Source organism: Triticum aestivum, chromosome 7A (genome assembly GCF_018294505.1).
Source record: "Triticum aestivum cultivar Chinese Spring chromosome 7A, IWGSC CS RefSeq v2.1, whole genome shotgun sequence".
NCBI lineage: Eukaryota > Viridiplantae > Streptophyta > Magnoliopsida > Poales > Poaceae > Triticum > Triticum aestivum.
In genome coordinates this window covers 216,622,843-216,694,931 of record NC_057812.1, presented here as the reverse complement: position 1 = coordinate 216,694,931, position 72,089 = coordinate 216,622,843, and positions in this window count along the sequence as shown.

The window sequence follows — 72,089 nt, the reverse complement described above, 5'->3', positions numbered from 1 at the left end:
CAATTCAATATTCAAAACGAACATGAAACTGAAACATGAATATTAAGTCTAGTACTACGGTACATGCAAATGTTGTGTTTAATTAGGCGGGGCTATGATTGTCGGGGGTCACCCCCTCGACCGTAGATAAAATTGTGAAGCTTTGTTTAGGGTTGTTTAGATTATATTTGTCCCCACCCTCCCAACCATCGATTGGTTGTGCACCCCCCACCCCTCCTTCTCGAGAGAATATCATGTGCCCCCATACCTTAGATGCTATATGCCGATACGAGTTGCTTGGAGCTTGTAGATCTGAGATATAGCAGCTCACATGATGTCTTAATATTTTTACAAGAAACCTTGATGAGTTTGAGAATTGCACACAATTTGTACAAAAACTACTCAGATGCCCTTGGATCCCAAATCCAACGACCTCAAAGCTTGTATCACCGTAGCATCTAAGATGAAGGAGGACATCATATTCTCCTGTATGTATGAATATCATGTGCTACCACACCTTAGATGCTTTGGTGATACAAGCTCTTCGGAGCCGTTGGATTTGTGACCCAACGCCTCCTCAGTGGTTCGAATGGTTTTTTGTAGAAAAGCCCCCAAAGAGTTCGGCCACTGCTTACAAGCACAAAACTGCTCAGATGCCATTAGATCTCAGATCAAACAACCTCGAAGCTCGTATCACCATAGCATCGAAGCTGCGAGAGCACCTTATGTTTTCTCGCACGGGAGAATATGAGGTGCTCCCACACCGTAGATTCTGTGGTGATATGAGTTCATGGAGATCTAACGGCCCATAGTAGGAGGTTTGAATGTTTTTGCAATATACGGCTGAGAGAGTTTGGGAATTGCGTAGAAAGTACAAGTACTACGCATGTGCCATCTGATCACTGATCATACGACCTAGATGCTCATATCACCATAGCGGGTAATTAAACTACGGGGAGCACCTAATATGAGCAACGGGGAGCCGTTGGATCCAAGATGCAGCGGCACAGACGAGGCCTGAATGTTTTATTTGCAAAAAAACCTTTGGAGAGTTTGGAAGTTGCACATAATTACAAAGACTACTCCCAAGCCATTGGATCTCACTTCCAACGGTGTAAAAACTCATATCACCATAGCATCTAAGATGCGGGGTGGATGTGTTATTCTATGCCACTATCATTTTTGTTCATAAACTTGCAAAATATGTGTAACTTGTGTCGTTACTTGTCTAACCGCGCAAGTGTTTGTTCAAAAAAACCATCCTACACTAAAATATCGGAACAACACACGGGGGTCCCACTTGTCATTAATCAAACTTGGAACTAAAACTAACAAATCTGAAAGATGAGATTCAAACTGGCAACCTGGACTACAAAGTGTGACACCCCAAAATTTTGGCCTTGTTTTAATGAATTAAAAATTTTGCCAGGAATTAAAACTTTGAATTTCTGAGCTCCATTCTGAGTTTTTTTAAATCATTTCCTTCCCTGTTATGATGAGTTTTTCCCAAAGAGAAAACTTTCCAAATATGTCATTGGACTTATTTAATCTCTCAAGAGAAACTTTCCCTTATTTAATATAACTAATTAAATAATTAAGTTGCTTGATCTTTACTTTCTTGAAAATGGTTCAAGGTTATATGGCCATATTTGAACTACAACCATTGGATAAATTCACCTAAAATTCTAACCAAAAAATTGGAGATGTCATGTGATGTTTTTAAATCACTTTTATACAAAAATATATTTTATTTATGTAATAATTTGAGCTCTGCATCAATTTTTCCTTCTCTGGTCCAGAGTGCAATTTGCACTACAACCCTTCTAAATAATTCTTTCTAGTCTCCACCAAAATTATGGGATATTGGTAGTAGCATATGATTCAACATTATGCAAAAACCTAGTGCTGTTCTTTGAAAATTTTGAGTGAATCAACCTCTTTTTCATTCTAGTCCAGCCTTGTGATTTCTACTGCAACCCTATTTAATTTTGATCCAAAGATCATGTACTTTCTCCTACTTGTATACAGCCCTACCAAACCCCTAAATCCAGGAGCATGCACCCATTGGATTAATTTTGGTTCATGAAATAATACCATTCACATCCTGTCCAGATTTGAAGTTCAGCAAAACTTGCACTAGCAAGTTTCTCCTTTTGTCCAAATGACCTCACCACTCTCTCTTGCATCTAAGGAGACACTGATCTGGAGTTTTTTACCACTCCAAGACTTGCCTAAGTGCCCTTGGCATTTTGTCAAACACCTTATGGGCATGATCTGTTTTGGCATGAATTTTTGGTTTGCACTGTGAACCTGATCTCCTGACCAAACCAGCTTGTCAACTGATCCCCTTGCAAGCCCAAACCTAGACCTGCTAACTCCCAGCCCCAACCAAGCGCTCTGGAGTGCCATGGAATTTCGCCGAGCATCTGGTGTGCGTGCGCTGGGCGCGCCCAGAGCGCGCAAATTGAAGCCGCGCTCACGAGCCGCCGCGTCGCGCCCCTGTCTTGGCCCACACTGCAGAACCTTGCCACGCACTCCCTGCCTCACCACTACACGCCAGCTCGCCCTGGCGCCCTACAGCGCCACCGCCAGAGCACTTTTGGTGGCACGCCGGCGTCGGCAATGCGCCTCTGCCACGGGCAGCGCCGCCCAAGCCTCGCCCGCTCGCCACCTGGCCCCTGGAGCAGTGCGAGCTCATCCGCAAGCGTGTCTCCTAGCCCTCGTCGCCGCCACGTCGCCCTAGCTACAGAGAGGCGGTTCGCCGGAGAGCTTATCCACGGCCGCCGCGGAACCGCCTTGCCACGCTATAAAAAGGGACCCCGAGCCCCTCTGAGCACGCACGCAACCTCAGGCTACCCCCATGGAACCCCCATAGCCCGCAATCGTCAGGGAAACGCCGCCTTCTTCATCTCCGGCAACTCCTGCCGCCGCCACTGTCTCGTTCACTCCGGCACCACCAGGGCTTCCCCCTCTCCGTTCTCTTCACCAAGAACCCCTCCTTCCTTCCAGGAACCCAACCCCCTACTTGATTTTGATCGGGAGCCATCGCCGCCACAAAACCACTTCGCCACCGAAGCCTGCTCCGCCGTGAAGCTGGCCGCCGGCAGCTCCCTCCGCCCCCACCTACCTGACAACCACTGGGAGGACCTCCCTGGAGTGGCGGATCCATCCCCGCCCTCGGGGCCCCGCTAGGAGCTGCCAGTCGCCGGCGACGACCGCCGGATCTCTGCCTCCGCTCAGGACAGAGGAAGGAGAGGAAGAAAGACTAGTCAAACCTAACTAGTGGGCCCCGTGGACCCACTGTCAGTGACCCAGCCCTGCCTCCACGTGTTTTAAGTGAAGGCGTAAACTTCATAAGTACGCCTCCTATGACCGAAAGCGTTTTTCTATCTGAAACGTTTTTCTTTTTCTGTTTTATTTAAAATCAGATTTGACCAAATCTTTGACTGGCTCTATCTTTTTAAATATAAGTCCAAAGGAACTGATTCTTTTTCCTACCTCTCTCAAATTTCACCTAGTTTATTTTAAGATTTATTTTAAAAAAATTCAGAACAACTTTTGGTGCTGTTTTTATTTTCTGTGTTAATTCTCTTATATTGCTAAAATAGGATTTTTGAAGAGAGGAGAAATGTTTCAAGTTTTGGAGTGCACCCTGCCTTCCCACACATTGAAGGCAAGCATTCTGAACCCCGGCATAATATTTTTGTGTGTTCGATGACACGTTCATAACATCACCTCACTTTGGAGAAACTTGTTATTTCATGTGATATGATCATATGCATGGGTGCATGTTATTGATTTCCATGCTGTTGGAAATGGACACACTTGTGATGATAATCACCCTCATGTGCCTTGCATGCATACCGGCAGGAACCCGGGAAAACCTCTGCCTTGGGTAGGCATGAGTTTGTCGCCGGTCTCCGTCGGGACGGTTATGTCTGGTATGGCATGGCAAGGTGATATGGGCGGTGACTCTGTTGGTTGAAATATATTCGTCATGCTAATCATGCAGGGAATACTTAAACCTCCTGAGTCGACCGTAGATCGAGTCTTGTGCCAGTAACCCCCATACTTGTTTCGTACTACCACTCGTCTCTACAGCAAGTAGAGTACGGTTCAGTAAGTTGTCAACCTCTTTCTAGCACACACCGTACAGAGAGGCCATGGTGGAAGATACCGGTTGTAGCTAGTAGGCAGGCCACCTGGTCCGGGGGCATGGGTGTTTCCGGTTGGGACCGAGAGGGGAGGCCACCCCTTAGAGCGCGCGATATAAATTTGATCCCATGCTACGCGAGGTTGTAGCCTCCCCACTTAGAGTTTGCTTAACAGGTGTCGTGGGTGATTCCAGGCACGTGTGAGATAAGCTGGTGTGTGCAAGTTAGGTGTGTTTTCAACAAAAAGACCGTAGACGGAATTAGTCCCGATGGACTAAAGAAATCCATTACTCGTGGGTAAAGAGTACACCCTCTGCAGAGATCAAACCTATTCGAATAGCCGTGTCCATGGTTAAGGATTACAGTCTGGGATGGGTCAAGTGTCGGTCTTAGTGTCGGTCTTTGGAGGTGAAACTGTTAAACCAGAAATGGAATTACTACTTGCGACTTGTGAAAATTATGATTATTATTATTGTTGACTAACCCGTGATATTATTGTTATTATCGAGTATCTCTGGGATGGTTCTACCTCCGGGATATTCACTATGATTGTTTATTTTAAAGCCCTTTATGTGGTGTCGCTCAGACGCCCGACTGTGGCATTTCTTTTAAAGCCCTTTATGTGGTGTCGCTCAGACGCCCGATTGTGGCATTTCTTTTAAAGCCCTTTATGTGGTGTCGCTCAGACGCCCGACTGTGGCATTTCTTTTAAAAGCCCTTTATGTGGTGTCGCTCAGACGCCCGATTGTGGCATTTCTTTTAAAGCCCTTTATGTGGTGTCACTCAGACGCCCGACTGTGGCATTTCTTTTAAAGCCCTTTATGTGGTGTCGCTCAGACGCCCGACTGTGGCATTTCTTTTAAAAGCCCTTTATGTGGTGTCGCTCAGACGCCCGACTGTGGCATTTCTTTTAAAGCCCTTTATGTGGTGTCACTCAGACACCCGACTGTGGCATTTCTTTTAAAGCCCTTTATGTGGTGTCGCTCAGACGCCCGACTGTGGCATTTCTTTTAAAGCCCTTTATGTGGTGTCGCTCAGACGCCCGACTGTGGCATTTCTTTTAAAGCCCTTTTTGTGGTGTCGCTCAGACGCCCGACTGTGGCATTTCTGTTAAAGCCCTTTATGTGGTGTCGCTAAGACGCCCGACTGTGGCATTGCTTGTTATTTAATTTCATAAATCTTAATACTACTATGTTATTTCATTTTTATAAATAACCTGCTTGCACGCATCAGAGTTTTATTTATCTTTTGTGACTGACGTCATGAGCATAAAATATTTTCAGCGCATCATTGTTATTTTATACCTGTGTTCCTAATGTTTGCGAGTACATTCAAAGTACTCACTGGCTTGTCCCTGGCTATTGTCTTGGCCAGATTTTCTTGCACGGAGAGGAGCGACGCGATGACAGCCCCGGAACCTAAGCAAAGGAGATAGCAGCCTCGCGAAGATAGGAGTTAACCTGGTCAGCTGTTCCTGTGGGAAATGGAGTCCCATAGACACTGATGATCCACAAAACGCTTCCGCCATCAACCACTAGAAACCATTTGTTGTACTCACATGCCAGAATGGTCTTGTACTACATATTTTGTATTTTGCTTGGAATTTCTGTATCAAGTTGGAGCCTCATCAGCTAACAGTAATCCTGGGGCTGATGAGCACGACGGTCTTTTCTGGAAATTTATATCCGGAAAATCCGGTCGTGACACAAAGCTAAGTCGATAGCCTGAAACAACAACGGTTGTTGGCTTTTTGTCCCAAAACTTAATTTTATACAGTACTACGTTTAGTAGAGTAGAGGGAGTGCCTCGTCTACACATGCATGACTGTTGACTCACTTACTGGTGGGTCCCAGGTCTGCGATCTCTCTCTTCTTTCCATCATCTAACCTTTGCACGGGCACACACGAAGAGCGGTGCTAGCTTGCCGTGGTCTAATTACAACTAAAAAAAGCTTGGAAAATAGAAGAATCCCCTAGAACAAGAGACGTTGTGGCTGGTCGAGACGGAGCTAACTAGACCTATCCTCCGTGCCATGTTAGACGAAGTTGTGTGGCTAGTAGGTTGTTTTCGAACGACTGGCTGGGTCCCGAGGTTGAACCATAGGTACTACGTCTGATACATTAATTTTTTACACGCACATTTTTCCTCCGTGCCGAGACATGGCACACCCTACCGCGCGGTTTCGGGGTCCTCTCGGGTGGTGCACGCATATATTCTTCTTGACGTGGGACGCCCTACCGCGCGTTTTCGCCGAAGCAAGTAAATAAATGAGTCATCAAATCACGAAAGACCACTTTTCCTGCCATGTACATCAGTGAAGCACGGTGGCTAGCTAGTTGGGCTAGTTCGACCGTTTAGCTAGGCCGCCGCCACATTTGTTTTTTCACCCCTTTTTTATCTACTTGTCGGCATGTAAACATCCATTGCGGCGTTGCTCTGGTGTTTGAGTGTGGCAGGATTTTTATTTTTTTGATCGACGGGAGCAGGCACGGCAGGATTTTTAATTTTTTGATTGACGAGAGCAGGCGCGGCAGCAATTAGTCACGATGACTCCACCTATAAAACCCACTGCTCCCCGATGTTTTACCATGGTGAAAACCAAAAGATTCCCCGCTCCTCGGCTAGCTCCCTCCGCCTAGCCGTTTTGCCCCCTGCATCACCAACGTCGTGCGCCTCGAGAAGCAGAGGGACTTCGGTGGTGTTTAGGCGCTCTCTGCATGGGCATGTCCATGTCTCGATGCAACATGACGGTTGGATCAAACTCAGACAGTGCAGATCAGTCACTATAGCACAAAGCGTGTGGGTGTGTTTGGTTGCATTCTCATCTCAATATAGTGTGTAAGTCACCTTACGAAAACCAAATAATCCCAAAACACTTATGCACGGTACATTAACTCCCTCCCCATTTCATGTTTTGTGACATATCAACCAATAAGAGACGTGGGCCGTGCATGCTTTCAATGAATTAAGACTAATAAACATGACATGCAGTGGTTAGTTCATTGCATGCAATGCTATTAATTAGCAAAAAGACATTAAGTTTTCTCGTTTTCCTCTCCGCCTTGGTCGCAGTGCACAACATAAGATGACTTACACACCTAGACGGAGTAGTTGTTTCCTCTTCATGTATTTGTGTTAACCTACTAGTGTGGACTCATGCACCCTTCATGCACTCTGCCAAACACCCAAAAGTGGGCCGAGAAGGGAACTTTTGCTCCCATCCTGTGCACCCTTCATACACCATGCCTAACACTATTCATGTTTCATATGGTTCACGTTTCGTGGAGTACTGTAGCACCATACTCTCCGTGCGCTGTAGACCTAGTTCTGTTAACATTAATCTCACCGTTCATTCTCGATCGGACAGTCGAGAAAGCGGTACTATGTTACTACATTGCTGTTCATATAGTTGACATGCGCACAACATCATTTGTTGTCGTCATATCTCACTACACTAGCAACAAGATTATGTAGTACTGACGTATGAACCACTGCACATGCCTAATAGCAGGAGCACTGTGTATGTTCAAGTGGCTGCCGTGTTTCGCACTCCTCCGTCGTAAGAGTGGAAACGCTTGTCGTACTCATTTTTTCTTCAGAAAAACAGTGGACACGCTCTACCGTGCGGATCCTCCTCCAGCCATGCACTAAAATACTCACTTTCGCTGATGTGTGGGACAACCAGCATCGGGATCTACTAGCCATGCACTAAATTACTCCATAGTAGAGTGACGGTAGACTACCCCGATCGAAGCGCCGTAGTAATGCCCAATGATCCGTCAAATCACAAAACCCCCTCCTTTCCCGCAGTAAGTTGGACGGACGAAGCAATCATCATTTCACTCTTCTCTCTCAGCTTCCTCTCTACCCAACCCTCGTTTCTCATCATCTTGTTCCTCATTTCTTCAAGAAAACCCCGACCTGCTTCTGCCATTGTTCTTCTCTCCCGAAGAAGGAAAGGTGAGCACATCAATGGTGTTGATTCTGGCCAAGGCCCGGTCTTGCAACCCTGAGACTGATCCTATAACTCCCTCTCTATTCTTATTTTGGGTTTGTGATTACGGTTTCTTTTCTTTTATTTCTATTTGATAGTTTCTTGATGGACGCTGGAGCACCGGCCAAAGTGATGTCTATGGCTCTGGCCAAAACCTCGAGGCTCATGGTACGAAGAAGGCAAGCACCCCGATGAGACTACCACAAACAAGCTCAAAGCCATCGCCCTGTCCAAGCCCCCCTCTCCGGGATCCCTCATTAAGCAAGTCCAGGTAATATCTCTTCTTGATGATCTTTTTCTCAATCTTGATCGTGTTTTTTCATCTAACACGTAGTACTAGTACTAGTAGTACAACTTTATGGGTGATATTGCATGTGATATTTGTGTGCCAAATGACGGTTCTAAATTCCTATTTTGACCAAAACATGCGAGAGGTTGACACTGGTTTCTTATAGATTACTTTCAACTACTTTATGATCAATGCTACCTTTGAAGAGGGTATATTTTCCTCAGTAACTTGTGTTATGGATATTGCAAGTTATCCCTCTGCTCTCATGCCTTTGAAGACATGTTCTAGTGTCTTTGATCACTCATTTATGCGCATATATGTAGTCATATATGGAGTATAATATCGAAAATCATCTTATATTTTTGAACGGAGGTAGTAATAAAACATGGTTTCTGTTTGAATTAGAACCATGTCCACGGTGGAGATGAAGTTCTCAAAGTCATGCCGTGTGAACTGGAAGACCTGAGGATGAGTTCTACTGCTAAACTATCCAGCTGTTGTGTCCTTGTCACCACGTGTCCTGAACTAGTGTTTTCCTGTAGCATTGTTGTCACGCGTGTTCTCGAGGCTGTACTTGACCACAACAATTTCCTGGTTGTGCCCTCGATTACGAAGGGCGTGGTTCTTGTAAATCTTCCCAACAAATCTGATGTGGCTTGTCTTCATGGTCATGTTTATGAGTGGAAAGACCACTCTGTTAGGTTCTCCAAGGTTGACAAGATGGTGATGGTGCATGTAGACATCTCCCACGAATCCCATGGCCTAGTCAGTTATGCGGGGTTCATCCCGTGGGTCGGTCGCAAGAAATAGTCTGCAGAGTTTAATTAGTGCAACTTTGCTTGTCTGTAGTGAGTACTATTGTTCAGTATTTGATTTGTGTTTGTGAACCCTGTATTGTTTATTAGTACTGCCGCTTTTGGTGTGTGGTCAGTCCTGAGAACGGTCTATGTTAATGTTTGTCCACTCAATTCAGTTTGTATATTTTGAAGTATCCAGATCATCTTTTTGTGAGGACAGTTTATTAGTTATGGTTACACTCCAATATCTGTATGCATTGTAGGGTTTATCGCACCCACCAGGATTTCCAGTCCCATGGATGTTTGGTCCATACGATTTGTCACGACCTTTGGACTGTCCTGCTTATGGGAGTAGGCAGGGCCCCTGCATGCCACCCGTAGTTGGACGATCAATCTTCTGTTTAGTACTTCAACATAGTGATTTCATGGTAAGGATTCACTCGTGTCACATCAAGTAAACCTTATTGATTTACTGTCTAAATCTTATTGATTTAATGTCATGTTTTCTTTCTTTTCCTGCAATTTTGTGATGCAGGTTTTGCCATGACATTCATCACAGAATAAACTGTTTGGTTTGCTCTACGATGGATATTTTGCAGGTTTCACTTCTTATGTCATGTGAATGACGAAGGCACTGTCCATCACTTATATTACTGGAAAAAATTGGATCAGTCTGTTGTCTGACTACAAGTTAAATCCCTATGATGAACTGTAGTTTGGTTTAACAAAAACGCCACAATTCGTCCTTCTCGCGTTTAAAAAAATGAAGAAAAAAACTGGATCACGGTCACGAAGCCTAGTCAAGTTAGAAAGCTGATCATAGCAGACTAGACACGATCACCCCTGTCTCGCACATCGGTACCACCTTCAGCAACGGATCGAGCACCGGCAGTTGCTCTAACACTGACAGCGGCGGCAACTCAGTCTGATCCAGCTGAGGATTGGGCATCGACCTCGTTAGCGGATCAGGATGATCTACCGGAGGATCGGGCATCAACACCGGCACCTGCTCTGACACAGGCACCAGCTCTACAAGGAGCACCATCTCCGGTAGAAGCGGCAGCTTCGGCACCTGCACCAACACTTGCACTTGCATCTGCTCTGGCCCGTGCAGCGGCAACCGAACGAGCAGTTGCACCTGCAGCAGACTAGGCTGCAGTTCGCACTTCATATACCAAAGTCCTTACAAAAACCGACATGTCCACCATCTTGGTAAGCATTGGCCGTCCAAGTGTTTCATTCTTTTTTATTTCCATGTTGTTTCACACGATTCACTGTGTTGATCTAACTGTTTGGGTATGTCTTCTTGTTTGCAAACAGAGAATTCCTAGAGCAACGAGGGAGTCATTCAGCGATCCGCGCGACAGCGGCCAAGTTTCTCTTACCATGCTCAGCCTTGGTGTGAATGAACCTACTCAATATACCGTAAGTACAAAGGATGGTCGCATGATGATTGATGCTAAAGGATGGTCAAGGTTCAAATATAAATCATATCTTGCAGTAGGGGATGATGTCAAAATCGAACTTTCTCGGCAAGGAGAGGTGGTCCAAATCAACTTTGAAATTCTTCAGTACCGCTGAACTAATCTATCCGCCGAGAGATTTTGATGTAATACTCTGGCATGGTGAAACAAGTGTCCGACCGTATCATTGATAGAATTGCAACTTTGATTGCTGGTTAGGAACCGTCGTTTGATTTCATTCCAACAGCTGCTGTGCTTTCAATTTCATGTATTCGCCTTGCGACAACATCTAAAACCAGTGCCATACCGACCGCTTGCAATATGAAAAGCGCTGAGGTAGAACACATGGGCCCCCAAACATGCAGGCCCACCGGCCTGTGGCCCAAAGTCCAGAACCGTGAGCCTGTCTGAGTATTGCTCGGCTAAACACCCATAATGCCCGTGCTTTGCACGTAACATCAAGATGCATTTGTATGAGTATTTTATCTTGCGAGAGAAAAGGATGAACGAGGGAAGGCCTTATTTGCAAATGTGGAGAGGTGTGTGGGTACCTTTTTGCAAAATTTCCATAGTTTCCTTCCTATCTGTCAGATATAAATGGGACAACCTATATTGCAGGATGACAGGCACACCATCATTGCCAACTCGTCTATACCGTGTTAAAAAACTCTATTTTTTATAATTATATATTCCCCTTGATTTTTCTTATGTATAAAGATGTGATATAAAAGATCTTTATATTTCTTTACAGAGGGAATATCTCTCTGTCAAAAATATATTTATGTGTAACAACTAGTTACTCCTGTCTTTCTACTTCCTTGCGCTGATATGTGGGGCATCCGACAATGGGGTCCACATGCCATATGCACCAAATTAGAGTGCACAACTGCACGATAGACACACCCCAGTCGTTGCACCGCATTAATGCCCAATGAGCCATCAAATCACAAAACCCCCCACCTTTCCAGCTTTAGCAGTAAGCTGGACGGACGAAGCGGCAATATTTCACTCGTCCTGAATCCCTTTTCCCTTGTCTGCTTGTTGAGAGAAAACCCCCGCTCGGCGATTGCATAGGGTTTTCTCATGGAGAACCTGGTACAAATTCTACATCCATCCCCGATAAATCCAAGTCCCTTGGTCGCGGGTACTCCTAGGATGGCAACCGCTGCCATTGATGCATTTTTCTTCCTACTGAATCTAGTGTGTTTCATTTGCAGTGCCCAAAGTGCGAGGACCCTACAGGTTTCTGCGCCCTCGGTGAGACGCCACACTTGTTCCTTCTCATCCTAACACATGATTTTAAAACAAGCATAGTATGTTCCTAGAATCCTCTTTTCTATCCGGGAGGGTGGGGTTTTTTGAACATGATGTCGACTAATTTGGAAATTTGGATTGCTATATTTGGATAGAAGGTACTAGTACCATGGTCAACACTGACGTGAAGGAGGAAAGTATTTCTAGATTTGGATATAGGGAATACATTGTGTTCTCATATTATTTTTCTGCAGTGCATTCCTTGCTCTGCCAGAACACATGTACTCAAGATGCTCGGCCTTGCCATAACCGAATACACCAGTTTAATGGTAACAATGAAGACAAGCCATGGATATAAGTTTCGAGTTGGGTTCATGAACCAAGAAGATCGCTGCTTTTTTTATGGCCAAACTTGGATAAACTTTCTCAAGTGTTACAGACTGAAAGTTGGCACGCGAATGTTGATGGAAATAGCAGAACCTGGTCTCATCTTCACTGCGATCTTCTACCTCGACGTCGTTCCAATTGTTCATCCATATTAGTTTTGTATCTGGTTCTTTCTTGTTGCCTCAATTACATCTTAATACACCTATTCTGTCTAACTGATCACAATTTAACTTTACAAATAGCAACGAATCTCTCACGAAGATGCTACTTCTAACTAATATTTTCTTATAATTGGTGGCACGTGTAGGTTTTTTCAGAGTTAAGCAGGCTGCTTGTTTGTTATTACGTAACAACTCGGCTGTTACTGATGGCACTAAGTTGACTGGGACGACATCCACAAGTTCCTACACTTTATTGATCGTCTTGAGGTCCTTGTGGGGCATTTCAATGGTGGAAGGCCACGTGGGATATGTGTGCCACTGCTGCACTCGTTGAACAGGTCCAACTATGTCGAGAAACTTATGGTACGAGCTATTTTTTGTTATATATGTTGTTCATAAACTATTGCTTATACACAGTTTTACAGTTGTGATCTTCTTGAAACAGAAACTGCCCAGTTCTATTGTTCCTATATAGATACCTGACCATGGTCGGGGTCAGACTTGCGCTTGGTCACAACATGATGTTTATGTCGACCTACTCCATTCCCCTTGGAGGTGAAAAGATACTTATTCATGGGTGGTCTCAAATAATGAAGGCCCGTCCATCTTGGAGAATAGGATAGAAGATTATGTTCCCGCTTTTCCATGGATCTAAAGCGGATATCCTGTTTATTAACCACATTGCGAGATGAATCCGCTTTCAGAAGGTTGTGGATGTGCGGGGTGGCGCCTGGGCCTTGTCCTAGGGCTTGGCGGCCTCACCCTTGGTTAACTGTAGGCAAAGTAGCACTGTACGAGGCGTGCTTTGTACGGTTGAACCTTTATAAGTACTCATACTGCGTTCAGCTATGGTTGTTAAGTGCCCCTGCTGGTTTCAGTTAAGGTTGTTAAGTACTCCTGCTGCTTTTATAGTATGTCGTGTTTCTTCAGTCCTATCTTCCTCCAGCCGCCAAAACCAAACCAGTGCCGGCAGGGCCACCCGCTTCCGCCTCCCACGGCTGGTTGCGCCTCAGTGCACGCATCGCCGCCCCACCGTCTCCTAAATTGTTAACGCCAACGTCTGAGGCCTCGCCGTCGTCCTCCACATGCTTTGGTCCGCTCGCCACGGCTCCGCCCTCTCGCGTTGTCAACATGGTTGTAGGATCGGAAGTATGTCTAGAGGGGGGATTAGACTACTTGACCAAATAAAAATCTAGCCTTTTCCCAATTTTAGTTATTGGCAGATTTTAGCTATCTTGGCACAAGTCAAGCAATATCCACACAATTCAAGCAAGCATGCAAAAAGAGTATATGAGCAGCGGAAAGTAAATCATGCAACTTGCAAGAATGTAAAGGAAAGGGTTTGGAGGATTCAAACGCAATTGGAGACACGGATGTTTTTGTCGTGGTTCCGATAGGTGGTGCTATCGTACATCCACGTTGATGGAGACTTCAACCCACGGAGGGTAAGTTGCGCGAGTCCACGGAGGGCTCCACCCACGAAGGGTCCACGAAGAAGCAACCTTGTCTATTCCATCATGGCCGTCGCCCACGAAGGACTTGCCTCACTAGCGGTAGATCTTCACGAAGTAGGCGATCTCCTTGCCCTTACAAACTCCTTGGTTCAACTCCACAATCTTGTCGGAGGCTCCCAAGTGACACCTAGCCAATCTAGGAGACACCACTCTCCAAGAAGTAACAAATGGTGTGTTGATGATGAACTCCTTGCTCTTGTGCTTCAAATGATAGTCTCCCCAACACTCAACTCTCTCTCACAGGATTTGGATTTGGTGGAAAGAAGATTTGAGTGGAAAGCAACTTGGGGAAGGCTAGAGATCAAGATTCATATGGTTGGAATGGAATATCTTGACCTCAACACAAGTGTAGGTGGTTCTCTCTCAGAAAATGTGTATTGGAAGTGTAGGTATGTTCTGATGGCTCTCTCCATCGAATGAAGAGTGGGTGGAGGGGTATATATAGCCTCCACGAGAATCTAACCGTTACACACAATTTGCCAAACTCGGTGGGACCGAATGGTTAAACTCGGTCGGACCGATTCAGCAAACCTAGTGACCGTTAGGATTTTCGGTGGGACTGAGATGCAACTCGGTAGGACCGATATGGTTAGGGTTAGGGCATAACGTAATCTCGGTGTGACCGATTACACAAACTCGGTGGGACCGATTTTGGTAATAAGCTAACCAGAGAGTTGGTCAGGTAAACTCGGTGGGACCGATTCGCTCATCTCGGTGAGACCGAAATGTTACAAAAGGGAAACAGAGAGTTTACATTGCAATCTCGGTGGGACCGATCGCTCATCTCGGTAAGACCGAAACGTTATGAAGGGAAACAGAGAGATTACAATCCCATCTCGGTGAGACCGAGATCCCTATCGGTGAAACCGAATTGCCTAGGGTTTGTGGCAGTGGCTATGACATTTGAAACTCGGTGGCGCCGGATAGAAAGAATCGGTGGGGCCGAGTTTGACTTTTGGTTTAGGTCATATGTGGATGTGGGAAGGTAGTTGAGGGTTTTGGAGCATATCACTAAGCACTTTGAGCAAGCAAGCCATTAAGCAACACCTCATCCCTCCTTGATAGTATTGGCTTTTCCTATAGACTCAATGTGATCTTGGATCACTAAAATATAAAATGTAGAGTCTTGATCTTGAAGCTTGAGCCAAACTTTTTGTCCTTAGAATTTTGAGGGATCCACTTTCCTCATCCATGCCATGCCATTCATTGAGCTTTTCCTGAAATATTAATCTTGGAATAATGTTAGCTCAATGAGCTATATGTTGTTAGGAATTACCAAAACCACCCAGGGATAGTTGCACTTTCAATCTCCCCCTTTTTGGTAATTGATGACAACATATAGATCAAAGCTTCGACAAATGATAATAAGAGTGAAAGATATTGTCGCTTTGAGAAGTATGTGAAAAGCAAGAGCTCCCCCTAAATTTGTGCATATCTTAAGATTTGCTTTGGACTGCAAATGCACAATGAGTTAGGATCATGGGTTACTCTTCCATGTCACATACATCTTGGTGGAGCGCTCAAAATGATAAGAATTAAATACATGCACTCATCACCAAGCAAAGTGAATGATCATATAAGGATAAGTAAGATAATATCATCTAACAAGCATAAGTGTAGCTTATGATCAACCACATGATCATCAATGTCTCACAGATAATAGCATAGTATCTCAAGCAATCAAAAGACAAACAAAGTTCAACCACAAAGACAAGAGAGAACAAAAGCAAACTCTCTCTCTCGAAGCCTATGATCTATACATTTTTCTCCCCCTTTGGCAACAAGTTACCAAAAAGTTCATAGAAAATGCATAGCACTAGAACGTCTCTCAGGCTTGGTCTTCAGGTGGTGGTGTCCGGAGAACGCCAAGGACAAAGGCTTCAGTTGAAGTAGATGGAGCTGATGGGGTAGGTGCTGGAGCTGGTGCGCTGGAGCTGTAGCTGGTGCAGATGAAGTGGCTCTAGTGTCTGGTACAGGCACTGCAGCAGATCTCTGAGCTCGAAGCACTCTAGCAAATGCATCAGTGGTTGTCTTGCCCTTCCTCTCCTGCATGTCATCCTGTAGCTGCTCCACAACAGACTGAATCTCAGTTACTTTGACATCTAAATCATAGAATTTTTGTTCCACGATTCTTTCCAGGATCTCCTGGTTTTGAGTTAGGGTGGCCAACCCCTTCTCAATCCTCAGAGATGATGCTATCAAGTAACCAAGCTGGTCCTGCTTGCTTTTCAAAAAGTACTCAGATGCCTCCTCTTGAGTTGGCATCTTGGCAGCCTTCTCCATCTTTGCCTTCTCCTTTGCTTGTGCTTGCACTGAGGAGGGTTCATCTTCATTAATCACAACTTGGTTGTCCTCGAAGTCAGGATAGATAGGCAAGTGTTCCTTATCCAACAAGTATGTGCCTGTGCCCATCTTTGAGTTTATCAACTCCTGGATCTGTGGGGCATATCCACAACTTCTTTTCTGGTCAGCTGCAGTCCTCTTGATAGTCTCAACTATAAGGCTCATGACCTTGAACTTCTGTGGCACATCAAATATATGTAGCAAGTTAATTGCATGGCCTCTGATCATTCTGTGATCACCAGACTTGGGCAAGAGAGTGTGCCTTAGGATCCAGTTGATTGTAGGCAGTCCTGACAGCAAGAATGTTACTGACCCAAACTGTGAAGTCTCAAGATCATCTTCAGGAATCTCCTTGTACATCTTGTGACATAGAATTGTGATCCATCTTTTCTTGGCATAAACATCCAAGTCATCTTCACTTTCCTTTGGGGCATTGATCAGATTGGCCCATTCCTCAATAGTTGATTGGTACCTTGTACCTTCAGACATCCATACTATCCTGCCATCTGGATAGAAGTGTGCTGTGGAGTAGAATTGCATTATGAGCTCCTCATTCCACTTTGTGAGCTTCTGCCCAACAAAGTCTGCAACTCCACAAGCACGGAAGCTGTCAAACACACCAGGATAGTGTTCCTCATTTTCCTTCATGTAGGTCCAGTTGACCCACCTCATATCACACACTATAGGCTTCTTGTCCAACAAAATTGTCTCATAGAAATCTGATGTTCCTTTGTGTGGAACCTGTAATCAACAGCAGTTCCTTCTCCTGGTAGCATATGGATCTGTCTCTCTCCATTTCCTCAGTCCTGAGTCTCTCCTGATCTTCATGTTCTCAGCCACAGGATGAGCATCATTGTGGTCTGGAATTTTTGGCTTCAATTTTCTCAGAACATGCTCTTCATCTTCTTCTTCAGCAACAGTTCAGGCACTGGGGCCTTGTTCTTCTCAGCAGCTGGTATGTTTCTGGTATTTCTTTTGGTGCAGTCTTGGGCTTGGAGGCAGCTTTGGGTGCTTCTTTGGGCTTTGATGATGCAGCCCCTGTCCTGATAGCATCACCCATAAGCTTCTGTGCCTTGGGTGCTGGTGCAGCAACCTCTTCTTCCTCTTCTTCTTCCATCATGGAAGCCTTTCCAATCACTCTGGCCATGGTCTTTTGACCCTTTCCTTCCTTTTCTTTCCTTCTGCAGCAGGCTCTTTGGGTTGAGATTCCAAAGATGCTTGAGAGGATGCTCTGGCCTTAGACATTGGTTGTCTTCCTGCTGGCCTTTTGATCTTCATCCTGGCTTAACTGCAGCTGAGCTGTACTCCTTCTTAACCACTTTCTTCTTTGATGTGGCCTCATCCTCAGTGGCCACATAGTCTTCATCCTCAGACTCTGAAGTTTTCTTCTTGCTTGCTCTAGTGGCAGGCCTTTGGCAAATTGCTTGGGGTGCTCCTGCTACCATCATCTGAACTGCTAGAGGGACTAGTGCCCTCACTCAGGTGAACCTGCTCCTCTGACCTGTTCTGGCTGTCACTCTGGTCAAACATGTTGCAAACACTGACAGCAGACCCTGTGAATAGATATAGATGAGATAGAGTGGATGAGCATCACAAAATGCAGAGGTTTTTGCAAAAGAATGAGTCAAAAACTTAGTTTTAGTTTTCCACAGAAAGCATTTCGGATCAACCGATTTGCAAACTCGGTGATACCGAAGCAGCTGTTGGAACCTAAACTAGTGAACTCGGTCAGACCGAGTCACAGTTCGGTGGCACCGAGACTGCTAGGGTTTCACAAACTCCTCAACTCGGTCACACCGATTTGCAATTCTCGGTCAGACCGAGAACCACATGTGCAATGGCCTTGGCCGAATCGGTGGAACCGAGTTCTGCAACCCGGTGGGTCCGAGATGGTTTCGGCGGAAACCTAACCCTAAATTTTCATTCAACTCTAATCTACGGAGTGTTTTGACTGGATAGAAGCGTTTCAATCGTGGTAAGAATCATAATGAACACAATGTGCTAGGAATCGGACGGGGATAGCACTGTGATCGAGTCCATACCCTAGTTCGGCGATGAACTCGCTACGGCGGCAACGGCGGGGAAGAATTCCGTTGACGGCGGCGGAGACCAGCGACAGGAGGCGGCTGGCGACGAGGAGGACGATCCGGAGACCCAGGAGGCAGAGCGAGCTATGCGCGGGCGAAGGGGTTTCGGAGAAATTTCCAAAATTTTGCCCGTGAGTATATATAGCCCGACCCTGTCGGTGTGACCGAGTGGAACAACTCGGTGGCACCGAGATGCATAACTGTTGACAGTTACAGCAACTCGGTGTGACCGAAAAGTTCAAATCGGTTGCACCGAGATTGAAAACCTAGATCGACTTAGTGATCTCGGTATGACCGAAATGGAGGAATCGGTCAGACCGAAACACACAAAGAAGTTTTGGAAGTTTAAGTCTATGACGAATCGGGGACTCCGAGTGCTCCTCACACAGAGTGGTTCGAATCTGACTTGATCAAATTTTGTGATGTAGCATGAATAGAGTTTGAGACGAGAAAAGCATAGATAGCTAGAGAGGGTTCTTAGGCATTCTTGTCCATCCACTTGGCAAAAGAAAAGAAAACCAATCAATCAAAACAACAAGTGGATGTCCTCGAATGAGTAAAATATGCAATCAACATGCTCACACAATAAAATGGCAATTGAAATATGTGGCAAAGCATGCACAACCAATTCTAGCATCTATCAAACAATTTGCGATGACTAGGTCATCTATATATGAGTATATTGACTTAGGAGTCAAATGAGAACATTTGATCATAGGTCATACTCATCGTTTAAGCACAAGTGGGGTTACCACTTTTACATAAAGCATTGTTGTGTTCACACCATTAGAGTTGCTTTAGCTCAATTCTTAGAGTAAAGCTCCCCCTAGATGTGAGATCCCCCCTAAGAGGGATGAACTAACCTTGGGTTTTGTCGATGATGACTTCATGTAGATGTTGAAGATGTGGATGCTCAATGTTGATGTAGATCATTTGGAGCTATCCATTGGAGTGAGTTGCACTTTCAATACCTACACGGGTTAGTCCCACAAGGAACAAACAAGGATATCCATAGACATAGAGTGATGCACACACAAGATGATGTCTATGAAAGCTTTTAGGTTACCTTGTCCCTTGTCTTACCAACAAGAGGGTTTGTGACTCCTTGAACTAGTGCAAGATGTGGAAGTTGATTGCACTTGTTCTTGCCAAGATGATAAGAGTGAAGTATGTTGGCGGAGTCACCCTCAAGAACTCTCTAGTTCTTCTTCTTCGGGATCCACACCATCTTGATGGGAATCCTCGGTGTTGTAGTTGTACTTGATGAAGTGGAACTTGAAGTAGTCTTGGGAACCCACTTGACCAAGGCCTTAGGAGCTTCTTCAAATGCATCAATTTCCTCTTGAAGCTTGTCCTTGCCTTTTTGCTTGTGGTCTTGTGGTGGAAGATCATCTTGAGCTTGTGTCCCTTTGAGAGAAGTAGGATCATACTTCTCTTGTTGAGGAACAAACTTCGTCTTGGGGTATTGATCTTCTTCCCACTCAACTCCATTGGCATTGAACTTTCGTTCAAAACCAACACCTTGATTCTTCCGGTGCCTTCCTTGCTTGCGTACAATTTCCTCGAATTGCTTACTTCCGGCAAGGCTCTTGTAAACACCTTTCTCTATAATTCCCTTCAATAAGCTATTTTCTTGCTCAAGTGTAACTTGGCTAAGAGAATCATTAGTGGAATCAAGAGAACTACTAGAAGCAACAATATTGGATTTAGCATGATTATTGTTACTACTAGAGGAAGAATCTTTCTTGTTCTTGTTACTAGACTTGACTTGAGGCATGTAAGTGGATAAGAGTAAACGCTTGGCAATGTAAGAAGAACTTTTCTTGTGAAGATCATCATTGATTGCTTTTAAGAACTCATGCTCTTGCTCAAGGTTGAGCTTTTCAAAGCGCAATTTCTCATGAGTCCTTAAAAGTTCTCGATGATCTCCTAAGATAGTTTCATGAGCTAACTTAAGAGTGTTTAGTTCTTTAGTTAGAGACTCAATCTTCTCCTTATCATTGTCATTCGTTTTATCTTGATTAGCATGATTAATTGACGTTTCATCATAGTATTCATCACTAGAGTTGTCAACAAGTAAATCATCATCACCTAACAAGTCATCTTCATCACTATTGAAATCAACATACTCGGGGTGTGATACCTTTGGGCCTTTAGCCATGAAGCATGTTCCAACTCCTTCATTTGGTGAGTCAAATATGTCGTAGGAGTTGGTTGTCACAAGTGCTAGACCGGCAACACCTTCATCTTGAGTATATTCGGAGTCGGAGTGATAGCTTCTCTCGGAGTGGTTGTCGGAGTCGGAGCCGGATACCCATTCACCAACATGAGCTTGATGTCTTCGTTTTGTGTAGCTCCTTGATGACTTGTCCTTTCTTTCCGAATCCTTGCTTCTCCGTGAGGGTCTTCGTTCATAACGATCATCTCTACTCCTTCTTTCTCTAGATGGTGATTCTTCTCTTCTACTTCTTCTCTTGGGAGAATCTTCTCTTCTCTTGTAGGGGGCCGTACACTCATTGGAATAGTGTCCGGGCCTTCCACAATTGTAGCAGTTTCGCTCTCGACTAGAAGATCTTTTGTCATTGTAGGACCTTGATTTGGAGCTTCTCTCTTTGCTTCTACTCTTGTAGAACTTGTTGAAGTTCTTCACCATTAAGCTCAATTCTTCATTGAAGGTTTGTTTCTCACTCGATGATGTGGGGGCTTCACATGAGGCTTTGTAAGCACCACTTGATTTGTTGTGAAGTTCCTCTTTATCCTTGAGTGACATCTCATGAGCAACAATTCTTCCGATGACTTCCGTTGGCTTGAGATCTTTGTAATTGGGCATCATTTGGATCAATGTGCACACGGTATCATATTTTCCATCCAAGGCTCTTAGGATCTTCTTGATGATGAATCTATCGGTCATCTCTTCACTCCCTAAGCCGGCAATCTCATTTGTGATAAGAGCAAGCCTAGAGTACATTTCAGCGACACCTTCACCATCCTTCATTTTGAACTTGTCAAGTTGACTTTGAAGCACATCCAACTTGGATTCCTTGACGGAGTCGGTACCTTCATGCATGTCAATCAAAGTATCCCAAATTTCCTTTGCATTCTCAAGACGGCTGATTTTGTTGAATTCTTCGGGGCACAATCCGTTGAAGAGGATATCACAAGCTTGAGCATTGTATTGTAGCATCTTCAACTCATCCGCGGTAGCTTCACGATTCGGTTCTTTCCCATCAAAGAATTCACCTTGCAAGCCAACACACACAATAGCCCAAACGGCGGGGTTATGTCCAAGAATATGCATTTTCATCTTATGCTTCCAACTAGCAAAATTAGTACCATCAAAGTAAGGACCTCTACGGTGATAATTTCCCTCGCTAGACGCCATACTCTCCTAGGTTGTGAAACCAAGGCTATGACCACCAAAAGCTATGGAAATCAAAGCAAATGGAGACCAAAGCTCTGATACCACTTGTAGGATCGAAAGTATGTCTAGAGGGGGGTGATTAGACTACTTGACCAAATAAAAATCTAGCCTTTTCCCAATTTTAGTTCTTGGCAGATTTTAGCTATCTTAGCACAAGTCAAGCAATCTCCACACAATTCAAGCAAGCATGCAAAAGAGTATATGAGCAGCGGAAAGTAAAGCATGCAACTTGCAAGAATGTAAAGGGAAGGGTTTGGAGGATTCAAACGCAATTGGAGACACGGATGTTTTTGTCGTGGTTCCGATAGGTGGTGCTATCGTACATCCACGTTGATGGAGACTTCAACCCACGGAGGGTAACGGTTGCGCGAGTCCACGGAGGGCTCCACCCACGAAGGGTCCACGAAGAAGCAACCTTGTCTATTCCATCATGGCCGTCGCCCACGAAGGACTTGCCTCACTAGCGGTAGATCTTCACGAAGTAGGCGATCTCCTTGCCCTTACAAACTCCTTGGTTCAACTCCACAATCTTGTCGGAGGCTCCCAAGTGACACCTAGCCAATCTAGGAGACACCACTCTCCAAGAAGTAACAAATGGTGTGTTGATGATGAACTCCTTGCTCTTGTGCTTCAAATGATAGTCTCCCCAACACTCAACTCTCTCTCACAGGATTTGGATTTGGTGGAAAGAAGATTTGAGTGGAAAGCAACTTGGGGAAGGCTAGAGATCAAGATTCATATGGTTGGAATGGAATATCTTGACCTCAACACAAGTGTAGGTGGTTCTCTCTCAGAAAATGTGTATTGGAAGTGTAGGTATGTTCTGATGGCTCTCTCCACGAATGAAGAGTGGGTGGAGGGGTATATATAGCCTCCACACAGAATCTAACCGTTACACACAATTTGCCAAACTCGGTGGGACCGAATGGTTAAACTCGGTCGGACCGATTCAGCAAACCTAGTGACCGTTAGGATTTTCGGTGGGACTGAGATGCAACTCGGTAGGACCGATATGGTTAGGGTTAGGGCATAACGTAATCTCGGTGTGACCGATTACACAAACTCGGTGGGACCGATTTTGGTAATAAGCTAACCAGAGAGTTGGTCAGGTAAACTCGGTGGGACCGATTCGCTCATCTCGGTGAGACCGAAATGTTACAAAAGGGAAACAGAGAGTTTACATTGCAATCTCGGTGGGACCGATCGCTCATCTCGGTAAGACCGAAACGTTACGAAGGGAAACAGAGAGATTACAATCCCATCTCGGTGAGACCGAGATCCCTATCGGTGAAACCGATTGCCTAGGGTTTGTGGCAGTGGCTATGACATTTGAAACTCGGTGGCGCCGGATAGAAAGAATCGGTGGGGCCGAGTTTGACTTTTGGTTTAGGTCATATGTGGATGTGGGAAGGTAGTTGAGGGTTTTGGAGCATATCACTAAGCACTTTGAGCAAGCAAGCCATTAAGCAACACCTCATCCCTCCTTGATAGTATTGGCTTTTCCTATAGACTCAATGTGATCTTGGATCACTAAAATATAAAATGTAGAGTCTTGATCTTGAAGCTTGAGCCAAACTTTTTGTCCTTAGAATTTTGAGGGATCCACTTTCCTCATCCATGCCATGCCATTCATTGAGCTTTTCCTGAAATATTAATCTTGGAATAATGTTAGCTCAATGAGCTATATGTTGTTAGGAATTACCAAAACCACCCAGGGATAGTTGCACTTTCAATCTCCCCCTTTTTGGTAATTGATGACAACATATAGATCAAAGCTTCGACAAATGATAATAAGAGTGAAAGATATTGTCGCTTTGAGAAGTATGTGAAAAGCAAGAGCTCCCCCTAAATTTGTGCATATCTTAAGATTTGCTTTGGACTGCAAATGCACAATGAGTTAGGATCATGGGTTACTCTTCCATGTCACATACATCTTGGTGGAGCGCTCAAAATGATAAGAATTAAATACATGCACTCATCACCAAGCAAAGTGAATGATCATATAAGGATAAGTAAGATAATATCATCTAACAAGCATAAGTGTAGCTTATGATCAACCACATGATCATCAATGTCTCACAGATAATAGCGTAGTATCTCAAGCAATCAAAAGACAAACAAAGTTCAACCACCAAAGCAAGAGAGAATAAAAAGCAACGCTCTCTCTCGAAGCCTATGATCTATACATTTTTCTCCCCCTTTGGCAACAAGTTACCAAAAAGTTCATAGAAAATGCATAGCACTAGAACGTCTCTCAGGCTTGGTCTTCAGGTGGTGGTGTCCGGAGAACGCCAAGGACGAAGGCTTCAGTTGAAGTAGATGGAGCTGCTGGGGTAGGTGCTGGAGCTGGTTGCGCTGGAGCTGTAGCTGGTGCAGATGAAGTGGCTCTAGTGTCTGGTACAGGCACTGCAGCAGATCTCTGAGCTTGAGGCACTCTGGCAAATGCATCAGTGGTTGTCTTGCCCTTCCTCTCCTGCATGTCATCCTGTAGCTGCTCCACAACAGACTGAATCTCAGTTACTTTGACATCTAAATCATAGAATTTTTGTTCCACGATTCTTTCCAGGCTCTCCTGGTTTTGAGTTAGGGTGGCCAACCCCTTCTCAATCCTCAGAGATGATGCTATCAAGTAACCAAGCTGGTCCTGCTTGCTTTTCAAAAAGTACTCAGATGCCTTCTCTTGAGTTGGCATCTTGGCAGCCTTCTCCATCTTTGCCTTCTCCTTTGCTTGTGCTTGCACTGAGGAGGGTTCATCTTCATTAATCACAACTTGGTTGTCCTCGAAGTCAGGATAGATAGGCAAATGTTCCTTATCCAACAAGTATGTGCCCGTGCCCATCTTTGAGTTTATCAACTCCTGGATCTGTGGGGCATATCCACAACTTCTTTTCTGGTCAGCTGTTGTCCTCTTAATAGTCTCAACTATAAGGCTCATGACCTTGACCTTCTGTGGCACATCAAATATATGTAGCAAGTTAATTGCAGGCCCTCTGATCATGTTGTGGTCACCTGACTTGGGCAAAAGAGTGTGCCTTAGGATCCAGTTGATTGTTGTCAGTCCTGACAGAAGAAATTTGACTGACCCAAACTTGAAAGTCTCAAGAGCATCTTCAGGAATATCCTTGTACATCTGTGACATAGAATTGTGATCCATCTTTTCCTTGGCATAAACATCCAAGTCATCTTCACTTTCCTTTGTGGAATTGATCAGATTGGCCCATTCCTCAATAGTTGATTGGTACCTTGTACCTTCAGACATCCATACTATCCTGCCATCTGGATAGAAGTGTGCTATGGAGTAGAATTGCATTATGAGCTCCTCATTGCACTTTGTGAGCTTCTGCCCAACAAAGGCTGCAACTCCACAAGCACGGAAGCTGTCAAACACACCAGGATAGTGTTCCTCATTTTCCTTCATGTAGGTCCAGTTGACCGACCTAATATCACACACTATAGGCTTCTTGTCCAACAAAATTGTCTCATAGAAATCATGCTGTTCCTTTGTGTGGAACCTGTAATCAACAGCATTCCTTCTCCTGGTAGCATATGGATCTGTCTCTCTCCATTTCCTCAGTCCTGAGTCTCTCCTGAGCTTCATGTTCTCAGCCACAGGATGAGCATCATTGTGGTCTGGAATTTTTGGCTTCATATTTCTCAGAACATGCTCTTCATCTTATTCTTTAGCAACAGTCTCAGGCATTGGGGCCTTGTTTTTCTCGGCAGCTGGTATGTTTCTGGTATTTCTCTTTGGTGCAGTCTTGGGCTTGGAGGCAGCTTTGGGTGCTTCTTTGGGCTTTGATGATGCACCCCCTGTCCTGATAGCATCACCCATAAGCTTTTGTGCCTTGGGTGCTGGTGCAGCAACCTCTTCTTCCTCTTCTTCTTCCATCATGGAAGCCTTTCCAATCACTCTGGCCATGGTCTTCTTGACCCTTTCCTTCCTTTTCTTTCCTTCTGCAGCAGGCTCTTTGGGTTGAGATTCCAAAGATGCTTGAGAGGATGCTCTGGCCTTAGACATTGGTTGTCTTCCTGCTGGCCTTTTGATCTTCATTCCTGGCTTAACTGCAGCTGAGCTGTACTCCTTCTTAACCACTTTCTTCTTTGATGTGGCCTCATCCTCAGTGGCCACATAGTCTTCATCCTCAGACTCTGAAGTTTTCTTCTTGCTTGCTCTAGTGGCAGCCTTTGGCAAATTGCTTGGGGTGCTCCTGCTACCATCATCTGAACTGCTAGAGGGACTAGTGCCCTCACTCAGGTGAACCTGCTCCTCTGACCTGTTCTGGCTGTCACTCTGGTCAGACATGTTGCAAACACTGACAGCAGACCCTGTGAATAGATATAGATGAGATAGAGTGGATGAGCATCACAAAATGCAGAGGTTTTTGCAAAAGAATGAGTCAAAAACTTAGTTTTAGTTTTCCACAGAAAGCATTTCGGATCAACCGATTTGCAAACTCGGTGATACCGAAGCAGCTGTTGGAACCTAAACTAGTGAACTCGGTCAGACCGAGTCACAGTTCGGTGGCACCGAGACTGCTAGGGTTTCACAAAGTCCTGAACTCGGTCACACCGATTTGCAATTCTCGGTCAGACCGAGAACCACATGTGCAATGGCCTTGGCCGAATCGGTGGAACCAAGTTCTGCAACCCGGTGGGTCCGAGATGGTTTCGGCGGAAACCTAACCCTAAATTTTCGATTCAACTCTAATCTACGGAGTGTTTTGACTGGATAGAAGTGTTTCAATCATGGTAAGAATCATAATGAACACAATGTGCTAGGAATCGGACGGGGATAGCACTGTGATCGAGTCCATACCCTAGTTCGGCGATGAACTCGCTACGGTGGCAACGGCGGGGAAGAATTCCGTTGACGGCGGCGGAGACCAGCGACAGGAGGCGGCTGGCGATGAGGAGGACGATCCGGAGACACAGGAGGCAGAGCGAGCTATGCGCGGGCGAAGGGGTTTTCGGAGAAATTTCCAAAAAATTTGCCCGTGAGTATATATAGCCCGACCCTGTCGGTGTGACCGAGTGGAACAACTCGGTGGCACCGAGATGCATAACTGTTGACAGTTACAGCAACTCGGTGTGACCGAAAAGTTCAAATCGGTTGCACCGAGATTGAAAACCTAGATCGACTTAGTGATCTCGGTATGACCGAAATGGAGGAATCGGTCAGACCGAAACACACAAAGAAGTTTTGGAAGTTTAAGTCTATGACGAATCGGGGACTCCGAGTGCTCCTCACACAGAGTGGTTCGAATCTGACTTGATCAAATTTTGTGATGTAGCATGAATAGAGTTTGAGACGAGAAAAGCATAGATAGCTAGAGAGGGTTCTTAGGCATTCTTGTCCATCCACTTGGCAAAAGAAAAGAAAACCAATCAATCAAAACAACAAGTGGATGTCCTCGAATGAGTAAAATATGCAATCAACATGCTCACACAATAAAATGGCAATTGAAATATGTGGCAAAGCATGCACAACCAATTCTAGCATCTATCAAACAATTTGCGATGACTAGGTCATCTATATATGAGTATATTGACTTAGGAGTCAAATGAGAACATTTGATCATAGGTCATACTCATCGTTTAAGCACAAGTGGGGTTACCACTTTTACATAAAGCATTGTTGTGTTCACACCATTAGAGTTGCTTTAGCTCAATTCTTAGAGTAAAGCTCCCCCTAGATGTGAGATCCCCCCTAAGAGGGATGAACTAACCTTGGGTTTTGTCGATGATGACTTCATGTAGATGTTGAAGATGTGGATGCTCAATGTTGATGTAGATCATTTGGAGCTATCCATTGGAGTGAGTTGCACTTTCAATACCTACACGGGTTAGTCCCACAAGGAACAAACAAGGATATCCATAGACATAGAGTGATGCACACACAAGATGATGTCTATGAAAGCTTTTAGGTTACCTTGTCCCTTGTCTTACCAACAAGAGGGTTTGTGACTCCTTGAACTAGTGCAAGATGTGGAAGTTGATTGCACTTGTTCTTGCCAAGATGATAAGAGTGAAGTATGTTGGCGGAGTCACCCTCAAGAACTCTCTAGTTCTTCTTCTTCGGGATCCACACCATCTTGATGGGAATCCTCGGTGTTGTAGTTGTACTTGATGAAGTGGAACTTGAAGTAGTCTTGGGAACCCACTTGACCAAGGCCTTAGGAGCTTCTTCAAATGCATCAATTTCCTCTTGAAGCTTGTCCTTGCCTTTTTGCTTGTGGTCTTGTGGTGGAAGATCATCTTGAGCTTGTGTCCCTTTGAGAGAAGTAGGATCATACTTCTCTTGTTGAGGAACAAACTTCGTCTTGGGGTATTGATCTTCTTCCCACTCAACTCCATTGGCATTGAACTTTCGTTCAAAACCAACACCTTGATTCTTCCGGTGCCTTCCTTGCTTGCGTACAATTTCCTCGAATTGCTTACTTCCGGCAAGGCTCTTGTAAACACCTTTCTCTATAATTCCCTTCAATAAGCTATTTTCTTGCTCAAGTGTAACTTGGCTAAGAGAATCATTAGTGGAATCAAGAGAACTACTAGAAGCAACAATATTGGATTTAGCATGATTATTGTTACTACTAGAGGAAGAATCTTTCTTGTTCTTGTTACTAGACTTGACTTGAGGCATGTAAGTGGATAAGAGTAAACGCTTGGCAATGTAAGAAGAACTTTTCTTGCGAAGATCATCATTGATTGCTTTTAAGAACTCATGCTCTTGCTCAAGGTTGAGCTTTTCAAAGCGCAATTTCTCATGAGTCCTTAAAAGTTCTCGATGATCTCCTAAGATAGTTTCATGAGCTAACTTAAGAGTGTTTAGTTCTTTAGTTAGAGACTCAATCTTCTCCTTATCATTGTCATTCGTTTTATCTTGATTAGCATGATTAATTGACGTTTCATCATAGTATTCATCACTAGAGTTGTCAACAAGTAAATCATCATCACCTAACAAGTCATCTTCATCACTATTGAAATCAACATACTCGGGGTGTGATACCTTTGGGCCTTTAGCCATGAAGCATGTTCCAACTCCTTCATTTGGTGAGTCAAATATGTCGTAGGAGTTGGTTGTCACAAGTGCTAGACCGGCAACACCTTCATCTTGAGTATATTCGGAGTCGGAGTGATAGCTTCTCTCGGAGTGGTTGTCGGAGTCGGAGCCGGATACCCATTCACCAACATGAGCTTGATGTCTTCGTTTTGTGTAGCTCCTTGATGACTTGTCCTTTCTTTCTGAATCCTTGCTTCTCCGTGAGGGTCTTCGTTCATAACGATCATCTCTACTCCTTCTTTCTCTAGATGGTGATTCTTCTCTTCTACTTCTTCTCTTGGGAGAATCTTCTCTTCTCTTGTAGGGGGCCGTACACTCATTGGAATAGTGTCCGGGCCTTCCACAATTGTAGCAGTTTCGCTCTCGACTAGAAGATCTTTTGTCATTGTAGGACCTTGATTTGGAGCTTCTCTCTTTGCTTCTACTCTTGTAGAACTTGTTGAAGTTCTTCACCATTAAGCTCAATTCTTCATTGAAGGTTTGTTTCTCACTCGATGATGTGGGGGCTTCACATGAGGCTTTGTAAGCACCACTTGATTTGTTGTGAAGTTCCTCTTTATCCTTGAGTGACATCTCATGAGCAACAATTCTTCCGATGACTTCCGTTGGCTTGAGATCTTTGTAATTGGGCATCATTTGGATCAATGTGCACACGGTATCATATTTTCCATCCAAGGCTCTTAGGATCTTCTTGATGATGAATCTATCGGTCATCTCTTCACTCCCTAAGCCGGCAATCTCATTTGTGATAAGAGCAAGCCTAGAGTACATTTCAGCGACACCTTCACCATCCTTCATTTTGAACTTGTCAAGTTGACTTTGAAGCACATCCAACTTGGATTCCTTGACGGAGTCGGTACCTTCATGCATGTCAATCAAAGTATCCCAAATTTCCTTTGCATTCTCAAGACGGCTGATTTTGTTGAATTCTTCGGGGCACAATCCGTTGAAGAGGATATCACAAGCTTGAGCATTGTATTGTAGCATCTTCAACTCATCCGCGGTAGCTTCACGATTTGGTTCTTTCCCATCAAAGAATTCACCTTGCAAGCCAACACACACAATAGCCCAAACGGCGGGGTTATGTCCAAGAATATGCATTTTCATCTTATGCTTCCAACTAGCAAAATTAGTACCATCAAAGTAAGGACCTCTACGGTGATAATTTCCCTCGCTAGACGCCATACTCTCCTAGGTTGTGAAACCAAGGCTATGACCACCAAAAGCTATGGAAATCAAAGCAAACGGAGACCAATGCTCTGATACCACTTGTAGGATCGAAAGTATGTCTAGAGGGGGTGATTAGACTACTTGACCAAATAAAAATCTAGCCTTTTCCCAATTTTAGTTCTTTGCAGATTTTAGCTGTCTTAGCACAAGTCAAGCAATCTCCACACAATTCAAGCAAGCATGCAAAAAAGAGTATATGAGCAGCGGAAAGTAAAGCATGCAACTTGCAAGAATGTAAAGGGAATGGTTTGGAGGATTCAAACACAATTGGAGACACGGATGTTTTTTTCGTGGTTCCGATAGGTGGTGCTATCGTACATCCATGTTGATGGAGACTTCAACCCACATAGGGTAACGGTTGTGCGAGTCCACGGAGGGCTCCACCCACGAAGGGTCCACGAAGAAGCAACCTTGTCTATTCCGTCATGGCCGTCGCCCACGAAGGACTTGCCTCACTAGTGGTAGATCTTCACGAAGTAGGCGATCTCCTTGCCCTTACAAACTCCTTGGTTCAACTCCACAATCTTGTCGGAGGCTCCCAAGTGACACCTAGCCAATCTAGGAGACACCACTCTCCAAGAAGTAACAAATGGTGTGTTGATGATGAACTCCTTGCTCTTGTGCTTGAAATGATAGTCTCCCCAAGACTCAACTCTCTCTCACAGGATTTGGATTCAGTGGAAAGAAGATTTGAGTGGAAAAGCAACTTGGGGAAGGCTAGAGATCAAGATTCATATGGTTGGAGTGGAATATCTTGACCTCAACACAAGTGTAGGTGGTTCTCTCTCAGAAAATGTGTATTGGAACTGTAGGTATGTTCTGATGGCTCTCTCCACGAATGAAGAGTGGGTGGAGGGGTATATATAGCCTCCACACAGAATCTAACCATTACACACAATTCGCCAAACTCGGTGGGACCGAATGGTTAAACTCGGTCTGACCGATTCAGCAAACCTAGTGACCGTTAGGATTTTCGGTGGGACTGAGATGCAACTCGGTAGGACCGATATGGTTAGGGTTAGGGCATAACGTAATCTCGGCGTGACCGATTACACAAACTCGGTGGGACCGATTTTGGTAATAAGCTAACCAGAGAGTTGGTCAGGTAAACTCGGTGGGACCGATTCGCTCATCTCGGTGAGACTGAAATGTTACAAAAGGGAAACAGAGAGTTTACATTGCAATCTCGGTGGGACCGATCGCTCATCTCGGTAATACCGAAACATTACGAAGGGAAACAGAGAGATTACAATCCCATCTCGGTGGGACCGAGATCCCTATCGGTGAAACCGATTAGCCTAGGGTTTGTGGCAGTGGCTATGACATTTGAAACTCGGTGGCGCCGGATAGAAAGAATCGGTGGGGCCATGTTTGACTTTTGGTTTAGGTCATATGTGGATGTGGGAAGGTAGTTGAGGGTTTTGGAGCATATCACTAAGCACTTTGAGCAAGCAAGCCATTAAGCAACACCTCATCCCTCCTTGATAGTATTGGCTTTTCCTATAGACTCAATGTGATCTTGGATCACTAAAATATAAAATGTAGAGTCTTGATCTTGAAGCTTGAGCCAAACTTTTTGTCCTTAGAATTTTGAGGGATCCACTTTCCTCATCCATGACATGCCATTCATTGAGCTTTTCCTGAAATATTAATCTTGGAATAATGTTAGCTCAATGAGCTATATGTTGTTAGGAATTACCAAAACCACCCAGGGATAGTTGCACTTTCAATGGTCAACAAAAAACAGGAATCGGCAGAAGTACGTGGAGAGGATGACATTAGGGCCCACCATGTCAACGTATGGAAAAATAAAATGCTTCCTCCTAGTGTTTTCCTGACATATGGGACCCACGACATTGTGAGTATATAGTCAATAGACAAGAGAACAACACAAGATCGGCTGACACCTGGGACGTAGCAGCGCGAGCAGTATTTTTTTGTTATTGTTGAAATGGAGCAGGGTTTGAACTGGGTTGTGGCCCATCTAGCCCAGGTTTATATTTTATGTTCACCATGTGACCAGCCAGCTATTTTTTATTTGTCAAAATGAGCCCAGTTTATTTTTTTCTGAAGAATACCCAATCTAGGCCTAATTATTTTTCTACGCATGATGGGCTGCAACTCTTTCAACACGCCTGCAAATCTTGAAAGTAATATGAAATGGGTTGTAAATATAAAAACTGATGACAAATTGGCAATTACTTTATAATTTCTGATTTTTTTCACATTTCAGATTCCTATTTCACTGGGCATTAACCTAATTTAAATATATCTTCAAAGTACTTTAAATCTGGCTTCACATTTCGGTATTAAAAATAGTTTGGAACCCACAGAAATATGGGAAATTGGCCCTGGCCAACCAAAAAAAATGGACTGCAATAAATTGCATAAGAAGTCGCAATGAGCTATATATAAATTATTAAAAAAAGAGGGAATGGTCTGACTTATGGGCCTATTAAGTTGACGCGTATGCAAGATTTTTTTAGTTATTATATACATCAACAAACGATTCTAGCAGACGTAACCATTGGATGTCAATCCAATGGCCGTCGTGTTTCTTCAATCTCTGATCTTCTTGCTCCAGCCGCCAAATCCAGCGCCGGCGGGACCGCCTGCTCCCGCCTCCCATGCAGGCCTCACCGCCCCCTACTACTCCCACCGCTGGCCAGGGCATCCCTCTACTCACCCACACCCCCTGTTATTCTGCGGCGACTTCAGCCTCACACCGCAGCCGAACCAGTGAACCCTCATACTCCTCTCCGCGTGGGCATCCACTACTGCGTCTTCCCTTCCTAGGCCTCACCGTCGTCCACCGGCCTGGTGCTCTTGTCATGGCGTGGTCAACATGGTCAAGGAATGACTTCCATCGGAAGAGTACTGTCGTAGAGAGGCTCACAGCTGGGTCCACGGCAGCCGCAAGGAAGTGCCTCCTTATTACGCGGAAAATAATTATTCCTCCACCTGACAGCAGGGACCCACCGGACAGGCCACCGTATTTGGCGAAAAAATATTTCCCCTGACTACTGGGACCCACCGGACGGGCCGCCGTATTTCGCAAAAAAATGTTCCCCCTCGCTGTCATCTCGGACCCACCGGAAGTGCCTCCTTATTACGCACAAAAAAATGAATACTCCCCCTGCTAGTTGGGACCCACCTTGGTGGGAGGCTGACTTGTGGGCCTACTAAGTTGACGGGGACGGAGTGCTTTGTCAACTTAGTCAATATGAACGATTCTAGCTCCAGTGACCGTACGATGTCAATCCAACGGCCATAGTGCTTCTTCAACCTCTGGTCTTCTTGCTCCAGCCGCCCAAACCAGCGCCGGTCGTGCCTCCTGCTCCTGCCTCCCGTGGCCGGCTGCGATGCGGCGGAGGCCTCACCACCGCCTACTACTCCCACCGCTGGCCAGGCCATCCCTCTACTCACCCACACCCCCTGTTATTCTACGGCGACGGCAGCCTCATGCCGCAGCGAACCAGTGAACCCTCGTACTCCTCTACGGTGGGCATCCACCGTCGCATCTTCCCCGGCTCCGCGTTGTCCCCTTCCTAGGCCCCGCCGTCGTCCACCGCCCTGGTGCTCTCGGCGCAGCGTGGTCAACATGGTCAAGGAACAGCTTCCATCGGACGTGGACTGTATGTGGAGAGGCTAACACCTGGGTCCACGGCCGTAGCAAGGAAGTGCCTCCTTATTACGCGCAAAATAAATATTCCTCTACCTGACAGCGGGGACCCACCGGACGGGCCACCATATTTCGCGAAGAAAGGTTTCTCCCTGACTGTTGGGACCCACCAGCTACATGTTCGCACGCAAGGAAGTGCGTCCAGGCAAAAAAAAAAGATTTGCCCCCCTGACTGCTGAGACCCACCAGCTACATCTTCGCACACAAGGAAGTGCCTGACAGTCGGGACCCATCTGGTCGATGTAGAGGCGCGCACGTGTCATAGCAGAGGCGTGCACGTAGCATGTACACGTACGTACAACGACCAGGGTGCAAGAAAGTAAATACGGACACGTGCGTACATACGGGCAGGGTCTTGAACGCCTACTCGCGCGTACGTATGGCCAGGGCTCGTGTACATGGCTGGGTTGAAACGGAGAAACAACGTCATCGTCGTGTTCATGGGGAGCCAACCGGCTGGGTCAGAATGGAAGGTGTCGTCATGTTCATCGGGAGGGCTTGGACGGAACAACCGATGGAAACGAGGCCTGGCGTACCGCAGAACGGAGGAAACAACCTTGTGTTCGACCGGCCACGTTTGAAACAGGATCTTGTTCATCGGGAGGGGTCTGGCGTACCGCAAAACGGAGGAAACGGACATCCTACGGTCGAAATGGGGGTCATGTTGATCGGGAGGGGTGTGGCGTACGGCAAAACAGAGGAAATGTACTTGTGTTGGAGCGCTACGGTCGAAACGGGGGTCCTGTTCATCGGGAGGGGTGTGGCGTACCGCAAAACGGGGCTCCATGTGATACTGTTCATCTCCACCATCGACCCCCTCCAGCCTCCACGGACTCTTGTTCATCCACCGTCGACCTCCTCCAGCCTCCACCTGCGACTGTTCATCCACGGGCTCCTGTTCATCCAGCCTCCGCCGCGCGCTACTCCACCGGCTACTATTCAACCAGACCTCTCCACGGGCTCCTGTTCAACCACCCCTCCGCGGGCAACTGTTCATCCTGCCCTCCACCGTCTACTGTTCATCCTGCCCTCCACGGGGTGGTCCTGTTCATCCTGCCCTCCACGGGGTCCTGTTCATCCAGCCCCAGCCAGCTCGATCGTTCGGGGTACTATTCATCCAGAGGCAACACCACGGGGTCCTGTTCATCCAACCCCACTAGGAACTGTTCATCCAACCCCCCCCCCCCCCGCGCAATGGTCACTGTTCATCCAGAGGCAGCATCGATCGGCTTCAGTTAGCCGCAGTAGCGAAGGAATCGCTTGATCGGGTTCAGTTAACAGTCATCGATCGCTTGGGTTTAGTAACGCGTAGCCTGCAGTGCAATCGCTCGTGTTCAGTTAGAGCCCAACACCTCACTCGGGTTCAGTTAGAGAAAAACGCCTCACACACATGCCTGTACATACGAGAGAAACGCGCATCGCTCGGCCCCCGACCACCCAACGTAATCGGGGACTCCCCGATATTTTCTGCGCCCTCGCTACTACCATGGTTTTTTCCGTCATGGACGGCCCAAAGAATGTCATGCAGCTGTGTCTCCAGCCCGCCCAGGACGAAAAGCTCATTTTCTGTCATGATTTTTTGTCATAGAAGTAGGACCCCACCACATCTATGATGATACTGTGTTTTGTCATAATTATTGTCATAGAAGTGTCATCAGTATGACATAATTTTTTTCTTTCAGCCCAAAATGTCAGGAATGTGTCTTTTTTTGTAGTGCATGTCAGTGACCCAACACAGGCAGCACACAGCAGAGGAACCTTTGGTGGGCCAGGGCGGTCAGAAGCGGGCATTTCATAAACCGATGATTGTTCATTGAGTGTGATGTCATCCTTTTCATGTAGATAAGCCTACTATGTCGATAGCCCATTCGATACGTTGTGATTCATAAAGACCGCTACAAACATCAATGTTCTGCTTATCACAGATAAGATTGATTAATACCCGTAACAATCCGTGTCCTTAACAAAGGGTGCATGCACGTATAGGTTGAGCGTGTGTCTTGCGTCGTGTGCTGTGTGCATGCAGGCGTGCAAGGGTATGTTTCAGTGTTACATGCATGTGTGCGTACGTGCGTGTGTTTGTGAGTGCATGTGTACGTGTCAGTGTTGCACGCCTACATGCGTGTGTGTGTTTGTTATGTGTACGTGTCCGTGTTGCACGCCTGCATGTGTGTGTGTCTTGCGTGCGTGCATGTGTACGTGCGAGGTGAGGCTACACGTCAGTCGACTGACTTTTTCATCTCTGGTCATTAGATTTTCCAGCCGTTGGATACGAAATCAAGGTGTCGGTGTCAAAACCGGCAGACCTCGGGTAGGGGGTCCCGAACTGTGTGTCTAAGGTTGATGGCAACAGGAGACAGGGACACGATGTTTACCCACGTTCGGGCCCTCTCTATGGAGGTAATACCCTACTTCCTGCTTGATTGATATTGATGAATATGAGTATTATAAGCGTTGATCTACCACGAGATCGTAATGGCTAAACCATAGAAGTCTAGCCTGTATGACTACGGTATTGAGCATATCCTTTTCGGACTACACCCTCCGGTTTATATAGACACCGGGGGGATCTAGGGTTACATAGAGTCGGTTACATAAGATGGAATCTTCATAATTGTTCGCCAAGGAGAGTCCGATCCGGACACGGGTACAGTCTTCGGTCTTCATACCCTCACAGCCCATCAGTCCGGCTAATAGATAATAGGTCGGACGCCTGAGGACCCCTTAGTCCAGGACTCCCTCAGTAGCCCCTGAATCTGGCTTCAATGACAAGGTATCTGGCGCGTAGTGCTATCTTCAGCATTGCAAGGCGGGTTCCTCCATCCGAACTCCCGAATAGTCTCCAAAAAAATTAATTATGTCCGGACATGTAACACACACCGCACACAACCGCAGAGAAATATAATACCACACGAGTCCAATCTGCTGACAACTTCAGTAATGTGACATCACGCCTGTCCGGTCATAATTTCGAACCGTTTTTCGCCCCACGTTTCGAGATGCGGTTGTCATTGGCATGTCTTGTCAAAGCAGAGATCGTGTCCCCTTATTATGGGTAACCCAACCGTGCCATTTACACAGCCCTTGGGAGCAGGCGAATTTTAAGGCTAATGGGGGGCGTTCGATATTCACCACCCTTATAAGGAGATAGGATTCCCCTTCCTTCTCCCATGCTTTCTTCCTGCCTCTCCGCTCTTGAGCTCCAACACCCAAGTTCCCATTTCCCTGTCTCGATAATGCACTCAACTATGTCTGGATCCGGAGGTCAAGGCAAATGGATGGCCTCCTCTGTTAAGGAGGAGGACATCGCCGAGCTTCGGGCGGCCGGGTACCTGGCGAAGGAAATCGCCCACCGTCTTCCGGCCCGGGGACAAATCATCCCCACACCGAAGCCCAACGAGAGGGTAGTGTTCATCCCTCATTTCCTCCGCAGGCTAGGATTTCCACTCCACCGCTTCGTCTGCAGGATAATGTTCTACTACGGTATAGACTTCCACGATCTATCCCCAAACTCCTTCCTCAATATCTCGGCGTTCATCGTCATGTGTGAGGCCTTCCTCCGCATCCACCCCCGCTTCGGGCTGTGGCTCAAAACCTTCAATGTGAAGCCCAAGATGGTGCACGGACAACACGTAGAGTGTGGGGGCGCCATGGTGAGGAAGCTCACCAATGTCTCTTGGACAAAAGGCACATTCGTGGAATCTGTCAAGGAATGGCAGAAGCTATGGTTCTACATCACCGAACCCCGCGATGCCACCTGGGCCGTGGCTGCCGAATTTAACTCCGGTGCCCCCGTGCGGCTCACCTCCTGGGTCGAGAAGAGCCCAAACTGGTGTTCGTCGGACGAGCTGATTGCACTGCAAACACGTATCCAAAGTATGATCGATAGGGACATCAAGCTTGTCGACATAATCCAAGTGATGTTGGTGCGCCGAATCCTTCCTTGCCAGAACCGAAGCCGTCCTCTATGGGATTTCAACCCGAAGAAACACCATACCCTGGTGAGGCTTTTCGAAATGACTCATGAAGATGCCTGGGAGTTGCTTTTCAAGGGTAACGAGATACCGCCGGCCACTGACTCGGACCGGGATCATGACATAAATCACCTCCCCGACGAGGTATGTTGTTTTCAACACATCCCTTACTTGCTTGTTTCAAGGATGATATCTAAGGTTTCATTACCATTTCTTATTCAGTACTGGTTGAAGTAGGCGAAGCAGATCCGGTGTCCGGCTCCCTTGCCCGAGGAGCCAGTCATCCCGCGCTTAGCAAAGATGCTGGAGCCGGAACCTTATAAGGCACCAAATAAGAAGGCCACAGGAAAGGCCAAGGGGGCCCGGAGCGGCCGCCGCCGCAAGGGTACCTCGGACGCGACGTCCTAAGACAAGGCCCATTCCCCCGCCACCGAAGACGACGTGGATGAGGAGGAGGAGGCGAGCGACTCTCCCCCTGATGGGGAGAGGAAGAAGAGGGAGACCTCCGCAACTCTGGAGGCGGAGGCGCCCAAAAGGGGGAAGGGCTCCCTCGCGGATAACTCCGCATGGGACATTGATGACAATCCGAAGAGACGCCCCCGCACTAAGCCTCGGTCCGCATCGTAAGTACTAATACCTTATCCGCCCATGAAGTTTCCCCTCCTCATTGTATTGAGATGATTGATTATGTTATGTAGTCCGACCCACAATAGCCCTCTGCAATCCTCGTCAGGAGGCTCGCTGGATTCCAAGGTGATGGCCAGCGACTCCCCACTAGCCGCACACTCCCCCAAGACCAGGGATGATGCGGAGGTGCTATCCCAAAGGACTGTTCCCGGTGGGGGAGAGGCTCAGGAGGCGCCCGAAGGCGAAACCCCCATCGCCGGACACCAAGGGGAATCAATCCCCCCGGAGACTGGTGGGGAGGGCCGTATACAATTCGGCCCTCAACCGGACTCCATTCCGGAGACCGAGGCGGCTCCGGAATCCAGCATGCACCCTCCTTCGAAAGAAGGGGGGATGCCTATTCCGCCGGTGGCCCTTGTCCAACCAGGGGTACCGGATAATCTGCTGGAAGCGCTGCGAGGCGCTTCCATTATGGATGAGCACCGTGTCCTTACGGGCACGGTGATTGAAAGGGTTCAGTCCACCAAGAGCGGACTGACCGAGGCCTGTGGCAACCTGCTGATAGGTTTTGAGGTAAGTGACGCCAAAAGGAGAGAATCCCAATGTAGACAGCAGCCCCTGAGACACTGTCCGGTGTTCGGAAAGAAAAAACCAGACAGAGGATCAATCTCCTATGACAGGAAACTAACTAATTTTTTCTTAAATACAGGCGTCGTTGCTGGTCGCGGCCTCGCATACTTCCGAAGTCTCCGGACTGAAGCAGAAACTGGCGGAGGCCGAGGGAGAGCTGAGCCAAGTGAAGAGGCGGCTCCAGGAGAAACAAGGTAGGAAATGATACGTCTTCCTCGTATCGATAATTTTTGATTGTTCCATGCCAATATTATTCAACTTTCATATACTTTTGGCAACATTTTATACTATTTTTGGGACTAACATATTGATCCAGTGCCCAGTGCCAGTTCCTGTTTATTGCATGTTTTTGGTTTCGCAGAACATCCATATCAAACGCAATCCAAACGGGATAAAAATGTACGGAGCTTATTTTTGGAATATTTGGAAAATTCCGGAACAAAATCAACGCGAGACGGTGCCCGAGGTGGCCACGAGGCAGGGGGCGCGCCTGTCGCCCTGGGCGCGCCCCTGACCTTCGTGGGCCACCCGTAAGGCGGTTGATGCCCTTGTTCGGCCACAAGAAAGCTAATTTTTGAAGAAAAAAATCACGGCGAAGGTTTCGATCCAATCGGAGTTACGGATCTCCATATATATACGAAACGGTGAAAGGGCGGCAGAATAGAACGCAGAAACAAAGAGAGACAAAGAGACAGGTCCAATCTCGGAGGGGCTCTCGCCCCTCCCACACCATGGAGGCCATGGACCAGAGGGGAAACCCTTCTCCCATCTAGGGAGGAGGTCAAGGAAGAAGAAGAAGGAGGGGGGCTCTCTCCCCCTTGCTTCCGGTGGCACCGGAGTGCCACCGGGGGCCATCATCATCACCGCAATCTTCACCAACAACTTCACCGCCATCATCACCAACTCTTCCCCCGTCTATGTAGAGGTGTAACCTCTCTCTTACCTGTTGTAATGTCTACTTAAACATGGTGCTCAATGCTATATATTATTTCCCGATGATGTATGGCTATCCTATGATGTTTGAGTAGATCCGTTTTGTCCTATGGGATATTTGATGATCAAGATTGGTTTGAGTTGCATGTTTTATTATTGGTGCTGTCCTATGGTGCTCTCCGTGTCGGGCAAGCGTGAGGGATCCCCGCTGTTGGGTGTTGCAATACGTTCATGATTCACTTATAGTGGGTTGCGTGAGTGACTGAAACACAAACTCGAGTAAGTAGGTTGTTTACGTATGGGATAAAGAGGACTTGATACTTTAATGCTATGGTTGGGTTTTACCTTAATGATCTTTAGTAGTTGCGGATGCTTGCTACAGTTCCAATCATAAGTGCATATGATCCAAGTAGAGAAAGTATGTTAGCTTATGCCTCTCCCTCAAATAAAATTGCAATAATGATTACCGGTCTAGTTATCGATTGCCTAGGGACAAACAACTTTCTCGTAACAAAACACTCTTTACTAAAACTGATTTAGTTGTGTCTTTATCTAAATAGCCCCTAGCTTTTATTTACGCGTTGTTTATTACCTTGCAAACCTATCCAACAACACCTACAAAGTACTTCTAGTTTCATACTTGTTCTTGGTAAAGCGAACGTCAAGCATGCGTAGAGTTGTATCGGTGGTCGATAGAACTTGAGGGAATATTTGTTTTGCCTTTAGCTCCTCGTTGGGTTCGACACTCTTACTTATCAAAAAATGTTGCGATCCCCTATACTTGTGGGTTATCAATACCATTTTCTGGCGCCCTTGCCGGGGAGTGTGGGGTGAATATTCTCGTGTGTGCTTGTTTGCTTTATCACTAACTAATTTTTATTTGCTGTTCTTAGTTGTTTTCTATCTTTAGTTATGGGTAGGAAACGCAAAATACCAAAAAAATTAGTTGTACCTACTGAACCAATGGTTGAAGAACCACTCAAAATCTATCACACTCCTAAAGCTTATTACTTGGATCATCTTCGATCCCTATGTGCTCGTGCTGAAACCCCAACTAGCTTAGCTGAGGGAAAATCTTTAGATGAGCATGCTTGTTATGTGCGACACCGAATATCTGAAAAAGGGAAAATTCTATTGGGTCAAATTCATCGTTTGCAATGCTATGCTTGGAATTTATGTGAAATATATGATTTTAGTTGTTGTTCTGAAAACCCTAAGAAACACATTCCCTATCAATGTGAGTTTAGTGATAATGGAATCGTATATTCCTATGCTAAAGGTGTTTATAATTACTATGATGTTCAACAAATTGCTGAATTTGTTGCTTTTAAGGGTGCTTACGAAATTGCTTCTTTGATTGAAAAGTATGGTGCTACTCTTTACAACTCTGAAAATTTTGCCATACTTAAATATTGCTATGATAATTATGCTTCTAATGCCAATGTTGAACCATATATTGAGGACTACTCCATTGTCCAAGAAGAGACTAATATTTTGCAGGAGTCTATGGAAGAAGAAATTGATGAAACTATGGGCTCATTGGATGAAAAAGATGAGGAGGAGAGCGAAGAACAAAAGGAGGAAGATCGGATTGATCACCCGTGCCCACCTTCTAATGAGAGTAACTCTTCAACTCATACATTGTTTAATTTCCCTTCATGCTTACCGAAGGATGATTGCTATGATGACTATTATGATCTCATTGATTCTCTTGAAATATCCCTTTTTGATGATGCTTTCTATGCTTGTGGCCAAGATGCCAATATGAATTATGCTTATGGAGATGAACTTGCTATAGTTACTTATGTTAAACATGAAATTGTTGGTATTGCACCCACGCATGATAGTCCCATTATCTTTTTGAATTCTGCCAACTACACTATATCGAAGAAGTTTACCCTTATTAAGGATTATATTGATGGGTTGCCTTTTACCGTTACACATGATGATTTTGATGAATATAATATGCATGTGCTTGCTGCTCCTACTTGCAATTATTATGAGAGAGGAACTATATCTCCACCTCTCTATGTTTCCAATACGATAAAATTGCAAGAAACTGTTTATACTATGCATTGGCGTTTACTGTGTGTTCATGAATTGTTCTTTTATGACATGCCGATGCATAGGAAGAGAGTTAGACTTCGTTGTTGCATGATATATGTTACTTTGTTCTCACTACTAAATTACAAATCATTGTTAATTAAAATTGGCTTTGATATACCTTGGGATCCGGGTGGATTCACTACTTGAGCACTATATGCCTAGCTTAATGGCTTTAAAGAAGGGACAATTGCATTTTTACCCCTAGTTGGTTCCTACCCACGGGTTTTGCCCTTACTTTTCGAGCTTGCTCAGTTTTGCCCTTACTTTTTCCATCGAGGTCCCTCAAATGCCCTTTGACTGTTTGACAAAAACTTTAAAAATTCATAACTAAATCATACAAACTCAGAAAAATGCAAATAAGATATCAAAATGTTCAGATAAACATTACCTTTATGGGCATATCATTTGCATTCAGGACAAAAGCATTGTTTAAACTACCCGAGGTAATTAATATTATTAACATTATTAAAAATAAATTGGTATAAAAAATATTTTTTCATGAACAAAAATTACAAGAAAATGTAGGTGATGTTTTCTAAACATCCTGATAACTTATTTGCATTTTTATGAGTTTGTATCAACTTGTTATGAATGTTCTAACAACTTTGACCATTATTTGGAAACTTCATAACAAGTTGATACGAACTCAGGAAAATGCAAATAAGGTATTAGGATGTTCAAAAGACATCACCTACATTTGCATATAATATTTATTCACGAAAAAAATATTGTTTATACCTATTTATGTTTAATAATGTTGATAACATTATTACCTAGGTAGTTTAAACAATGCTTTTATCCTGAATGCAAATGATATGCCCATAAAGGTAATGTTTATCTGAGCATTTTGATATCTTATTTGCATTTTTCTGAGTTCATAGAAATTAGTTATGAATTTTCAAAGTTTTGGTCAAACGGTCAAAGGGCATTCGAGGGACCTCGATGGAAAAAGTAAGGGCAAAACTGAGCAAGCTCGAAAAGTAAGGGCAAAACCCGTGGGTAGGAACCAACTAGGGGTAAAAATGCAATTGTCCCTTTAAAGAAAGCGCTTCCAGGGAGACAACCCGGAAGTTTTAGAGAGTCATTTATTTCTGTTAAGTGCTTTCATATAGTTTCAAAACAACAAAAATAAAGAGGGGAACCCAAAGCTTTTTCAAAAAGGAAAGTGAAAGTGAGAAAGACAAGCATTGTTGAAGTGGGAGAGCTCCTTGAACTTAGTTCATGCTCACGGCAACTTTGTGAATCTTGATTACAGAAACTTTTCAATAAAAGTAATTATCCCCTTGTACAATTCCGTTGTATTATAAAAATATTGTGCCAAGGTTTGCCTTTAGGATGTTTACATTTGCTTGATGGTTTGTACGGTGCAGGACAGAAACTTTGGCTGTAGTGCGCGATTTTACATTTTTAGTTGGAACGTCAAACAGTTCTGATTATTTTTGCACTGTCTTCCTATACAAATTTTTTATTTTTCCTAATTTTGGTAGAATTTTTCAAGTACCATAAGTATGGTGAATGTTCAGATTGTTCCAGACTGTTCTGTTTTAGAGAGATTCTGTTTTTGATGCATAGTTTGCTTGTTTTGATGAAACTATCGATTAATATCATTGGATTAAGCCATGAAAAAGTTGTATTACAGTAGCTATAATGCAAAAACAAAATATGAATTGGTTTGCAACAGTACTTAGAGTAGTGATTTGCTTTATTATACTAATGGATCTTACCGAGTTTTCTGTTGAAGTTTTGTGTGGATGAAGTGTTCGATGATCGAGAAGGTCTCGATGTGAGAAGAAGGAAGAGAGGCAAGAGCTCAATCTTGGGGATGCCCGAGGCATCCCAAGTAAATATTCAAGGAGACTCAAGTGTCTAAGCTTGGGGATGCCCCGGAAGGCATCCCCTCTTTCTTCAACAAGTATTGGTATGTTTTCGGATTCGTTTCGTTCATGCTAAATTTGTAAATCTTGGACCGTCTTTTGCATTTAGTTTTCCTTTTTCTTTTATGCACCATGCTGGTATGAGGAAGTCCTTGGTTGCTTTATATAATGCTCTTTGCACTTCACTTATATCTTTTGAGTATGGCTTTATAGAATGCTTCATGTGCTTCACTTATATCATTTGAAGTTTGGATTGCCTATTTCTCTTTACATAGGCAACCGCCATTTGTAGAATGCGCTTTTGCTTCACTTATATTTGTTAGAGTGTGGGCATATCTTTTGTGAAAGAATTAAACTCTCTTGCTTCACTTCTATCTATTTAGAGAGATGACAGGAATTGGTCATTCACATGGTTAGTCATAAAATCCTACATAAAACTTGTAGATCACTGAATATGATATGTTTGATTCCTTGCAATAGTTTTGCGATATAAAGATGGTGGTATTAGGGTCATGCTAGTGGGTAGTTGTGGATTGTAGAAATACTTGTGTTGAGGTTTGATTCTCGTAGCATGCACGTATGGTTAACCGTTATGTAACGAAGTCGGAGCATGAGGTATTTATTGATCGTCTTCCTTATGAGTGGCGGTCGGGGACGAGCGATGGTCTTTTCCTACCAATCTATCCCCCTAGGGGCATGTGTATTACTCCCTCCGTTTCTTTTTACTCCGCATATAAGATTTGATCAAAGTCAAACTACACAAAGTTTGACCACATTTATATAAAAGAATATGAGCATCTACAATACTAAAACTATATAGTATGCACATACGTTTCATGGTGCATCTAATAATATTGATTTCATATTGTGATTGTTTATATTTTTTAATATAAAATTAGTCAAACTCTACAAAGCTTGACTTTGACCAAACCTTATATGTGGACTAAAAAGAAACGGAGGGAGTAGTACTTTGCTTCGAGGGCTAATAAACTTTTGCCATAAGTATGTGAGTTCTTTATGACTAATGTTGAGTCCATGGATTATACGCACTCTCAACCTTCCACCATTGCTAGCCTCTCTAGTACCGTGCAACTTTCGCCAGAACCATAAACCTACCATATACCTTCCTCAAAACAGCCACCATACCTACCTATCACGACATTTCCATAGCCATTCCGAGATATATTGCCATGCAACTTCCATCATCATCATATACATGACTTAAGCATTCATTGTCATATTGCTTTGCATGATCATCATAAGATAACTAGCATGATATTTTCATGGCTTGTCCGTTTTTTGATGTCATTTCTACGCTAGATCATTGCACATCCCGGTACACCGCCGGAAGCATTCATATAGAGTCATATCTTTGTTCTAGTATCGAGTTGTAATATCGAGTTGTAAGTAAATAAAAGTGTGATGATCATCATTATTAGAGCATTGCCCCATCAAAAAAGAGGCCAAAGAAGCTTAAATAAAAAAGGGGGCCAAAGAAGCCCACACAAAAAAATAAAAAAAATAAAAGAAAAGGGGGCAATGCATATAGAGAGTCTCTTGAGTTATCACTTTCATATACTAGTGGGAATTTTCATTATAAAACTTGGCTTGTATATTCCAATGATGGGCTTCCTCAAATGCCCTAGGTCTTCATGAGCAAGCAAGTTGGATGCACACCCACTTAGTTTCAGTTTGAGCTTTCCTATACTTATAGCTATAGTGCATCCGTTGCATGGCAATCCCTACTCACTCACATTGATATCTATTGATGGGCATCTCCATAGCCCATTGATACGCCTAGTTGATGTGAGACTATCTTCTTCTTTTTTTTTCTCCACAACCACCATTCTATTCCACCTATAGTGCTATATCCATGGCTCACGCTCATGTATTGCGTGAGGGTTCAAAATGCTGAAGGGCGTTGAAAATTATGAACCAATTGCTTGGTTTGTCATTGGGGTTGTGCATGATGTGAATATTTTGTGTGGTGAAGATAGAGCATAGCCATACTATATGATTTTGTAGGGATAACTTTCTTTGGCCTTGTTATTTTGAAAAGACATGATTGCTTTATTAGTGGGCTTGAAGTATTATTGTTTTTATGTCAAATGATAGACTATTGCTTTGAATCACTCGTGTCTTAATATTCATGCCATGATTAGATATGTGATCAACATTATGCTAGGTAGCATTCCACATCAAAAAATTATCTTTTTTATCATTTACCTACTCGAGGACGAGCATGAATTAAGCTTGGGGATGCTGATACGTCTCCGTCATATCTATAATTTTTGATTGTTCCATGCCAATATTATTCAACTTTCATATACTTTTGGCGACTTTTTATATATTTTTGGGACTAACATATTGATCCAGTGTCCAGTGCTAGTTCCCGTTTATTGCATGTTTTTTGTTTCGCAGAATATCCATATCAAACGGAATCCAAACGGGATAAAAATGGACAGAGCTTATTTTTGGAATATTTGGAAAATTCCAGAAGAAAACCGACGCGAGACGGTGCCCGAGGTGGCCACGAGGCAGGGGCGTGCCCCTGACCCTCATGGGCCGCCCGTAAGGTGGTTGATGCCCTTCTTCGGCCGCAAGAAAGCTAATTTTTGAAGAAAAAAAATCATGGCGAAGGTTTCGTTCCAATCGGAGTTACGGATCTCCATATATATACGAAATGGTGAAAGGGCAGTAGAATAGAACACAGAAACAGAGAGAGACAGAGAGACAGATCCAATCTCAGAGGGGCACTCGCCCCTCCCACGCCATGGAGGCCATGGACCAGAGGGGAAACCCTTCTCCCATCTAGGGACGAGGTCAAGGAAGAAGAAGAAGGAGGGGGGCTCTCTCCCCTTTGCTTCCGGTGGCACCGGAGTGCCACCGAGGGCCATCATCATCACCGCAATATTCACCAACAACTTCACCGCCATCATCACCAACTCTTCCCCCCTCTATGCAGCGGTGTAACCTCTCTCTTACCCGCTGAAATCCCTACTTAAACATGGTGCTCAACGCTATATATTATTTCCCAATGATGTATGGCTATCCTATGGTGTTTGAGTAGGTCCTTTGTCCTATCGGCTATTTGATGATCAAGATTGGTTTGAGTTGCATGTTTTATTATTGGTGCTGTCCTATGGTGCTCTCCGTGTCGCGCAAGCGTGAGGGATCCCCGCTGTAGGGTGTAGCAATACGTTCATGATTCGCTTATAGTGGGTTGCATGAGTGACTGAAACACAAACCCGAGTAAGTAGGTTGTTTACGTATGGGATAAAAAGGACTTGATACTTTAATGCTATGGTTGGGTTTTACCTTAATGATCTTTAGTAGTTGCAGATGCTTGCTAGAGTTCCAATCATAAGTGCATTGATCCAAGTAGAGAAAGTATGTTAGCTTATGCCTCTCCCTCAAATAAAATTGCAATAATGATTACCGGTCTAGTTATCGATTTCCTAGGGACAAATAACTTTCTCGTAACAAAACACTGTTTACTAAAACTAATTTAGTTGTGTCTTTATCTAAACAGCCCCTGGCTTTTATTTACACGCTCTTTATTACCTTGCAAACCTATCCAACAACACCTACAAAGTACTTCTAGTTTCATACTTGTTCTAGGTAAAGCGAACGTCAAGCGTGCGTAGAGTTGTATCGGTGGTCGATAGATCTTGAGGGAATATTTGTTCCGCCTTTAGCTCCTCGTTGGGTTCAACACTCTTACTTATCGAAAACTATTGCGATCCCCTATACTTGTGGGTTATCAGGCAATAACCTGTTATATATTCGAAAAGAAGAAAATGATATGTGATGAACAAAATTCCATGACTGGTACAGAACTAACGATCGAGGTCGAGGACCTGAGGAAGGCCCTGTCCAAAGCCGAGGGGAAGGTTGTCCAACAGCAAGCCGCCCGTCAGAAGCTCAAGGCCCGGGTCGGCGAGGTCCAGTAGGAGCTCCAGGACGTGGTGAAGAAGTGTGAAGCTTTGGAGCGCGAGGCGTCGGCTCGAGAGGCCGAACTTACCAAGGCTCGTCAGAGCGCAGAGGCTGCACGGAATGAGGCTCGGGACGCTCTCGAGGAGATCCAGGGGGCGAAGAAGATCATAGCAGGTAAGGTGTTTAACATGCAAAGCAATTATGTGGAGAGTACCTTTTACTAACCCGGATTCAGAGTTGCCTAGGGGCTTTTGGTGGATCTGTCGCACAGTGTATCCGATGTTGCGGGTTTCTTCCGAGCTAGGGAAGGGGATTCTTCGGAGAAGCTATTCTGATTGCAGTATGCTGTGCCAGAGCATCCGGTGGCCTTTGCCGATCAACTGAAACAGTTGGTTGAGCTGCACAGGATGGCCGAACTGGCCATGAAGGATTTAATAATCCGACTATTGCCAGCCGAAGCTATACCTAGCAGTTATTTTGGCCTCATGAAGCAGGTTGTGGAGGCTTGTCCGCGGCTAGACATCATCAACCGATCAGTCTGCATCGAGGGTGCCTGCATGGCCTTCGCTCATTGCAAGATGTGGTGGGCGAAGATGGACGCCATCGAGGTGGCCCGGGGGCTGCCGGAGGGCAAGGAGCACCGCACACCCGAGCGATATTTTGCGGATGTCCTGGAGGAATCTTGACTTGTAGCAACGCAGTGCGGGAATGACGTTATTCTCGAATGAATACATTCATATTTTGCCTTGTATGATGAAAACAAATCCGCTTTGTAATATAATTTTTATTATGCTTTGATAGTATCCTCCTGTGCGGCCGTGTTGTATCAAATCTGAGGGTTGGCCAGTCGTCAGCTTCTGCCCTCACGTAGGTAGTACGGAGGTGTTCGCGATGTTATCTAAACAATCTTGATCCAATTATATGGTTCTTGAAGGAGTTATTTAGCGCAATGAACCAGGCAACCAAACTATACGGCTTGAACGCCCTCACTTAGCCATAGAAGTTTTATAATAAAACATAGGGGTAGCCCCTGGTATATGAACAAGAGTTCTGTCAGGGTCTTATCGGGAAGTACGATCCTTCACGAAATGCGGAAAAACCTCCAACAATTTGAGATCTCCGAATAGCTGACCGGCTCTCGCCGCATCATGACAGTCAGTTTTCCGCTTTCTCTACTGAGGTGCTCATCCGGTTTAGACCAGGGCACAATCGCAGTAGTTCTCCCTTTACTACCCTAGCCGATGTAGCGCAACGTAGGGTAGCAAGCACAGGAGCCGGGCAACCCAACTATTGACCAAAGACATGATTCGGAGCCAATGCATATAATGCTAAATTTGGGGTGCCGAACTATACTTATAAGAAGTGTTCGGACTTTTGTTGCCGTAATGTAGGGCGCCATAAAGCCCCTGGCAAACATCAAAACATACCAAAGTGTACGAGTGCTACCTGATGGGGTTATCCACAGGGAAACTGAAAAAAAAGGAAAGAGAGAAAGAAAACAGAAAAGATGTAAAGGTAAAAAGTTGGGGTCCTGCAACTCCAGCTACAAACTGTTTTCATTGTAATGTAATTAGTACGTCAAGGCGCATTGATACAAGTAGTGCAATAAGCAACAGACTATTTACCATGCCGAAACCAGGGGAGAGCTGCATGTGGGTCCTGGAAGACAGGTAGAGTTATCGTTAACAGAATCACCTAAAAAGTCCCCATATGTCTGTGCTCCTCGCCATCTTGGTGTATTTATCCTTCAAGAGGACCGATAACCAGACCACCTGATGGGGCCCATAGGATTAAAACCTGAAAGAAAACAAGCAAAAGTGAAAGTATGTGTGTCTCCTATGTCGGCTGAGTTGTGCCGTGGATCACAAGCTAGGTATGCCTCCGTCGATGCCCATGGAATTTTGAGTGTGTAGTTATGTATGCGCGGCACGCAGGCCACCGCTTGATCGGGACTGAGACGGAGGCCGGATTGCTAGTCGAGCTCCTAACGAGCCGAGATCTCCTATTGCAGAGTAGTTCCGACCCTCTTAAGGGTGTCTGAGGGCTCGGCAGTCGAATGAAGGTTCTGCTTGAGAAGGCCGCTTTGTACTTCTGCTGCTAGGGTAGCTGTGGGCTCTTCTGTACGGAGAGAGTGTTCTGTATTGTCATTGACTATTATGACGCCCCGTGGGCCGGGCATCTTGAGCTTGAGATAAGCATAGTGTGGTACTGCGTTGAATCGAGCAAACGCAGTTCGTCCGAGCAATGCATGATAGCCACTGCGGAATGGGACGATATCGAAGACTAACTCCTTGGTTCGGAAGTTGTTCGGAGATCCAAAGATAGCCTCTAGTGTGGTTGAGCCCATACAACGGGCCTCTACGCCTGGAATGACTCCTTTAAAGGTGGTCTTTGTAGGCTTGATCCTCGATAGGTTAATGCCCATTTTTCACACTGTATCCTGATAGAGCAGATTGAGGCTGCTACCGCCATCCATAAGGACACGAGTCAGGTGGAACCCCTCAATTATTAGGTCTAAGACCAGTGCGGCTGAGCCTCCATGACGGATGCTGGTCGGGTGATCCCGGCGATCAAAGGTGATCAGGTATGATGACCATGGATTGAATTTTGGGGCGACTGGCTCTATCGCATAGACGTCCCTGAGCGCATGCTTGCGCTCCCTCTTGGGGATGTGGGTAGCATATATCATGTTCACTGTTTTGACCTGAGGGGGAAACTTCTTCTGTCCCCCTATGTTCGGTTACTGTGGCTCTTCGTCACCGTCCTCGCTTGGCGGTCCCTTTTCCCTGTTCTCGGTGTTTAATTTGCTGGCCTATTTGAGAACCCAGCACTCTCTATTTGTATGATTAGGAGGCTTGTGGGGGGTGCCATGAATCTGGCATGGACGATCAAGTATGCGGTCCAAGCTGGCACTGTTGCCATGCTGGCCCTGACATCAACACCGGTGGACCGAATCCTGCGCCGACGACGGCTTGTCTATACGACCTTCGGGTGGCGGGTCCCACCGGCCAGCGGGATCCCAGAAGACGGCAAGTGCGCCACAAGTCAGACCCGTCGGGAGTCGGCCCCAGAGAGTCGGCCGGCTCCTCCCCCGGGGCCCACCACCATTAACAAGATGTGATGGAAAGTGGCAATAGTGATCGCCCGCCAGGCGGCGGGGCTGTTGCCACGACTCCATGACGAAGCCCGCGTCATTAGAAGCACGGCTACAGTAATCAGCAGCCGGCAAGACCCACCCGCGGCGGACGCGGCCTGTCGGCTCCGTACCGGGCCAGTCGACGGGCCCTAGCAGTCGGCGGAGAAGACGGAGGCCGGATGCACTGACGGCTGGGCCCGCGTCCAGCCGGATTACCATTGTACCCCTAGGGGTAGGCCTATATAAACCCCCAGGGCACCCATGCAAAGGGTTGGAATCTATTAGCTCTAGACCAGATCATATAGGAGGGAGAGAGCTAGCCTTGCCCTCTCCTACCTCCAGGAAACAGCTCAAGGAGCAATCGTGTAAACACTTTGCCATAGTGATCATGCGGAGACCCCGTAGAGCGGCAGTAGGGGTATTATCTCCCCGGAGAGCCCTGAAGCTGGGTAAGATTCGTCGGCGTGCATGTCTGCGCCTCATCCCATTTCCAGGCACCGGCGCCGTTCTACTCGCCCCCACCATGATAAGCCATCCTTTGGCATATGTTGCACCCAACCACCGACAGAATCTGTCTGCGGCGTTCGGCCCTCGCATGACTGGGTTTGCCACGTACGAATAGGTGGCCGTGGTCACATGTCGAGGCATGTCCTCGCGATCTGTATATTGATCTTCTATGTCCTGCTCTATTGTTCAGGTTTTGCCGGAGGTCATATGTATGGCCGTGGGCTAATTTACCTCTGCCTGAGTGATGAGGCGGGGCGGGCTGGTGTTCGGCATGAGTTGTCATTTTGTCTTGACCACGTGGTGGTCGATCGGCCGTATTGTGCGATGGTGGTATGTACTCCCGCGCCTCCTCGTTGAACTGAGGTAGCAATTTGCGCTTTGGGTAGCTTTTGGTTGGGCGCTTGAGGCCGTATTCTTCAGCTGCTAGGACATCAGTCAATTTATCATTGAGAAGATCTTGGTCTGCTTGAAGCTGCTGCTGCTTCTTTTTCAGGCTCCTTGTCATGGGTATTAGCTGGCGCTTGAAGCGCTCGTGCTCAAGAGGTTCCTCGGGCACGATGAAATCTTCGGTGCCGAGGCTCACCTCATCTTCGGAGAGCGGGAGGTAATTATCGTCCTCCGAATCTTCGTGTGTGGCCTGTTTAACAGGGCTAACCTGCTCATCTTCCCGTTCATCTTGTTTGTTTGCTTTATCGACGGGGTCTTCGTTGTCTTCAGCACCTTCCGGAGTGTCATCTTCTCCTGTGCCGATGTTGTTGTCTTTACTGCGCCGTGACTTAGAGCGGCGCCGCTGACGCCGGCACTTGGACTGTATTTCGGAAGGTTTATCCTCAACTAGGTCTTCCTTATCGTCACCGCTGTTCTCCTTTGGTGCATCCACCATGTATACGTCATACGAAGAAGTGGCCGTCCAGCGTCCGGTGAACGGCGGGTTCTGGGCCTCTTCTTCTCCACCATCGTCTTCCATACTGTCGATGTCCTCGGAGTCGTAATCAAGTTCGTTGGTCAAATCCTCAATCGTGGCTATAAAGTGGGTGACGGCTAGGAAGTAAAATTCTCCATCGTCAACCCCTAGTTCGAGCCGGATATAGTTCAGCTGAGAATCCTCCGCCAAGGACAGCTTTTTTAGTGAGTTTAGCACATCGCCCAAAGGCAAGTGCTGGAAGATGTCCGCGGCGCTAAATTGGAAGATCGATAAATGATCAAGCTCAGCATCCACGGGTTCGCGCGGTTTGGAACCTACGGCCGGAGACGAGTCCGATGTTCCAGTGGCATAGGCATCGTGTGAGACCTGGTCCATGTGTGGCTCCAGCGTCGTGGAGTCTGCGGCTTCCGAGGTGGGGTTAATCCTCCCATCTTTGGATTGCGCGGCCTGCTCCGGCTCTAGGGCCAGAGCGGTGATAAGAGCGATCTCCTGGATGCGGCCCGATGACAGATTTATGTCATGATCATCGGGGTGACCGGGAGCGACCACCGCGGTATCGAACCCGGCGAAGATCAAGTCTCCACGGATGTCCGCGACGTAGTTCAAGCTCCCGAATCTGACCTGATGGCCAGGGGCGTAGCTTTCGATCTGCTACAGATGGCCAAACGAGTTGGCCCGCAGTGCAAAGCCGCCGAACACGAAGATCTGTCCAGGGAGGAAAGTTTCTCCGCGGACAGCGTCATTATTGACGATTGAAGGGGCCATCGACCCTTTCGGCGACAACACAGAGGAACTCTCAATGAAAGCACCAATGTCCATGTCAAAACCGGCAGATCTTGGGTAGGGGGTCCCGAACTGTGCGTCTAAGGTTGATGGTAACAGGAGACAGGGGACACGATGTTTACCCAGGTTCGGACCCTCTCTATGGAGGTAATACCCTACTTCCTGCTTGATTGATATTGATGAATATGAGTATTAAAAGATTTGATCTACCACGAGATCGTAATGGCTAAACCCTAGAAGTCTAGCCTGTATGACTACGGTATTGAGCATATCCTTTCCGGACTACACCCACCAGTTTATATAGACACCGGGGGGATCTACTGTTACATAGAGTCGGTTACATAAGATGGAATCTTCATAATTGTTCGCCAAGCTTGCCTTCCACGCCAAGGAGAGTCCCATCCGGACACGGGTACAGTACCCTCACAGCCCATCAGTCCGGCCCATAGATAACTGGTCGGACGCCCGATGACCCCTTAGTCTAGGACTCCCTCACAAGGGCATGTAGTTTATCATCAAAATCCACCCCTCTGAGCTGCCAGCCACCACCGGCCGAACCGCCATCCCCCACTGCTCGCGGTCGGCCCACGCTGCCACGCCGCCCCGCCCGCCCCGAAACCACTCCCCACCGCCGGTCCGCCGCCGCACCGGCTATCCCTCTAGCCCCCCCCCCCCTCGCCGAGCTTTTTCTCCGGCGATACCCACCCCACCGCCCAATCAACGCGCCCCAACCACTAATTTATTACCATTTATGTCCTTCATATACGCGCTCACAGGTGGGCCCCATGGTAATGTGCGCTGCTGAATGTGGACCGTTTGACTGGTCAATTGATCGTGTCATCAACAAATTACGAAGCTGTATGGTGAACCAGTGACCGTATGATCAGCCTACAATGTATTTTATTAACACAGTACAGACTCAAACTACCATTTCTTTCTTTCATATATGGGCTGACAGGTGGGCCCCACGGTTACGCGCCCCGATGGTGCAACACTAGTTGCGCCATGTTGAACATTTGACTGGTCAATTGATTGTGTCATCAACAAAATACGGAGTTGCACGGGTGAGCCAGTGACCGTATAATCATGACATGTATTTTTTTAACACGGTACAGACGCAAGGGCTCATATATATGCGAAGCACTCACCGCTATAAGCGCACACACGCAGACCCTACCCCTATGAGCACCTTCGAGAGAGTGAGCCAGCATATGATCTTGAGATTTTACAAAGTCACCATAGGTGCCTCGTTGTCGAGTGAAACGTCTCCTCCCACTGAACGCACATTGCCGGAAAATACTGAAATTAACCCAGGATAAATGCAAGCACCGGGACTTTAACCCTGGTGGGCTCGAGAAACCACTGTCCTCCTAACCATCCAACCACATGTTGGTTAGCACGACAAAATGTATGTGGTGATCGTGATGAGCTTATTCTGAAGTCTAGTGACCACATCGTGCTTTCACTTCAAATAAAATGACCGTAAGTGTCGTCAACAAAATACAGAGCACACATGAAATGCAAAGTCCCTCAGTGTCATCAAGAAAATACGGAGACGTACCATGAGCTAGATACCGTATGATCACCACGAGAATGTATACGGTGACCGTAATGAGCATATTCTGAAGTCCAGTGACCTTATAGTGCTTTAGCTTGAAATACAGTGACCGTCACGCGTGAATGTGTTGTGGGAATGCATACCTTTAGAGGGCCGAGAGATAGTTTGTGTGCGTACATGAAAGTGGTGTAGAAAGAGGGGTGTCCGGTGGAGACAAGGAGAGATATGACCTTCGTTTCTCTTTCCCGTGACTAATATTTTAGGAGAATATATAAACATTCACAATGCAGAACAAATATTTTTGGATGCACCATGCAATTAACTTTCATGTATAACATTGTACTATTGTATATGCTTATTTTCTTAGTGGCCGATTGCGTGTGTGGTGTGGTGGGCACATCATTTCTAGTTGTGGTGGGTCAACATGAGGACTCATGGGTCGGTTCCATCCTGCGCCACATAGGTTGGACCGAGACGCGTTATACGAGGACCCATGTGGAGGACTCGGCGTACAACACGAAGTACCAAAGTCGCAGAGGACTCTATCACCACTAGTGATAAGCCGACTATATATGATTTGTAACCATAGGCCCCCAGTATGTTATAGAAGCTTGGGGGCTAGTTCTTCGATAGTATACACACATGCACAATGCCTGGTATTCACGTGTACTTTGTACACACCCCTATCACTAATATACAGTACCAGGAGTAGGCTTTTTCCTCAACTGCAAGGGTCCGAACTAGGGTAAAACTTTGCCTCGTATTACCATCCAGACTAACAGTCAGCGATATCCTACCCAATGATATGATGGAATCATATCTACCAACTACTAAGAGAGAGGTGTGTCTTGGGGGGCAATGTGTGCGAGAGAGGCCTAAAGATAATGTGCATGCGGGAGACACGTAGGAACATATATGTGCGTATAGAGGGCTAGTAGAGACCGTGTGAGGGAGTCCTGGATTAGGGGGTGTCCGGGTAGCCGGACTATACCTTCAGCCGGACTCCAGGACTATGAAGATACAAGATTGAAGACTTCGTCCTGTGTCCGGATGGGACTTTCTTTGGCGTGGAAGGCAAGCTTGGCGATGCGTTTATTTAGAACTCCTACCATTGTAACCGACTTTGTGTAACCCTAACCCTCTCCGGTGTCTATATAAATCGGAGGGTTTTAGTCCGTAGGACAACTTCATCATACAACAATCATACCATAGGCTAGCTTTAGGGTTTAGCCTCCTCGATCTCGTGGTAGATCTACTCTTGTACTACCCATATCATCAATATTATCAAGCAGGACGTAGGGTTTTACCTCCATCAAGAGGGCCCGAACCTGGGTAAAACATCGTGTTCCTTGCCTCCTGTTACCATCCGGCCTAGACGCACAGTTCGGGACCCCCTAGCCGAGATCCACCGGTTTTGACACTGACACCGTGCGTGTGTATATATGCATATGAGAGAAATAGTGTTTTCCAACTGAGATGCACTTTAGGGCATGCCTCCCAGAGAAAGGAACCCCTAACGGAACTATACTCTCTGGAAGATGTTTCTTACTAACCATGTAATATAACATAACTAGTTGGGCACTTGTCTGATAAAGCACTAATGACCCCTACGCCTAGTCTCCATGCATACCCCGGTTCACACATAACCGGTAGGGTATTCGGACACACTCCGGACCGTCAGGTCCTGAGGTTGAAGCGAAAAGGTCGGCAACGACAAACGATCTACAATCCGGCTAGAAGGCATTACACATGTCAATTAAAAATTACATAGTCACTCTGACTGATTGTATTCCTCTTCAATACCATCTAACAGGCTGTCTAACTTACAGTCCTGGTGGGAATACTTGGCGGCCAATTCTACTTGGCCGTACACTAAGCTTACAGGGATCTCCTTCCGGTCAGGCCCCACAGGTCTGACCTCGGCCATGTGGTTTTGGTCAGACTTCGTGTACCATGTCTTCACCATGGCCCAGGCCTCCCTAGCGCCTTGTCGGCAGGCCGATATCTTCCACAACCGGAAGCGCTGCCGAGCTCCCTTAAGCTTCTCCGAAAGCTCTCCAAGGCCCTCGGGCATGGAGTGGGAAGGCCATAAGGCTTGGGCAATGCCTCGCATCGCCTGTCGAACTCGCTCGTGGAGTACGAGAGCTTGGGAAGAAGGTCACCTGTGGAATCGGGCATCTCCTCTGCGGGAGGACCCGTTAGCATACCTACAGACATTACTCTGTTAGTCGACTTCCTCGCCGAACTCTTTTCTTTCAAAGATTCGCTTAAGCACTTACTAAATATGCCGCGTTGAAGCCGCTGATTCTCCTTAGTAGAGTCCGACAGCTGGCCACAAACATCTTTAAGTTCAATGTCCAGCTTGGTGTTGGCATCCTGAAGATCATTCTTCTCCCTCCTCACCCTTGTCAACATACTCTCACCGGCCTTTAGCCGGCGCAAGAGTTGTTGCCTCTCTGGATCTAGTCCGGCGCCATCTGCAATATGATTTGTCAGATTTACACCCACGCCGCACTTCGCAAGATACTAATCTTTCGAAGTGTATCTTACCAGAGGGGGTCTCTTTGGGCTCCCCTGCCGCGGCTAGTGCGGCCTCCAGTTGGGCTTTGCACTCTTCCAACTCCTGGGACAGTACGGTATTCTTCTCTGTAAGAACCTGCATAAAAAATGATCCTTAAATCAGTTACCCTAACTGTTTCAAGTCTCGGGGGCTATTGGTATATATATATATATATTTACCAAAATTTTCTTACCCTTATGTCTTTTACATATTGCTCCGTGGCTCTGGCTAAACCATTTTGAGCGGCACGGAGATACGCATCTCCCGAATTGAAGGCACCTAATGCCTCTTGGGAGAAACAAGCGTCGCGAAGAACTGTCCGGCGACGCCTGTGGTTCATGGCACTCTCCACCTCGGAATTGGTGGCAGACAGCCTGTCCGCATCCTCTATCGGAGGAGCGTCCGGTGCACGCCTTGTGTTCGCTTCCGCTTCTGGGCCAGGCGTTGGAGCCTGGCTGGTGGAGGCGCGATTGGCAACCTCTCCGGATGTAGTCCGGCGAGGTCTCTTCATCCTAAAGACAGCACGAACGTTAATATGCCCTTAAGGAATAACACCAGGGAAAAAGAGGGTGCGCTATACCTTTGCGTTGGCGTCTCAGTCCAGACTACATTCCTTTTTACCCCACGGGGCCCTGCGGCCCCTCGTTGGCTAGCCGCCGCAGGTTCGGCCTCCCGCCTCGGAAACCTCCCCTGCAAAACACGGTCGTTGTCAGAAAAACTGAAATGCGTGAGAATGGATTCCTTCTCAAGGGGATGAGACTCCGCTCTCTGTTACCTGGGAGGCCGGGATTAACCCTGGGTAATCAGCCGTAATGGCCACCAAGGTATTGTCCTTGCTTAGCTGATAAAACACCCCGTTAATCAGCTCCACCGATATGTCTGGATCCTCTTTGGAGTCCGGATCGAGGGACCGTTCTGGATCCTCGGGCTGTGGGGGATGGCTGTTTATATCCTTTACTTCCTGACGCAGTTCCTGCGTTGAAATCGGAAGACCACATATTTAATCATGGGAATATAAAACGGATGCGCAAGCACAATTGTCCACTTACCCAACTCGGAGGGTTGTACATAGAAAATCCGCCCTGCGGGTTGACGGGGAGGAATTCCTCCTCTTCTCCCTTGTACAAAGAGGATAAGATCTTTACTAGAGCGGCAGCTGAGGCTGGCCCCTTACGACCGTAACGGGTGGCGTCATCCTCCCCGTTAAAATCCCACATGGGGTGGCCTCTATATTGAAGCGGCTGCACCCCCCGCATAATGCATGCGGCCATGACCTCAATCATGGTTAGTCCGGAATGAGCCAATAGTCTTATCCGACCCATCAGGTGAAGGACGTCCTTGCCACCTTCTCTCTGAGAGCTCCGCGGACGCGAGCTTAGGCGATTCTTTAAGGGAGCACTGTTGAATTCGGGGAGACCGGCCCGGATAGGATCCGGCAGCGGGACATCATCTATATAAAACCATTCCGAAGGCTAGTCCTCGGACGCCTTCTTTGGGGTTCTGGATAGATATCCGGTCCCGGCGATGCGCCACACTTCAGCTCCTCCCACTTGATATATAGACCCCTCTTGAGAGCGGGGAACCAGGCAGAATAACCTCTTACACAGTGTGAAATGAGCCACAACACCCAAGAATAGCTCGCAAAGGGCGACGAAGCCCGCGATATGCAATATAGAGGCGGGCGTGAGATTGTGCAGCTAGAGGCCGTAGAACTCCAGAAGCCCACGGAGAAATTGATGAATTGGAAATCCAAGTCCTCTTACTAGATAAGGGACGAGGCACACCCGCTCTCCTTTGGAGGGATTGGGGGTGCTCTCCGCTTGCTCTCTGCCATTATAGGTGACGAGTCCGGCTTGGACTGGGACCACATAGGCCTGAGGGAGAAATCCTTTGGACTGAAGTGATACTAGCTCGTTGTGCGGGATGGAGCACCTCTCCCAGTCTTCAGGTTTAGGACTGGAAGGGCGAGAGGAGGAGCTGCGATGGCTGGCCATGTTGGAATGGACCTTTGCTGGAGGCGCTCTGATGATTACTCGCGGAGAGGAGAAGGTGTGGTTTGGATCTGAATCCCCATCCCATTAAATAGGCGGCTCGTTTATGCGGCTAGGGGTGTGAATGTAAAAACACCCTGACTTTTTGCATTCCTTTAACACGTGGAAGACGGCCATTATTGGGCGTGGAAGCCAAGGTGCGCTACATTACGAAACTCGGACATTATTCAGCAGGTACACGGAATTTGGAGAAGAACCCGCCTTGCAATGTCGAAGACAACCTGCGCGCCGGACTCATCGTCATTGAAGCCTGGTTCAGGGGCTACTGAGGGAGTCCTGGATTAGGGGGTGTCCGGGTAGCCGGACTATACCTTCAGCCGGACTCCAGGACTATGAAGATACAAGATTGAAGACTTCATCCCGTGTCCGGATGGGACTTTCCTTGGCGTGGAAGGCAAGCTTGGCGATGCGGATATTTAGATCTCCTACCATTGTAACCGACTTTGTGTAACCCTAACCCTCTCCGGTGTCTATATAAACCGGAGGGTTTTAGTCCGTAGGACAACTTCATCATACAACAATCATACCATAGGCTAGCTTTAGGGTTTAGCCTCCTCGATCTCGTGGTAGATCTACTCTTGTACTACCCATATCATCAATATTAATCAAGCAGGACGTAGGGTTTTACCTCCATCAAGAGGGCCCGAACCTGGGTAAAACATCGTGTTCCTTGCCTCCTGTTACCATCTGGCCTAGACGCATAGTTCGGGACCCCCTACCCGAGATCCACCGGTTTTGACACCGACACCGTGCGTGTGTATATATGCATATGAGAGAAATAGTGTTTTCCAACTGAGATTAGTGAAAAGAGTGGTACATAGTAGTCATAAAGAGAGAGAGAGAGAGAGAGAGAGAGAGAGAGAGATACAGAGAGAGCATGTGTGTGAGACTCCTCGACACCCCGAGAGAGATTGTGAGCATGTGTGAAAGAGAAATGCCGATGCATATAAAGTGTGTGCACTTATGCGGTAGATAGAGAGATATATAGAGCGTTTGTGAGAACGGGCCGAGGCATAGTGCATCTATGTGTAAAAGGCGGTTCTACGCATTAAATTAAAATATAAATGGCATTATTAATTTTTGGATGAGATCATGAATTTTGCAAATTGTGTTTGGACGAAAATTGGTCTATCAGACACCCATACTCTATTGAATTCTAGCATGTGCATGTGTTTATTTCATATTATCAATCCAAGAGTGAGAGCGGTTTGAAATACAGGCAATGGATGCTTTTGCAATTCATATATAAACATTAATTAGTGCACTCCATGTTGTTAGTGTGAAGCAATGTATACATTTGTCACTTGCATGGATACATTCCAAATTGCTAGCTACAAAATAGAATACATGTCGAATTCAACATAAAGGGGGTTTCGAAGATTCGAATTCATAGGAAGTGCATTCATCTATTTGAACCCGAGATAATGGAATTTGTAAATCAGATGTAAAAGTGGGCATCAATATTTGTTGTTCGTTTGAACATGCTATATATATTCATACGCATGTCTAACTTTTTTTGCAACCAAGGAGATTATATCTGGAACCATGCATGAACTGAGGTAAGTTGCATATCTTTTTAATATATACTCGTGTACAATGAGATTATATTCCAAAATGATCATAGCTTTAGGATTTTCAAGAGTAAAGATTTTTGAAGTTTGACAAATCCTGAAAGTTCAATTCAAGAGAAGCGAAAACATTAATGCTTCTCCTCCCAAATATTGAACAAAGTGCCAAATAGGCCTCTGGTCACCCGAAACTGCACGAGACTAATGTTTGGTGGTAGGAAATTACTGTCCTGACTCTGGCTCATGTAGCCTATCGGCCCGATGTCCAAAGGTCTAAACCGGGGTAGGTTTGTAACTTCAGCAAGATGCCAGTTTCAACCGCCTCCGAGAAGCATTCATACACCATGGGCGCCTAAACACCCATGCGCTCGGCCGAAATCGATCCCGCCCACATTTGGGACACCTGAGATTGCTTCCCTACCCCCAACCCGCAATATGTCTGAAATTTTAGATGGGGGCAAAGTTTGTAACTTTCCCCAAATTTCAAACAAGCGCGTCCCAAACCTAAACATTGTTCCCCCTTAGTTCCCCACCTCCCTCCGTTTCCTCATTCATACTTCATGGGCGCCAAAATGCCCTCTCCACCAGCCGCGAAACCCCAGCCTCCTCCATCCTCCACCCCATAGCGCCCAATCCACCGCCGCCCTCCTCCATCACGCCGGAGCCGGTACCCCGACATCATCATCCAATGCAACCGCAACCGCAACACCCTCAAGGACTTAGCAGCTGAAGCCGAGGTAGAGCTGCCTCCATGATGCCGACGCCGACGTGCGCCGTACCAGAACTACCCCGACCACACCGTCCTGCGACTCACTGCTGCCGCTCCACTGTCGCAACCATCCACCGCATTGGAGTTGTTCCCGGTATGTCGTCGTTCGTCGCCTCGGATTTGGTTCCCCGCCACCGACAGACGGCCACCGCACCACACTCAACAACTTGGCCATGGGTTCGTCCAAGGCTCCACCGTCATCCACAACTTCTTGTTTCCAGCGAACCATAAGAAGATCGTTGGAAAAACAGAAGCAGGACACAGCACTGCCAGCAGAAAGAGGTATTCCTCTTCCCTTATTCATGCAAACCTTATGTCTCTGCTCACACCGTATTCATCCCACGGAAGAAACTAGTTGAGCACTTCTTACTGCATCTTCTTCGTGATACTAAATGCACAAGGTTTCCTCCCTCTACTATTTCACCTTTGCTATAGGTCAGTAGCCCACCTGGATTTCAATTCAGGGTCAGTCGAACCGCAATTAAAAGAAGCAGCACCTGCTTAGGCGCACAGAGCACCTAGTCCGCCTATTCGCTAGGGAAGCGGCGCATCAGTGTCTATCATAGGGGTGTGGGGCGCGGGAGCTGCTTGCGCCCGATCTGGAGGTCGGTGGGGCTTGAATGGATGGCCGGGGGGTGGTGCCAAGCACGGCAGTGCGGTGAGGTCGAGGGGAGGGCGCAGGCAGGGGACTGGGTCGGTGGTCGCTGGCGTTTCAAGGAAGATCGTCAACACTGACTGGCTGGAGGTAGATGAAGGCGATCTGCTCGTTCTTTGTACATAGAACGGTGCAGAAAAAATGAACTGATCTTTTTGTTTTCAGTCGACTGTTATTTTCATAGAATCCTATAGTAATTTAGTGTGCCATGCATGTTGTAGAGCTATCATATGTCTCCCGTCATTTATTTCTCACCGACCTGCTCTCTGCTACCTTTACACTGTACTAATTGTGCACACACTTCACCCATACTCACACTATTGTTTTTTATGCATGGGTATTTCAGACTCTGACGCAGTGTTGATGAATGAAGAAAAGAAAAGACAGAAGTCGCTCCAGTGTAATTCGAAGATAAGCACTAAGCGTTTCAGCGCTCTAAAGGGTGCAGTGTCAGCAGTTGGAGACAGTAAACGTAGCTCTGCAGTTGATGATCTCAATTGCCACACACAACCATCCCAGGTGCTTGCTTTAACTTCGCGCTGTCAAATGTGGTTGCATGTTGCATATGGTGTCTAGCTTGTATTGCTTCCAATTTGGTTAAATTGCATCTGCTTACTTTACACATTATACCTTTGATAATGACATGCCTTCCTGTTTTTGATACATACTACAGATGTCTATTAACCATGTTCGTACATCAAACTCATGCTCTTTTGTATCCCTCGTCAATCACTTATGATGAGACAGTCACCCCAGTGGGTTACTGTGAGATGCCATACTCGTTTAAAGAGTGCAGTGTCATCCTCCCCACATGATTCTCAAGAAACAGCAAGGCTAAATGAAGATAGTCAATGTAGCTCTCTAGTTGATGACCGCAATTCCCCCACACCACCATCACAGGTGCTTGCTCTAACTTCACAGTGTGATATGTGGTTGCATGTTGCATACGGTGTCTAGCTTGTAATGCTTATAATTAGGTTAAATTGCATCTGCTTAGTTTACACATTATACCTGTGAATATGAGATGCCTTCCTATTTTTGGTACACACTACATCTATGTGTTAACCTTGTTCTTACATGAAACTACCTCTCTTATGTATCCTGCATCAATCACTTACGATGAGTCACCTTTATTTGTTGCATATTGCATATTATTTCTAGCCTATTGCCATGTATGCTTCTAATTTGGTCAAATACATTTGTTAGGGCACCCTTTTAATTTGGCAGAGTGATATTGGTTTCATCTTTCATATGGTTTCTAGCTTGCATTGATTCTAACAAGTTCAAGCACCTTGTGCTTAGTTTACACTTTATACAACATACATGTCAATATGTCACGCCGTCCTGTTTTTCATACATATTCCATCCTGCTATCATGCGGTTGCCTTACATGAAAGTAGTGTTCATCGGTATCATGCATCAATGAGTTCTAAAGAGCAAATTTTATTCCTTTTTCTTGTGGGTTTGACTTGACAAGGCAAAATCAAGAAAGAGGAAGGAAAAGAGTAAGGAAGGCGATGATGGTGGTCCTATGCAGCAACGAAAACGGAGCATCTGTACCGATTCTCCTTGTACTGATAGTGCATTACAAGGTCCAAGTCTCCGCTCCCCTACTCCACCATCCAAGGTGCTTTCTCTAACTTGGCAGTGTGATATCCGGTTGCATGTTGCATATGGTGTCTAGTTTGTATTGCTCCTAATTAGTGTAAACTGCATCTGCTTAGCTTACACATGATACGTGTGAATATGACATGCTTTCCTATTTTTGGTACATACTATATCTGTCTATCACACCATGTTCTTACATGAAACTACTCTTCTTGTGTATCCTGCATCAGTCACTTATGATGGGACACCTTTAAGTTGGCAGTGTGATATTGGTTTGCGTCTTGAATATGATTTCTAGCATTTATTGCTTCTAGTTTGATGAACGCCGCCTATGACGAGACAGTTTTAACATGGCATAGTGATATTGATTACACCTTTCATATGGTGTCTAGTTTGCAGTGCTTCTAATTTGTTGAAGTGCTTTCTGCTTAGTTACCACATCATAGGTGTGAATATGTCAAGCCGTCCATTTTCTCGTACATATTCCATCCTCGTATCATGACTTTGCCTTTCATCAGAGTAGTGTTCATCAGTATCATGCATGAATGAGTTCTAAAGACCGAATTATATTCCTTTTTCTTGTCGGTTTGACCTCACAATGCAAAATCAATAAAGCTGAAGGAATTGGCAAGGCATTGGATGATGGTGGTCCTTCCGAGAAACTGAAACGGAGGTTCACTACAGATTCTACCCCGCCATCCTCCCAACAAGATTTGCAAGACAACGCAAGGCTAGACAGTCAACATAGTTGTGTAGATGATGAGCACATCTCCCCTACTCCACCATCGCAGGTGCTTGCTCTAACTTGGCACTATTATATGTGGTTGCATGTTGCGTATGATGTCTAGCTTGTACTCCCTCCGTTTCTTTTTAGTCTGCATATAAGGTTTGGTCAAAGTCAAGCTTTGTAGAGTTTGACTAACTTTATATTAAAAAATAGAAACATTCACAATATGAAATCGATATTATCAGATGCACCATGAAACCTATGTTCATACTATATAGTTTTAGTATTGTAGATGTTCATATTTTTTATATAAATTTGGTCAAACTTTGTGCAGTTTGACTTTGACCAAATCTTATATGCGGAGTAAAAAGAAACGGAGGGAGTATTGCTTCTAACTTTGTTGAATTGCATCTGCTTACTTTACACATAATGCCTGTGAATATGACATATGTTCCTGTTTCTAGAACATACTATATCTGATCACACGATGTTCTTACATCAGACTACTGTTCTTGCATATCCCGCATCAGTCAATTATGATAAGGCACCTTTAAGTCGCCACTGTGATATTGGTTGTGTCTTGCATATGATTTCTAGCATGTACTACTTCTAATTTGTTGAAACGCCATACAGTTTGAACTTGGCAGAGTGATATTGGTTGCATATTTTATATGGTGTCTAGCTTGCAGTTCTTCTAATTTGTTGAAATGCCTTCTGCTTAGTTACCACATCATAGGTGTGAATATGTCACGCCATCCTGGTTTTCATACATATTCCATCCTGGCATCATGTGTTTGCCTTTCATCCAAGTAGTGTTCGTCGGTATCATGCATGAATGAGTTCTGAAGAGCGAATTTTATTCTTTTTTCTTATCGGTTTGACATCACAATGCAAAATCATTACAGCTGAAGGAAATTAGTCCGGTAGTGGATGATGGTGGTCCTTCGGAGCAACTCAAATAGGGGGTCTCTACAGATTCTACTCCGCCATCCTCCCAACAAGATTCGCAAGACAACACAAGGCTGGACAATCAACGTAGCTGTGTAGATGATGAGCACACCTCCCCTACTCCACCATCATAGATGCTTGCTCTAACTTGGCACTATTATATGTGGTTGCATGTTGCGTATGATGTCTAGCTTGTATTGCTTCTAACTTTGTTGAATTGCATCTGCTTACTTTACACATAATGCCTGTGAATATGACACGTGTTCCTGTTTCTAGAACATACATGTACATGATGAGCACATCTCCCCTACTCCACCATCACAGGTGCTTGCTCTAACTTGGAACTGTTATATGTGGTTGCGTTTTCCGTATGATGTCTAGTTTGTATTGCTTCTGATTATGTTGAATTGCATCTGCGTAGCTTACAACTTATACCTGCAACGATCACTTACCCATAAGACACATTTAACTTGGGACTGTGATGTAGGTTGCATCTTTAATTGTCTTCTAGGTTGCATGTTTATATGGTGCTTAGCTTTCATTTCTTCTAATTTTGTTGAAATGCCTTCCGCTTACTGTTTTTTCATACATATTCCATCCTCCTATCGTATGTGTGAATATGAAACGATGCCTTTTTTGTATATTTTCCATCCTCCTATCCTGCGCTTGCCTTACATCAAAGTAGTGTTCGTCTATATCATGCATCAACCAGTTATGCAGAGCTAATTTTATTCATCTTCTTGTGGTTTTGACTTCATAAGGCAATATCATAAAATAGGAAGGAAAATAGTAAGTTAGGGTATGTTGGTGGTCCTCCGCACAGATGCAAACAGAGACTCTCTAGATTTGCCACTGCTACTGCTAATGAAGTTGAAGTCCCAAGTCTACATGATGAGTTCATCTCCCGTACTCCACCATTGCAGGTGTTTGCTCTAAGTTGACAGTGTGATAATTGGTTTCATGTTGCATATGTTGTCTAACCTGTATTTCTTCTATTTTGATTAAATTGCACCTCCTGAGTTTATATGTTATACATGTGCATATGACATGGCGTTCTGTGTCTAGAATACACAACATCTATCTATCATACCATGTTCTTACATCAAAGCACTGATGTTGTGTATCCCGCATCAATCACTCATGATTGGACGCTTTTAACATGCCAGTTTGATAGTGGTTGCATCTTGCATTGATTTCTATGTTGTACTACTTCTAATTTTTTGAATTGCCACTTATGACAGGACACTTTTAACTTGGTAGAGTAATATTGGTTGCATCTTTCATATGGTGTCTAGCTTGAATTACTTCTATTTTCCTAAAAGTCCTTCTACTTAGTTTACACATCGTAGCTGTGAATATGTCATGTCGTCCTGTTTTTCTTACATATTCCATCCTCATACGGTTGTCTTACATCAAAGTATTGCTTGTCTGTATCATGCATCAATGAGTTCTGAAGAGCGATTTTATTCTTTTGTATTGTGGGTACGGCTTGACTTGGAAAAGTCAAAAAAGAGAAAGGAAAAAAATATAGTAGGGAGTGGTGCTACTCGTCGGGAGAAACGGAAAAGGATTTGGCGTCCAGATTCTGCTAGTACTTATAGTGCAGTAGAAGGTACAAGTCCACCGGCTAAATCTACAAACACAGTATCACCTGCTCCACCAGCTGCAGCATCCGCTTCAACTGTACCAGCAACTCAACGAGTTACTCATTTGTTTGCTCCGGAACTGGCCAGTTCCCAAGCTGCCTTCACACCTAACACTACTTCCGAAGCACTGCTGACAAAACAGGACTTGGCAAGATCAGATGAACCTCATGAGCATCAACACCAAGACGGTACCTGACTGAGTCAAGTTGCACTTGCATGCTCCTTTATATGTACTCTCACAGTTTGATGTACACTAACACTTTCCATATTCGTTGTTGAACTAGCACCACGACGCAAGTGGAAACAGACATCAGGGATAATGCTTGACAGATTAACAAAATCTAAAGGAGGAAGAATGGAGACCCATTTTGAGGCAGGTTTAAAAAGGCCATGTGATGCTACAGAGTCAGCCAAGTTAGTATCAGAGGCAGCCATTGCCATTAGGTGTCATGCACGTATCCTCCCAACGTGGATCCAGTATAGGAATGAGAAAGACAATACCCAGTTTAACACCTTCCTTAACCATTTATCCGTAAGTAATGTTATTCATCGCAATTAGTAATATTGTCTTTCTCTGTCCCATACTTTCTAGCTTCCTCCTAATAAGACTCACATTCTTTTTTCAACAGATGAGGTTCAAGTTGGATCTGAAAGATGATGCAACTAAACAAGCATGCACTCATGTTTTTCAGCCTGCTGTGCGACAGTATCAGCACCACCTTAGAAAATCTCACTTTGAAGGCAAGGCTAACAATGAAATCGCCCAAACATCTCCAGTGGAATATATTACAGATGAAGACTGGACAGCCCTCGTTAAAAATTGGTCTAATCCAAAGTATCAGGTAGGCTATATGTATTTGATCAGACCACATATTGAAATTGTATTTATGTATGTGCCTTACAAGTGTATCTTCTTCTAGGCTAACTGTTTGAAGAACAAGACCAACTGTTCTAAAGTGAAATTCCAACAGACAACAGGATCTCGTAGCTATATTGCACACTGCGAGGCTCTTGTAAATAGATGCTACTTCCTTCTTTTTTCTGTGCCATATTATCGTATCTATATTGACTTGTTTCAAATACAAAGGAAAGCATGTGCGGACCAAAAAGAACCTGAACCGAATGCAGTGCACATCTTCAAGGATTGCCACACCAGCAAAATGAAGGGCATGAGCACACCAGTTCAAGCCGCTGTTGTAAGTCCTTACTCCTCCTGCCTTTGAACTAATTGGTATTGTGATGTGTTCAATTAACTACTTGGTTTTCAGCCAATGTTAGTTACTCTGTTCACTTTTATACACAGTTGTCTTAACGTATCATTTCACCTAACATGGTTTAAAAGAGATGAAGGATACTCTTTTGGTCTTGATCTGTAATCTAGTTGTTATGTTCACGTGCGCACACAATGATAAAATAGCCAATTTGTTTTATATCTATTTGCCCATGATATGAATGATGTCATACTATGTTCATCCTACTTTAAACCATGTCTCTTTATCCTTAGATGTCAAATAATGTGAGGAAATGGACAATACAGTAGGCATGATACATGGACATATGCTCCAAAAGTGATTTTATTATGTAGTTGGCACTACAATACATGCTAATGTACTACAGTAGTTCACCAAAATAAGTTATGTATAAACGTGTAACCTACTTTGTTTGTTTTTGTCTCATTAGTAACTTATCTGGTACACTAATCTACAAGTTCAAACTTTCAGGAAGCTATGGAACAAATGATTGAACAGCCACAATCACCTGAAGGTGACGAGACTATCACAGGCCCAATGTCACCTCTTGCTGCAGTGCATTAGTATCTCTCCACTAATAGTGCAAAAATCACCTTCCTGCATAATTCTGGGTTAGTTGTCAAGGTAACCTCATCCAAATCGCCTACTGAACAAAATCTTCCTGCTAGACAGAGTGATATATCTATGCTCCAGACACAAGTCCAATCCCTAATGTATGTCGTTTTGGAAACAAGAATAGTGGTTGACAAATTTTGTCAAGATATGAATGGTTTTGAAACCAGACTATCAGACATTCTCTTTGTTGTTCAAGAGCAATGGCGGAAAAAAGGTGAAGATCATGCTGCTCCATCAGATTCTACAGCCTGAAACATTAGCACTCAGGTCAAATGATCTGTGCTTCTATACATCTTATGGTGCTTTTATCTGCAAGGACTTTAAACTTTATGCCAACAGGCCTTTTGTTGTATGGTTGGAATTTATTTTGTTGTGATACAGCATTTATGATGCTGCCAAAGGCTGCAGTAATTACGATGCTATTTTTGTATAGTGTAGGTTTATCTTAGTAATGTATTCGGCTAAGAGCTTCGTAGGAGCCCAACATGCCAACATTCATCGGGCCCATTCCAATTGGGCTAAAAACGATTATGGGCCGAAATTTGCATGTAGCCCAGTAAAAATATTTGGGCCTAAATCAGCATAAGCTTTCATATTTTTCTGGTAGGCATGTGCCCATAGTGGGCCTTTAACAGGCCTAAACATAATTTGGGACCTCGGTAACAATAGGCCGTTTACAGGTGTAAATATCTCGAGCCCATAAAAAACATGGGCCTTTAATAGACCAAAAGTGAGATTGGGCCCTGATTGTGCCAAATAACCCACTCGTCTTAGTAGGCCGAAATAGTGGCCTATTTACGATGCGGATCTTTCACAGGCCAAAATTCGGACGGGCCGTAAATGCGCTGACCTAATACACAGGCCTTTAACAGGCCAGAAGTTCGGTCGGGCTAGATTATTGTCATTTTTATATGGCCCGTTAATGGGCCCGATGTGATGTTGGGCCACATATGGCCCATGGATTTTGTCCGATGTTAACAGGCCGAAAATCACAACAGGCCGAAAGTGGCCCAAATCTATGGTGGACCTCTAACAGGCCGAATGTCAGACATGGCAGAATATGACCCAAATCCTTCACGGTCATTTATGGGCCGAAAGTTTCAATGGCCTGTAAATGGGCCCAAATGAAGCAGGACCTTTAACAGGCTGGAAATACACCGGGCCGTAATTCGGCCCATATACTTGCGGACTGTTAACGGGCCAGAAGTGACCATGGGCCACGATGATGACAAGTTTAGGACACGCCGTTGACGGGCCGATTTGACACTAGTCGTATGAACCTTAACTGAGAATGTTGAGCCTTTAGCTCGGCCCGCCCATTATGGTCTACAAAATCTTGTGGGCCTTTAGCTGGGTTGGCCCATTGTGGTCCGCTAAATCTTGTGGGCCTTTAGCTGGGCTGACCCATTATGGTCTGCAAGATCTTGTGGGCCTTTAGTTGGGTTGGCCCATTATGGTCCGCTAAATCTTGTGGGCCTTTAGTTGGGCCGGCCCATTAAACTTTATGGGCCACTTTTGGGCCCATCCACGTGTCAACATATCATCGGCCCATCTCGACCATTGGATGAGTGACACCTGTGCCAACGTGGAGCTGATGCATGGTTCCGTCGGCCAATGAGAATTTTACACGTGGAAAATCGGCATTGGTCGTGGCTGTTAGTGGGTTCTCGGATCCAAAGCCGGACCGATAGCTTAACGGCGTCCCGTTATGGTGGATGCCACGTGTCAGTCACCCTTGACGAAAGCACTTCTATGACGCGCGATTTATCGTCATGGAAGTGGACACTTTCGTGATGATAATTTTGGTAATGTCATGGAACACTTCTACGACAACACAGGTATGACTATCTTCATTCTGTAGTAAATTTGTCATGGATGTACAAGCATGACAGAAAACATGACCTACTGTGGCAAACACATATCATCACAGTAGTGTATTTTTTTGTAGTGCAATATATCTTAATCCTATGGTTGGGTTTTACCTTAATGAGCATTAGTAGTTGCAGATGCTTGCTAATAGTTCCAATCATAAGTGCATAGAATTCCAAGTCAGGGATGACATGCTAGCAATGGCCTCTCCCACATAAAACTTGTTATCGGACTAGTAAAGTAGTCAATTTCTTAGGGACAATTTCGCAACTCCTACCACCACTTTCCACACTCGCTATACTAACTTTATTGCTTCTTTACCTAAAACAGCCCCTAATTTTTATTTGCGTGCTCTTTATATTCTTGCAAACCTACCCCGTTACACCTACAAAGTACTTCTAGTTTTATACTTTTTCTAGGTAAAGCGAACGTCAAGCGTGCGTAGAGTTGAATCGGTGGTCGATAAAACTTGAGGGAATATTTGTTCTACCGTTAGCTCCTTGTTGGGTTCGACACTCTTACTTATCGAAAGAGGCTACAATTGATCCCCTATACTTTTGGGTTATCAACGGCCGCTGCCAGACATTCCATCTCACCGTACCAAAAACTCTGCGAGGATTTTTTATACAATAAAAGAGAATTTCTGGAGCCAAGAGTCACCCGAGGGGGCACAACCCACCAGGGCGCGCTTGCCCCCCCCCCCAGGCGCGCCCAAGTGGGTTGTCCCCACCTGGTGGCCCTGCAGACCCTGAAACCAACGCTATAAAATCCCATATTTTCCGAAAAAGATCAGGGAGAAACAATTACCACGATCCACGAGACAGAGCCGTCGTCACCTCCTGTTCTTCATCGGGAGGTCAGATCTGGACTCCATTTGGGGCTCTGGAGAGGGGGGTCTTCGTTCTTCGTCATCACCAACCCATCTCCATTGCCAATTCCATGATGCTGCCCACCAGGACTGAGTAATTCCTTCATAAGCTCGCTGGTCGGTGATAAGTTGTATGAGATTCATCATGTAA